The 72,089-nt window shown below is 38.6% G+C and overlaps 2 protein-coding genes and 1 long non-coding RNA gene across 3 annotated transcripts; all 3 read left to right on the top strand.

The window, feature by feature from the left end:
- Positions 1–12,195: 12,195 nt before the first annotated feature.
- LOC141346294 (uncharacterized) lies at positions 12,196–13,376 on the top strand. The gene is made up of 3 exons (XR_012357188.1): positions 12,196–12,284; positions 12,497–12,695; positions 12,917–13,376. It is a non-coding gene; the product is annotated as an uncharacterized lncRNA (long non-coding RNA).
- A 16,307-nt stretch (positions 13,377–29,683) lies between these two features.
- LOC141347683 (uncharacterized) lies at positions 29,684–32,140 on the top strand. Its single transcript, XM_073852659.1, has 2 exons — positions 29,684–29,832; positions 30,978–32,140. Exons 1-2 carry the CDS (start codon positions 29,748–29,750, stop codon positions 31,940–31,942), a joined length of 1,050 nt encoding a protein of 349 aa, XP_073708760.1. The 5' UTR covers positions 29,684–29,747; the 3' UTR covers positions 31,943–32,140.
- Positions 32,141–42,662: 10,522 nt separating this feature from the next.
- Positions 42,663–47,086, top strand: LOC141347210 (uncharacterized). Its single transcript, XM_073852214.1, has 4 exons — positions 42,663–45,414; positions 45,525–45,604; positions 45,758–46,168; positions 46,281–47,086. Exons 2-4 carry the CDS (start codon positions 45,552–45,554, stop codon positions 46,804–46,806), a joined length of 990 nt encoding a protein of 329 aa, XP_073708315.1. The 5' UTR covers positions 42,663–45,414; positions 45,525–45,551; the 3' UTR covers positions 46,807–47,086.
- The last annotated feature ends 25,003 nt before the right edge of the window (positions 47,087–72,089 follow it).

The raw sequence follows: 72,089 nt of genomic DNA, 5'->3' as shown, positions 1-72,089 counted from the left end.
TCTCCGACTTGGAAGTGCTTTCAATGCTATTAAGGGAAAGGATGAAGCTAATTGGTTAGTTCATGTCACATGACCTGCGGTGTGCATGCCGCGCGCCTACATTTGAAATAACAAACTTGAGCGCGTAAATGTACATAGTCTTATATTAAATTTACTCTTCTTTCTCACAAATCGTCTTTAATGTATATACTGACTTCACCATGTGCTGCAACATAAATTTAGTTTTACATTAATTTACAGAAATCGGCTACTTGAATGAAAAATTGCTGATGTTATTGGATTTTCAGGTGATATTCTCATTTAATTTAGTTAACAGACAGTAAGTGTTAAGACTGCAGTCTCAGCAATGGTCTTTAATTATACAGTACAATCATAACATAGTACTGGCATTATCTAAACCCATAATATCCTTAAACGTAACAATATTGCTGGCCATAAACGGATAAAGTACGCGATACCTCGAGTTGTCCTAGACGCAGCGAGGGCGGCTTCTCGTCCGGTGTACGACCCCCTTAACGCGGCATGAAGTCTCCACTAGCTGCCCTGTACTTATCGTATTACCACGAGTATTAAAACAATGAGATAAGTACAGCACAATTTATGAAAAATAGAATTTAAACACCGTGTAAAATGAATTCAGTCATTTAGGTCATACATGTATTTCTCAACGATGTGTAAAAAGCATTTCAACCATTTTGACATCGAATTTCATGAACTTATCGTTATTTTAATCATTCAAATTTGGCTGGGTGGTTAATTACACTTTCTTCTTTAGTCTGAAAAACTCAAAACACATTTACTTTCACTTTACACGGACTTTAAACTAGTTACATATCTGCGGGTGACTACATGCTAACCACAGAATTACCATGATAAGCCATGGTCATTTTTTCAGCAAACGGTGCTAAACTACTAATGGGGACATGGACACAGAAAAGTTTACGTTACATTGACACTGAAAATACTTGCTTACCTTGAATACGCGACGAAGTTGTACCGAAGAAGCCCAGGCCAAAAAGGATCGAGCGTGAAGTTCAAGTGACGGTTATTTCAAACGACTGTTGTGAGAAAATACCAGAACAACAGCGGGGGCGGGGGGAAGGGTCGTGAACCCAGAACATGGGTTACTCTTTGAAAAATAACCCATAAACCTAAACAACCCAGGAGTTGGGTCAAAATATTAGCCCTATAACCCAGAAAATGGTTACTCTCTGAAAAAATAACCCATAATTTTAACCCAACACAAATAACCCAGAAAATGGGTTAAAGAAATAACCCAGGAGTTTTTAGAGTGTAGCTAACTTAGCTAGCATACTACACATTTGGTGCAGCTAATTATATTTTTATAATGTCTGCTGTCATTTACTGCATCACGAAACTACTACCTTGCACTTCTAAAGGTTGTAAACACAACTTCTTGACCTGACTGAACAGTTTTTGTACCGAAAATGTAAGTAATTTTTCGCATTTATATGAATGAACTGTTCTACTTACCGAGTGGAAAATCGCAATGCATCTTGGGATCGCGCCATACAATGACGTCAGCGCCACAGATGGATTGATTTATTAATAAAAATACATGTAAATAATCAATCAATCAGCCAACAAACAAACAAACAAACAAACAAACAATTAAATAATAACGATTATTATTAATCGCATTGCGCTGATTAATCTTTGAATAAGCAAACATAATCACAGCACATTACATACAGTACGCTCAATAAGCCTCCGATAAAAACCAGGAAACACTTAAAGTGCTTAGGACACTGGTGTTGCTCTCTATGGAGCGTTGTTGAACGCTGAACGCTGTCTCGCAGACATCACTTTGATATCAGACAGCCTTTATTTTATATATATAAAAAAAGATTCTATAGGGAATCCCTGCACGTCTAAATGTGACGCTGAAGGGGTACCCTGTTCGTCAAAAAGTGACGCCGAGGGTCCCTGACCAAGCGTGAATATATGACGAGTTGGGAGTGAGAACGAATCCGTGTGTCCACCACGACAAATTAGCCTCATTGACTTTGCATGTGTGTTGTTTCCGTGATGCCGACACGTATTTTCAGCACATTCCGTGCCACCACCACGTATATCGGGATTAAGGGTTCGTGTTCATTTCACGCATGTCTGTGAGATCAGGTTGCTTTGAGGCACCCTTAGAATTCAGAGCAGTATGTGCTAAAAAGATTATTTGGACTTTAATCAGTTTGTTGGTCTATTAACAGTGTTTTTTTTTTTTTTTTTTCTATTTGCAAGTCTGATTTTTCCAGTGTACGAAAATGGTGGTGCCATATTCTGTTGGAGAATTTTGCTGTCGAGAGGTATCTTTTTCTCAGTTAATACATTTTATTTTTTATATAATTTTTCACAGACTATAAATAAAGTGAAAATAATTTGTCACAGGCAGTGTGCCGACCTTGTTAAAACAGTCCCATAGTGACACCTAGTGGCCGTAAGCGAAATTGATGTCTTAAGTTTGTCCACATCGAGTTGCCGTAGGTAGTGTTGCATCGGGAAAGATTCAACGAGCATTGTATTCCTCTGTTATGCGCTTTGATGTTACAGAAGCCTTGGATTATATGTCTGTGAGTATTAAGTTTGATATTTTTCTTTATTAATAGAGTGAAGTGTAATTTAAAGAGACATATATGCGGAAGTTGTATTTATAAAGGTGAAAGTTGCAAGCTGATTTGTTTGATTATCTAATATGGGAAGCAACATGTTAAATACGAATATAACAATTGAATTGTGATACACAAGACACATTATTTGACATTTTCTTTATTTATATGTCTTTTTACAGTGCTTCCTTCAAGTAAATTACACTCAAACGAAACATGGCATCTGAGTCTTTCTTGGAGGAACCTGTTAGCTATCTGCCAAGCTAGTCAGGCTAAAGCACGTCAGCAGCCATCTTAGTAGGGGCAGAATAGTAAAAAGACAAAACTTCAAACGGCTTCCTGAATTCAGTGAGAAATACAAAGCCACAGCCCCCAACGAACTCCAGCTCTCTGGAACAAAGGCAAGACAAGTAGTGACAATGACACAACCTAGTGAAGAACAAATGTGTGAGCGTCTAGAAACGAGATCATGTTGCTCCAGGTCCTCACGTTCAAGTCAGCTTTCATCGGCCAGTGGAATGGCTATCAGAGCACGTGCAAAGGCGGAAGCAGCACGAGCACAGTTGGCTTTTGCAAAGAGAGAAGCAGAGATGATAAAAGAAGAAGCATATATTGTGGAAGAAGCAGCTAGAAAGAAGGCGGAGCTCAAAGCAGATTTGCACACGCTGCAGCTAGAGAAAGCAGCTGCAGCTGCTGTTGCCGAAGCAGAGGTGTTGGAGGCAGCTGCTGAGGAAGAACTTGGAGAGACAGATCGTAAAAGTTCTGTAAGGTTGTCACAACAAAACTTAACACATCTTCCCCACGAAAGTGTTTCCTGTCCTGTCATGCAACACTCAGTCACAAATCCACTTCCAGACTTAAAGACACTCGATCTCTCTTGTCCACCAGTGCACAAGCAGGAAAAGGACAGTGGTGAGACAGCAAGAAGTTTCAAGAGAAAGGGTAAGGAACAGTCGAGTGAAATCAGTGACTATGAGTACAGTGAGTTACCTGCTCAGCATCCTATAAAGCAGAACACTAACTGGAATTCTGTCAGCAATCCCATTACTGCAAGCTCTCCAAGAGAACCCTATCATTATAGTGAGCAGCCATATGGTGCAAGATTCCAGCATGATGATTTTCAGTCCAGGCAGTGGCAATCAAATCCTTCAACTACGGTAGACCTAGCAAAATACCTACTACGGCGTGAGATGGTAAGCTCTGGATTAACAAAATTTGATGATCAACCAGAGAATTACTGGGCTTGGAAGGCATCTTTTCTTAGTGCTACAGAAGATTTGAATCTCACAGCCACGGAGGAGCTTGATTTACTTTGTAAATGGCTTGGGCCATCATCTTCTGAACAGGCTAGGAGAATCAGAGCAGTTCACATTCACAATGCCAGAGCAGGACTTAGGATGGTATGGCAAAGAATAGAGGATATGTATACGGTTCAGCTGAAGTAATTGAGAATGCTTTACTCAAAAAGGTTGAACAATTCCCAAGAATCTCAAGCCGAGACAACCTGAAACTAAGAGAACTGGGCGATACTCTGTTGGAGCTCGAGGCGGCACGAGCTGATGGATTCTTACCTGGGCTCACATACCTCAATACAGCACGTGGAGTCAATCCAATTGCACAGAAACTTCCATTATACCTGCAAGAGAAATGGATTACATTAGGAGCGCAATATAAAGAACAAAATGGTGTGTCTTACCCTCCATTTTCTGTCTTTGTGAAGTTTGTCTGCGATCAGGCTAGTATTCGTAATGATCCAAGTTTCGCTGATATAGCAGTTGGAAGTTCAAATGCTGTTAAGATGGAGAGAGGTTCCCTGTATAAGCCGTACATGAAACCTACAATAGCCACAAGGAAAACAGAGGTGTTTGCAGATCTTGAAAAGACTAATTTAAAGGCTGCAGAGAAAAAGGTAAATGACCCTGAGAAGCAATGCCCTCTGCATAACAAGCCGCATCCACTGAGGAAATGTCGTAGCTTCAGAGGCAAAACGTTAGACGAAAGAAAATCTTACCTCAAAGACATGAACATCTGTTTCAGATGCTGTGCATCATCCAATCATTTTGCCAAAGACTGCGATAGACCTATACAGTGTAAAGAATGCAACAGCAATCATCATACCACTGCATTACATCCAGGTCCAGCACCTTGGAAAGCTAGCAAATATGCTTCGTTTGAAGACCAAGGCGGGGAGAGACCCACAACTGAAGCCTTGTCAGTGACATCAAAATGCACTGAAATTTGTGGAAATGGTACATGCTCAAGATCATGTTCCAAAATTTCTCTTGTCGAAGTATATCCAGCGGGACAAAAAGACAAAGCCATCAAAGTTTATGCTGTTCTCGATGAACAAAGCAATAGGTCTTTGGCCAAACCTCAGTTCTTTGATCATTTTTGCATTAATGGAGATGGAATCCCATATACTCTGAAGACGTGCTCTGGAACAACGGAAACAGTAGGTAGACGTGCTAGTAACTTTGTTGTGGAATCACTCGATGGTAAAACTCAAATCACTTTACCTACTCTTATTGAATGTGACATGCTTCCAGATGATAGGTCCGAGATACCATCACCAGAGATTGCTAGATACCATCTACATCTTAAAGACGTGGCGGATGAAATCCCAGCTGTTGACCCCTGTGCAGCTGTCCTCTTGCTCCTCGGCCGAGACATACTACGAGTGCATAAGGTTCTAGAACAGCGCAGCGGACCACACAACGCACCATTCGCGCAACGTCTAGAACTTGGTTGGGTGATCATTGGAGAGGTGTGTCTTGGAAGAACACACAAAACTTCTGATGTCAGAGTTTTCAGAACTAACGTCCTGAGTAGTGGTCGCTCATCCATTCTTTCACCATGCACTAGTAGCATATATGTCAAAGAGAAGCTTGACAACACAGTGTCGTATTGCAAACTGCAAAGCAATGTAGCTACAGCCATTTCGGATACAGAGGATCTCGGCAGCAGAGTGTTCCAAAGTACATCGCGTGATGACAAAGTAGGAATGTCAGTTGAAGACCGAGTATTCCTCGACATCATGGACAGGGAGGTTTACGTGAATGACTCCAATTCATGGGTAGTGCCATTACCTTTCAAACCAAATAGGCCTCATTTACCCAATAACAAGTGCCAAGCTGCCAGACGCTTTGAATCTCTGCAACACACACTGGAAAGAAAACCAGATATGAAAGAGCATTTCTTCAAGTTCATGCAAACAATGTTTGATTCTGATCAGGCTGAACTTGCACCCCTAATGGAATCACAGCAGGAATGTTGGTACTTGCCCATATTTGGTGTTTACCATCCACAGAAGAAGGATCAAATACGTGTTGTATTTGATTCTAGTGCTAAATATGAAGGTACCTCCCTCAACGATGTGTTATTGAGTGGACCAGACTTGAACAACACATTGTTAGGTGTTCTCCTCCGTTTCCGAAACATGTGGCAATCACGGCAGACATACAGCACATGTTTTATTGCTTCATTGTCCGTGAAGACCATAGAGACTTCCTCAGATTTCTATGGTTTAAACATAATGATCCAAACGAAACAATTGTGGACTACCGCATGAAAGTGCATGTGTTTGGGAACAGCCCGTCACCTGCTGTGGCCATATATGGGTTACGAAGAGCTGTTATGCTAGGAGAGGACAAACATGATACAGAAGTGAAACAATTTGTGATTCGGAATTTCTACGTGGATGATGGATTTGCTTCCTTTCCAACTAGTGAAGAAGCTATCACTGTGTTGAAACGGACAAAGAAAATACTTGCGGAATCAAACATCAGGCTGCACAAAATAGCCTCTAACAACAGAAAAGTTATGGAAGCTTTCTGTCATGACGACTTGGCCAAAGATTTGCAAGACATTGAGTTGCCATCAGATCCCTTACCTTTTCAGCGAAGTCTGGGACTCGTGTGGAATCTGCAAACTGACACTTTTACTTATTATGTGTCAAAGGAAGAGAAACCGTTTACCAGAAGAGGCATCCTCTCTGTGGTCTGGGTTTCTTAGCCCCTGTAACAGTAAAAGGTAAAGCATTACTCAGAGAACTAACCAATGATCAATGTGATTGGGACTCTCCCATACCAGCTGAAAGAGAAGATCAGTGGAGAGCATGGCTTGATTCACTTCTGGAGCTTGAACAGATTCAGATAAAAAGGCCATACCTTTCCTCTCTCTCTTTCGTGTGTCGTCATCAAATGTCCAGCTCAGTAGAACTCAGCCACGTTCTCATGTCAGGTCCCACGTCGAAGAGGCCGGCCTCCGAGGGTGGTTTATACAGTGGACAGGTGGTGATTATGTGCTCAGCGGTCTGCTCTGGCTCCCCACACTCACACACTGCTCTGTCCTCCAGGCCCCACTTCCTCATTGATGCTTTGTAACGTCCAACCCCAGTTCTCAGGCGGTTTAGCAGAGTCCATTGCCGGCGTGGCAGATCCTCTCCTTCAAGACCGCCTCCAGGGTCATAGATGTAATGGTGGATTCTTGAGGGCCCTGCTGACTCCCACTCCTGCTTCCAGGCTGCCGCGAGCCATGCCTCTGTAGACAGGTCCTCAGGGATGGACCTGAGCAGGTCTTGTGCCGCCTTGTTGTACGGGTGGCGGGTCTTCAGTCTATGAGGAGGCAGTGCTGTTGTGGTGGTATTGTGCAGGATATGCCAGTTGTATCTTTGGGCTTTCCTTGCAAGAGCGAGGGTAGCAGCCTCTCGTCGGAGGCCGGCCGGGGCAATTCCCGCTAGTGTTGGCAGATGGTAGACAGGGGTAGATTTCAGACAGCCAGTTATAGTCCGAAGGGCGGTGTTTATGGCAGTGTCGACTTTCCTGGCGTGTGGGCTTCTGCACCAGGCTGGGGCACAGTATTCAGCTGTGGAGAAGACAAGAGCTACTGTTGATATTCGAAGCACCTTGGCAGTTGCACCCCAGCTAGTACCAGCGAGACGTCGAATTATTGCGACCCTTGATGACACTTTGGCCGTCACTTCTTCAAGGTGTTGTTTGAATGTTAGAGATCTATCCAGGCGTACGCCAAGGTACCGTGGGGCTTGCTGGAACTCAAGGCGCTTGTTATTAACGAATATGTCCAGTTCCCGTCTGGCTTCACTGTTGTTCAAGTGGTAAGCTGCTGCAACTGTCTTGCCGATGCTGAGTTGTAAACGCCACTCACGCAGGTAGGCTGCCAAGGTGTCCATGTCCTGGTTTAGGCCGGCCTGCATCTGCTCCCATGTTTGTCGTCTCATCATAATGGCCAGGTCGTCAGCGTAGCCATATTTCCGGGATGTTGTTTCCGGTAAGTCGTGGATGTAGATATTAAATAACATCGGTGCAAGGACAGAACCCTGCGGAACACCATTCCTCAGCCTTCTAAGCCTGCTGCATTGACCGTCACTGGTCTTTAAGGTGAAGCTGCGGTTCGTCACCATCTCAATGATGAACTTCACCATGTGCCGGTCGGGAATGATCTTTAGTAGCTTTAGGTGGAGTCCGCGGTGCCAGACGGTATCGTAAGCGGCTGTGAGATCAAGCAACACTACTCCAGCCTTCTGTTTTCCCTGAAAGCTGTCCTCAATGTCTTGGGTGAGCAGTGTCACCTGGTCAACCGTTGACCGACCTCGCCGGAAGCCAGCTTGCTCCCGTGGGAGTTGAGGGTCCACTATTGGCTCGATACGATTATAGATCAGCCTCTCCAGGATTTTGAATGGGACGCAGAGCAGTGAGATGGGTCGGTAGGATTTGGGGTCTTCAGCAGGCTTGTTTGGTTTTGGAAGGGCTATGACAGCAGCGCGGCGCCATATCTTCGGGAGCTTGGACCTCCGAAGGCATGTCGAGTAGAATGAGCTGAGCCATACAGATGTTCTTACGCTCTGGTGAGTCACAAACTCAGGGTGGATGTAATCATGGCCTGGTGCTTTCCCTTGTTTGGTCTTACTCAAGGCAGTCTGGAGTTCAGCTGATGTGAATTCCCCTGACAAGTTGGCGTCCACACTAGCTGCTCTACACAGGGAAGTCACCTGGTGTGATGTTGTGCGGGCAAAGTTCTTATCAGCATCAGGGAAACAGCTGTTCTTAAGGAGCTGGGATGCGATGGCATTTGCTGTTATTGGGCACCGGGAGGTCGATGGTGTTCTACCTGTCAGCTGGTTTATTGTCCGCCACGCCTTACGGCTGGAGTGGGTGAAGTCAATTGACTGAACTACTTCTGTCCACCTTGACCTTCGGGTGGCATCTAGCTTCTGCAGAAGTGCCGTTGCAGATTCTTCAACTTCCTCCCTGGAGCTTGCCTGCTGATGGACATGCAGGAGGTGGCTGCATTCTCCATCCCAGCCCGGGATGTAGTTTGCGTTAAAGCCACGGGGGATGGTTTTCCTTGCTGCCCCAAGGAGTACTCTGCAGTAGGCTGCGTACCCAGCGTCCACGTCGGCGTTGTCTGGATCTGGGAGACAGGATGATGTCCTTTCTGTCTCCTCAGTGAATGACTGCCAATTTGCCTTACGAAAGTTCCATCTCTTGACGGGTTTCCCTGCAACTGGCTGCACCAGGAATGGGACCTTTATGATGGACGGTCGGTGGTGTGAGCGGGGGAACCTATCCAGGACACGTCTCTCAGGCTTTTGAGCCGTGTGCCACACTGCGAAAGCCAAGTCCGGGTTGGTGTGGGTGTTCCAGCGTGCTGAAAAGAAGCTTGGAGGTTCTTTGGGGTCGAACAGCAGTAATGCATTGGCACTGGAGGCCCATTGGCTTAATATCTCTCCATTTGGTGTAGTATGACTGTAACCCCAGTCTATGTGTTGGCAGTTAAAGTCCCCTGCATAGATGGCGGGTGCAGGTGCCGGTGGAATTGATGCCATGGTCAGCATTGATGGTGGGGGCTTGTAGACATTGACAACCGTTGTGGTCTGCACCTTAGTGGACAGCCATTCGATACTCGAGCCTGGTGGAGATTGGCCAGTGGCTGTCCAACTAAGGTTATTCCTTACAAAGGTTGCAAGTCCATGCTGTTTGCTGTGGATAGACCCAGCAAGCTGGAAACCGGGCAGTTTGAGGATGTTATCTCTGTCACTGTGTGTCTCCTGGAGGAGGACGGCTGCTACTTTGTGGGAGTCAGCGAGATGGTAGATGACTTCCATTTTGGCGGTGGTAAGGCCCTCTACATTAAGTTGGAACACCGACAGACCTTGGTACTCGATGGTCGGGAAGGTCACTCGTCCTGACATGGACGCACCATGTCCCTTCGGTCTCTTGCGCCTCGGTCTGCCAGCTAGATGATGACTGGTTGGCGACATTAGTTTCGCAAGTTGGTCTTGCACCATTTCTTGCTACTCACGGAGGAGGCCGCGTGAAGGCTGTCGTCGTCTCCTCCGCCATACCTTTCCGTTTCTCTGTGTTCTACAAGATACAGAGAACTATGTGTCTTTGCAGATGCATCTACCATGGCCATATCAGCTGTAGCATACCTTAGAGCAACTGACACAGAGGGATTCAGCCACGTTGGCTTTCTCCTTGGTAAATCTAAGTTAGCTCCTCGTACTCCTCTGACTGTTCCACGTCTGGAACTTTGTTCTGCAGTTTTAGCTGTAGAAATGGCAGACTTACTGACCACTGAGTTAGATATTGAACTGCAAAGAGTGAAATTCTACATAGACAGTAGAATTGTCCTGGGTTACATTCACAACACAAGCAGAAGGTTTCATGTGTATGTTGCCAATAGGGTTGCTAGGATCAGAAGGTCTACTCACCCAAATCAGTGGCAGTTTGTCAGTACAGATCAAAATCCTACAGACCATAGAACGCGTCCCATATCCCCGGAGTTACTGAACCAGACCAGTTGGTTTACAGGCCCTGAGTTTTTGCACAAAGATGGACCAAACGATGACACAGTTCATTCAGAGATCTACAACCTTGTGGAACCAGACACAGATGTAGAGGTACGGTCACAAGTGTCCAGCTTAGTTACCAAAGCCTCTGAGAAGGAATTTGACTCGCAGCGATTTACACGGTTCTCAAGCTGGAAAGTACTCATCAGAGCCATAGCTAGTCTTGTACGCAAGGCCAGATCCTATGCTCGAAATCCTAACTCCAAAACAGATGAACTGACACAAGCAAGGGTTGTAGTTGTCAGAACTGTTCAACAAGAAACATTTTCAGAGGAACTGAAGTGCCTTGCAAGGAATGAAGAGGTGCCTAAACACAGCATCATAAGAAAGTTGAATCCCATTTTGGATGAAGATGGAGTAATACGAGTTGGAGGACGTTTATCAGCAGCCGAAACATGCTGGGAAGAGAAACATCCCATCATTATTCCCAAAAACAATCACATCACTACATTACTTGTCAGATACTTTCATGAGCAAGTTGCACATCAGGGTAGGCATTTCACAGAAGGTGCTCTTCGGTCAGCTGGACTGTGGATAATTGGAGGCAAAAGACTAGTGTCAAGTGTGATACATCACTGTGTAATTTGCAAAAGACTTAGAGGCAAACTTGAAGAGCAAAAAATGTCCTGCTTGCCTTCTGATCGAGTTAACCCAGATCCTCCATTCACCAATGTCGGTGTTGATGTGTTTGGTCCGTGGAATATCTACGCTCGACGAACCAGAGGAGGTCTTGCGGAGAGTAAGCTATGGGCAGTTATTTTCACATGTTTGGGAACACGCGCCGTGCATTTTGAAGTGATTGAGTCGCTGTCCTCCTCAAGCTTTGTAAATGCATTGAGAAGATTCATTGCTGTCCGAGGACCCGTCAGACTGTTTAGGTCTGATCGTGGAACTAACTTTATTGGAGCCTGTAAAGAGCTAAAGATAAATGCAGAAGATCCAGAGTTTAAAAGCTATCTACAAGATCAAGGGTGCACTTGGGTCTTCAACTCTCCTCATTCCTCACATATGGGTGGGGTGTGGGAAAGGTTAATAGGTGTTGCACGGAGAATTTTAGATGCTTTGCTTCTTAAGACAGATTCCACAAGGCTGTCACATGAGGTCCTTGTTACTCTCATGTCAGAAATTATGGCCATAATGAATGCCAGACCTCTGGTCCCCATCTCGTCTGACCCAGACATGCCACATGTTCTCTCACCTGCGACACTTTTAACTCAAAAGGTAGAGATCGTGTCTGCACCAAAAGGAGAGTATGACATTAAAGACCTCTATAACAAACAGTGGAGGCAAGTTCAAAGCCTTGCTGATGCCTTTTGGAAGCGCTGGCGTCAAGAATACTTAGCAACACTTCAACAAAGGAGAAAATGGCAGGTAAACAAGCCAAACCTTCAGGTCGGAGATGTTGTGCTTCTAAAAGATGCAGCACTCAAGAGAAACGAGTGGCCTACAGGAGTTATAGTAAGCGCCATCCCAAGTCAAGACCTCAGAATACGCAAAGTGGAGGTAAAGGTTATTAAACAAGGCAATCCCAAAGTATACTTAAGACCGATTTCAGAAGTGGTGTTGTTGTGTAAAGGTACAATGGTGTAAAATATTACACCAGACGGGGAGTGTGCCGACCTTGTTAAAACAGTCCCATAGTGACACCTAGTGGCCGTAAGCGAAATTGATGTCTTAAGTTTGTCCACATCGAGTTGCCGTAGGTAGTGTTGCATCGGGAAAGATTCAACGAGCATTGTATTCCTCTGTTATGCGCTTTGATGTTACAGAAGCCTTGGAAATATATGTCTGTGAGTATTTAGTTTGATATTTTTCTTTATTAATAGAGTGAAGTGTAATTTAAAGAGACATATATGCGGAAGTTGTATTTATAAAGGTGAAAGTTGCAAGCTGATTTGTTTGATTATCTAATATGGGAAGCAACATGTTAAATACGAATATAACAATTGAATTGTGATACACAAGACACATTATTTGACATTTTCTTTATTTGTATGTTCAGTTTTACAGTGCTTCCTTCAAGTAAATTACACTCAAACGAAACATGGCATCTGAGTCTTTCTTGGAGGAACCTGTTAGCTATCTGCCAAGCTAGTCAGGCTAAAGCACGTCAGCAGCCATCTTAGTAGGGGCAGAATAGGCAGCATGCCCTTGTTGATGTGCAGGGGCCAACTGACGAGGACCTTAAAAACAGTGACATGGTATGTTTTTTTGTCTAGAGACACATGAGAAAATAGATTTTCAAAACTCATACATCCTGTTATACATCCTGGCTAAAATATGATGTATTTTCAAAAACATTTCCAAACAGCACAATACCTGCAGAAACTAGTTGCTTCAACATCAGTTTTTGCATTGTACCTGACAAATTAATAAAATAATCAATAAACTTTATCCCATTTGTTTGTAAATTTCTCATTAGGAGACAGGGATAACAAAGGACCTCCACATGGCAGTTCAGTGGCTGCGAGTCAACCAACATCTTTTCAGAGGATCAGTAGAAGAGCCGTGGTATCTGACACTGACCGATGAAGACCAGAAAAAAGCTCTTCTGCAGCTTTCACAGGCAGAAACAAATGATGCGATTCAGCTGGCCAAATAGCCCTTCATGTTTAATTTTGAATGTAAGGATGATATGGACATTATCCTTAATGAGAGTAGGGTCAAAACAGGCCTCAGGCTTAACTGTATGTATAAAGAGTTTTGATTTATTTTAGGTTTAACCTAATTTAGTTAGGTTTAACTTGAGTGATTTGTGATTATTATTGTTGTTCTTGTTAAATGTGTGCCTTAAGTGCTATAACTTTTTTTGTGCTTGATTTTGTATTCTTTTTTGGAAAATCCAGTTTTTGTGTATAGTACACGGTATTATTTACTATGGAAAATTGGTTGATACTGTAAAAAATAGTAGTTTAACTAAATAAAAATGTTCTATTGCTCAAGTTTTGTTTTGTTTTTTTGTTTAAGCTTTGTACTCTATACTGTTTATCTTTTAATAATTTTTAACTGTAAAAATTACTATTAACCGTAAGATACAGTTACACTATTAACTGTAAAATACTGTATGTATGTATGCATACACACACACACACACACACACACACACACATCGTATCTTACAGTTAATAGTGTAACTGTATCTTACGGTTAATAGTAATTTCGTGTATGTATATATGTGTATATGAGTCATTCTATAATTAGGGGTACATGTCATGTCCATGGAACTCTATTATCGTTTTTACTCATTTTCTCTAACTTTTCACTTCAAACAATGATCATTTTTATATCAGGGGGCTTTTCTAATTAATTTAATAGAAAAATCCAATTTATCCTATCTTTTATTTTGTGAAAATGGCATGTTCGACACTGAAATTAGCTGTTTTTGTGCTGTCCGAATTAATAAATGTAAGATTTTGCTCTTTGGATTAGGCCTAAAATACAGTTTTTAAAATATTTTGCTTATAGCATCTACATTAAATTATCAATTTTGTAGATGTCTGAGAAATCAGTGTCAACTGTGTTACTCCCTCTAAAACACTCTATAAATCAGCAATGGTTTATTCCAAAGTCACATGTCCAACATCATGTGATGCCTATTCCTTTTTTGGAGGGAAATTTGAAGACAGGTTGGCTAGTCATAACTTCTCCTCTTCAGTATTTTATCTATATTGTTGTCTGCACAGAGAGTAGATTAATTCACTGTCAACTGTGTTATTAACAGATTTTGGTGAACTTTCATCACATAGTATATTTTTAAATATGTAGAGAAAGAACATAAAAACACAAATTAATCAAGTTCATGTGCTAACTAGTCCAACTGCTAACTGTTTACACAAAGCCCTAAAATGGCCTAAATGTCAACTGTGTTACCTGTCAACTGTGTTACCCATCAGCTGTAACACAGTTGACGAGGATTAACACGGTTGACATTGTTGGAAATTAATTGTCAATTTATGCTCACTCTGAGTGCTGTTGATAAAAAAAACAAATTACTGTTACATCCCTAATTATAAAGCATTCAGAATTCCTCATGACTGACTTAAGGTGCGTAACAGACGTGACTTGCGCTAATAAAACACACTATTCATGCGTAGTTGAATGCTTGAACATTTGAGTTTACTCGCGCCATTCGCGCGTGCAAATCACTTCACAACAGACGTGAATTCGCATCATGGGAGGGGCTTCTGCCACCTGGCCGCCAGTCTGTTCGTTGCAAAATGGCTGACATGGATTTTGTTGAGAGAGTAGCTGCACTTTATTAGTCAGCGGGAAATTAGTTTGAAAATACGGTGATATGCCGATATGTCACAACTAGAGCGAGCTCCTGATTGGTTACCACAGCGCGGAATTTCGACAAAGTTCAGATTTTTCAACTCGCGCGAATAGCGGAGCAAACGCTTGAAACGCTCAATGCGCGCCACTTCATTTGAGCGTTTCGCGCCGAAAAAATTGCTGCTTCATTCGAGTCCGGTGTGAACGCACAATTAAACCTATACAATAGGTTTGACATATTTAGTTCTGTTTACATCTATTACAGTGTTATGTAATGTTATTGTATTGTAAGTCCATACAACTTGAAGTGTCATGATGCATTATAAAACTTAATTTACCTTTATAAAAATATAATTATAATAATAATTGTCACAGTTTTGTCATTGGTTTTTCCCATTTGTCTTCCCCCTGTCATTTTGTGATCATTTGGTTTAGTCCTCGTTTGTGTAATCACTGTCACCTGTGTTTAATTATTAGTTACCCTTTATAAGTCTGTCTTTGAGTCCAGTGTATTGTCGGTCCTTAACGTTATTTTGATGTGTGTGAAAGCCCTTTGTGTTCCTGCCTGTTCCAGCCTTGTTCATCTTGGAGAATTCTATTAAATATATTGTTGATTGTTAATCTCGTCTATCGTCTCGTCTCGTCCTGCACACACCCGTGACAATAATAATTATAATAGACACTTGTAGTAGATTAACAACAAAGAACATTTTTTTCAAGTTTTAACCATTTCACTGTAATGTTACATTTCATCACAATTATTTCAGTGTAATGTCAACCTAATCTTTTTTCCTTAACTTTGATTAATTACTTGTACTTGCATTTGTTGAATAAAGTTCTCATCCTAAGAAATGTTTTCTATGTTTCTTCTAATGTGTCCAGACAACTGTGTTACTCATGTCAACCGTGTTATTTTTCTGTCAACTGTGTTATGTATGTTTTTAATGTCATAAATCTTTTAAATGTGAACTAAACCATCAGAAAAAAAGATGAGGATATGTCTGGACATAGATGTCTTTGGTAAGGATGTAGAATAACAGTAAATTCAGCATACTTTGGATTTATATGAAATAAAAATGTCATCACTCATAGTAGCATTCCGCAGAATGCCCATTATGAAGCACCAAATTCATATTTTCAAACCAGTTAGAGAGATAACTTCAAAAACCTTGGTGAATAGACTCAAAAACCTTCAAATAAATTTGTTTTCAGACATGTGGTACATCATTCATTCTTCATCTGAAACAACATTTGTCCGTAACACAGTTGACAGAATACTGCACCAAATATTAATTTTCATTAAAATATTTAAAAAGTCATTACAGATTAAGCTTGCCAAATAATACATTTAGCACATTAGGAGGATACATTATTCAACCACCTAGTTTATTTATTAAAAATGAACACTGATTTTCCGACTTCTTGGCTAACCTGAAATGTACCCCTAAATATAGAATGACCCATTTATAAACAGGCGCGAGCACATTATATACATAATACGGACTTAACATTAACAGCTTTAACTTTGAAAGGCTCCACAAAGATAAGTAGAGCAAATTCTGGTGTTCATAATTATTTTTATTTTTTTCTTCAAATAACAATAACAACAGTAAAAATAAGAAAAGGACAAGAAAAAATATAAATTGAATCACTTATTGCTATTTTCACCCTTTTCCGATCTGCGACGGAGACTCCGCCCACTACCGTCTGAGCCTGCTGCCGCAGGGTTGCTGCCGTGTGACTGCTGTGACGTATGGTTCTGCTGTTCTGCAATCGGCCCTATCTCCGTATGGAAACAAACTTCTTTTCGTCCCCGTATAGGGTTCTGTTGGCTCATTTACTGTACAGCTCCCCCACTGGAAGCATCCGGAACAACAGGGGCGTAAAACTGTCTGGGGCGTAAAACTGCCGAGACAGGGGTAACTGCAGCCTGGAGCAATGGGCGTGCCGAAAGGTAGGGGCGTGGCAAAAGGTAGGGGGCGTGCCAAAAGGTTTCTCATTGGTCTCGCTTTTACTGTATTGGCCAATCAGCGTTAAACTTTTCTTCCAGTTCCACTCCAGTCCAGCTGGTGGCAGTAAAGCTCTTTTCAGTTGGTTTGCAAACCGCCAAACAAACTTTAAGAAGAAGAAGAAGGCCAGTCAGCGTTATAATTTCCTTTAGGCAAGAGAAAAATGCGGTGGTAAGTGTAATTCATCATATGTTTATCTATGCTTTATAAAACGTAGTTATTTATATTACGATAGTTTGTTCTAATGCAAATTATTTGCGTTATATCTCAAAGCTTTTAGTTGTTAGTTTTACGTTTCTGCTGTTGATCATTATAAGGTTGAAGACTACAAGTACAGTAGGTTAACATGATGTTTTTATAAAAACAATGTAAAAGAAGTGTGCATACATTATATATATATATATATATATATAATATGAATAAAAGCAATCAAATATAGTATTTTGTCACAGATGTACAATTTATTTATTATGGCAATATTGCCAATACTGTATGTGTACATTTTACTTTCTTTTGTTAAAAATTTTGGCTGTTAATGCACATCTGAATATGCTGGCCTGAATGTGTAATTTTTTACTTATTATAAATATTACTAATTGTTATTATAAATGTTATATAGATAAAAAATAAATAGAAAGTTTATTGCTTTCATTCAGATTTTTATTTTTTTTACTTGTGTAGGTATTGTTGAATGGAAATCTGTCAGTCCAGAAGTGAGGAAAGAAAACAGAGTGGAGTTTGAGCTCAAGGTGCTCTTGCTGTGGATACATCTACAAAAACACCTTTGGATACAGTGACAATGGAAAGAAGGGAGTCTTCACAGCATTCTATTCAGACAAAGAGTTTGCTGGCTTCTGTTCAATGGACTGCTACTACAAAATTAATAAATGTTTTTGTTTACTTGAATTTAAAGCAAAAAAAAAAAAAAAAATTGTGAATAAAGCTGTGATTAATGTACAAATCAAACAGGCTTTAAATTAACAAAAAATAGAAATTTCAAAATATACAACTGCAAGTACATAAGGCAGACACAACGATAAAATAAAAAATAAATAATAAATATAGATACATTTACATGATTTTGCAAATGGGTTATAAAATATTATTATTCACTTAACTCAGTAAAAAAATAGCTAGTTTAATAGCCTTATTACTCGTAAGGGTACACAAAGATGAAGTTGCAATTTTGAGATCATTTATTAAGGTAGGAAAGGGAAATAGCGAAACTATAACCTAAACTTGCCGTGGTGATGACGTCAGTAACCCGCACCATGCAGGCAGTTTTCGCAAAACCTTTTGGCACGCCCCTGCTTTTCGGCGAAACCAATGAGAAACCTTTTGGGACGCCCCATACCTTTTGCCACACCCTCACCTTTCGGCACACCCATTGCTCCAGGCTGCAGTTATCCCTACTTGCTTAAAGCAGGGGTGCCCTGCAGAGTTTAGCTCCAACTTGCCTCAACACACCTATCTGGAAGTTTCTAGCATGCCTAGTAAGACCTTGATTCGCCAGTTCAGGTGTGCCTAAGGGTGTATTCACACTAGGCAGTTTGAACCGTGCCCGAGTGCGTTTGGCCACCAAAGCGCGGTTTGTTTGACTGGTGTGAGTGCTCCGAACCGTGCCCGGGTCGTTTAGCCGTCCCTGGCCCGCTTGGAAGAGGTGGTTCAGTTGGACTCGGGCGCGGTTCGCATGTGTGTGAGCGCTAACCGTGCTGGAGCAGGGAACAGGACGCGTGATGTCACGCTTTTGCGAGGTAATCAACGTTTTTGTAGTCCGTAATCAAAGCTGCAAAGTCATTGCTGAGCTTCAGCAGGTAATTGAAAACCTCCGCACACGAGCAGCATGATTGTGTGTAAATTTCCGTGCCACAAAGGCGATAGACCTGTTTAACAACAGGCTGTGAGAGGACCACCGCGGACCAAACGATTTAAAATAATTATCCACAAAGTAAACTATTTCGTGTTCAGCGAGAGCGTTGCTCTTCCTGTTTATCCTGAAACCTTCGCAACATAATGACGTAAGCGTGCTCCGGCACGAATGCTGAAACCCTATGTGAGAGCAGGCCAGAGGGGGAGGGGGACAATCGTACTCGGGCCCGGTTCATGACAACCGTGCCTAGTGTGAGTACACCCTAATTGGGGTTGGAGCTGAACTCTGCAGGACACAGGTCCTCCAGGACCATGTTTGGCACACCTGTCTTAAACAACATTAACAAACACATCACCCTCACTAGAAATCGTGATCGCTTGGAGGGCCCCCATTCATCACCCGCCCTTTGAATCATCCTTACTGTGCCTTACAGCGCTCCTTTTCACGCTGCCTCGGATAATCTACTGTTTGTCTTGTCCACTCCATGGTGTGAGTTTCTTCGAGCACTTGCTGCAAGAAACTGGAGCTGTTGCTGAAAGTTCAGGGCTTCAACAAAGTCACACATTTTCTTTTCAAAACCAGCCTGATTATGTAAGGGGCAGTTATTAATGCAGTCTATGGCAGGCTTCCACTTTTGTGTGTGTGTGTGTGTGTATATACATATATATTTATACTACAGGGCCGAATGCTTGAATCTGACGAACGTTCTAATGGTGTGTATTATTTTCAGAGAAATGCACGGCGAACATATTTTCAGGCAGGTCTTGACTGCAGTACGTCTATATCACTCTGTCACACGATTTCAGATATTTCAAAGGTCCTTACAGCCTTAAACAGCAAAATAACCAAAACCCATAATGACACTGGCCAAACAAATAAATACACTAAACAATAGGATAAAAATGACAGATTATGTCCAAATTACTATTTATTATGTTCGGAAAGCACATACTCTATTTCTCCCACTCTCTCTTCCTCACAGATGCACACACATACAGTTTACTCACACGTTAGCATACACGCTAATATTGTTAGCTCTGATCTGACAATTAACAACTTTAAAACGACATGACAGTTCTCACATGCGAGGTATCGGCATGGTCTTAAAGAAAATGAACTTAAAGTTAACTATTAGTAGAGACGATGCTGCCGGTCGCTTTTGAGAGAAGCACAGATTTAGAGAGGTAACGTAACTCACAAGTTTTATATCTGAGGAGCCCTTTTCCAAAACGCTATGAATCCATTTTAATAGTTTCAGGAAAATTACATTTTTTTCCTAGACCCATATATTTTGTTAATATTCAATGTATCCTGTTAAAATGGTCTGTTGGCTCATTCTGAACATGTTAAACAACGATTGTTAAATGAAACAACAATATTGTCGATCATACATTCAAAGTTTATTTTTATTTTTTTTTCAAAACGCTACAAATCCATTCTTTTTCCCAAAACATTGCTCGTTTATGTCTTTAAAAAAACAAGAGAACATGCAACATATGACAAAAGGGACTCATACTATAAATTAATATAAATCTTTATTTTTAATGTCAGTCTTTTCTTTTGTTTAGAATCTCAGAGGCTGCCTTTCCACTTGCGTTATGTCCAGGAGAATTATGGCAATATCCTTGAAAACCTTGTTTGGTTCTTTCTTAAAACTGTCAAAATTTATTATCAGGTCGTCTGGTGACAGCATTAGTTTGTGTGTTTTAGTCTGAAAACTCCAGGGTTGCGTTTCATTGTAAACGGACCAAAACTTTTGGAGACTTTTAAAAACGATGGCGTGGCTGTCCACATTCTCTCTGCGTATCCTTGACGACCGTGTAAACAATCACATCATGCTCGTTGCTTTAGCCATAGATATGTATAAGTAGATTCCCCTTTCGACCGCTTCAAGCACGTCCTTTATCAAAACAATAGGGAATCTACCTATACACGCTACTCGCTAATGTAGACGAGGATTCTTTTCATTTTAAAACGCTGTTTTAAAACCAAAACGCACTAGTAAACATTAACGAACCTTCTTTTTTGTTGTTCTTCTTGTGATTTTCTTTGTCTAGTCTGCGTTTTCTAATAACAGGTACAGGTATCACTGCCTCATCCAGGCCATCAAAATTGTTAATCGAGTTTAAAGCTCTCATTTTGAAGACAAACATCTCTCGCTTCAGGGTGCCGCCATGTTAGATTGCGTGTAGCTCGCCAATTTCTGATTGGTCGAGAGGATATATCGCATTAAGATTAAAAACAGGTAAGTTACTTGGATGTAATCTTCAGGTGTTTTGTAGAGAGAGAGTCTGTGGATGTTGTTTCTGGGAGATTGAGTGGAGTGGGATGTTTGGTGTGGAGATATCAGTCTCATATAAGAGCATCAGCAGGAAAGGAGAGGGTGATGAATGTGTGTTTGGACGTAATGATCCTGGAGTTTGTTCTGCCCTCCCTCTAGATACTCATTTGTTCATAATAACAGACGGGCTGAACTGTCTGTAGTGTCCAGCAGGCCTGGACTGACCATAGGCCGACGCACATTTTTGGGCTGGGGCTGTCAGTTATATATATATATATATATTGTGGCGAGGCGTCTGCCCGCCCCCCTAATTTTCATCACCACCCCGTCCCGTATTCGCCGCCCTTCTCCAGGCTCCCGACGGGAGTGGGTGTGTAGGGGAGAGGAGGGGCGTGTAATTGGCTCGGGCTGGCGGCGTGTGATGGGGACACCTGATGTAAATGAAGCCTCATCACCGCCGCTGTTTAAATACCGAGCGCGCCTCTCCTCGGGAGACCGGTCTCTTTCCCCCGTGCATGCACGCTGGTGTCCTCGCGGGTCCAGGAAGGGGTGAAGAGGGAATCCCGCACCGCCAGGAGGATGAGTCGCCGGACCCGCCGTCCGGTTGAGGTTCGCACCCGAGACGGCCGCGGGCCAGGATGCCGGGCCGTATTCCCCGCTGTAAGCTCCGGACAGCTCAAGAGGGACCAAGCCGCTAGAGATGCCGCCGCCCCTAGCACCCCGGTACAGCGAAGGGAGCGCGTGCGGCCGCCGGACTCCGCCCCTCTCCTGGACCCTTCCCCTCTGAACACTACCGTTCCGTCACGCTGCCCCAGCACCCGAGGACACCAGATTCCCCTTTTATTTTGGACACTGTTTTACTTTATGGACTCACTTTCCCTTATTTTCTGTTTAATAAAAGCCTCTCCGAGGCCTGACGCCACGCCCACTGTGTCTGTCGTTTGCCCCTCCCGCCACAATATATATATATATATATATATATATATATATATATATATATTAGTGGTGGGCCGTTATCGGCGTTAACGTGCTGCTCATATCGCGCGATAAAAAAAAATATCGCCGTTAATCTATTCTCAAAGTTGGGTTGGGAGCTGGGTCTAAACTATGCAAGATATGATGACTTTCACCTTGATAGTTTAGCGCGGATGACGTATATCTAGTTGAATTGCACTGTAGGGGGCGAGAACAAGTCTTCAACTTCTGTGAAATTACCACATCAAATGAGACGCGCAGACATGGATGCAGTTATGAAGCCGCTTCAGGGCAGGTGCGTGCGTTGCTAGACCCTTTTTACTGGGGCATGTGCCCCAGTGAAAATCTGCTGTGCCCCAGTAAAATCTCAAGTTTGAGTTATAATTTACTTTGATAATCCCGAAATAAAGACATTAAATTATATGCAACAATTGAATTGACGCTTCTAAAAGCAATGCAGTTTATTGGAAGACTATGTACGGAGATAGGCTATCCATACCCGCGCGCCTGTGTATTTTATGGGAACGTGCACGTCGTACAGCCTTTTGCGCAGAAGTACTTGGTTACACAAGTTTGTATAGTTAATTGTGTTGTAAATGCAATTGTCAAGCAGTTTGTAATGCATTTTGGAAACAGGAGATGAGCCCCTGGTCTAATGCGCCACCTGGTTTGAGAAACCCGTTCTCAAAGACTTACTTTTAGTCATTATTTGGGTAGCACACATATTCTGAATGCCTTCAGCAGAATTTAAATTAGCCATTTTAATCTAGATTAATCTAGATTAATTTCAAGATTTAATCTAGATTAATCTATGCCCACCACTAATATATATATATATATATATATATATATTTATTTATTAATTAATTAATTAATTTATTTATTTATTAATTAATTAATTAATTTATTTATTTAAGTTTATTAGGCCAATTTATTTATTACTGCAATGGTAGAGTATCTGAGATACGAATCTTATGAGTCTTAAAGGACATTGAGCTAGTCCAATGAAATCTCAGGACACGCCCTGCCTTCCCTCCTGCCCTCATCTCCCCTTGACAAAATCTGCTATTTGAGCTCGACCGGAGTTTGAGATAAGTCCGAAATATGAAGGGTACAAAACCCCTGCGATCACGGACAGGTATTTCATGATAGCCTACTGTATATGAACCAGGGATGTAGCCTACTGGTCATCGGGAGCACCGGATATTCCCGGTGAGCCGATCACCGAAGCGAGGGAGACCTCCCCCATATTAGGCACTATTTTAAAATTATAGCGCATTCAAAACTGCAAATAGCCGAAAAGTGTGAAGGAGTGGGATCAGTCACCCGCACAGAGCTGATGAACGCGCGCTGCGCTTCTGCCACGATGTACAGTGATAAACAGCGCAAGTTGCTTGATCCGTTCAGATAACACACAGAATTGTGTTATACAGTCATGTGATATGAGAACATTAAAGGGGCTATATGCAATTTTCTGAAATTTAAACTCGCGACTGACACCTGTGGCCAAAAGAACGGAACTGCTCTTCCTTTCTGCTCGCTCTTGCAGCGCTCGTACGTACACACTTCACAAGTCATCCGCTGCAAAGAAGTCAACTTTTTTTACAGAGGTAAGAACAGTCAAATTCATATATTGTTTGAGAAACTAAGGCTAAGTGCTGACTAGCGGTGGTGGCAGAGTGATCTGAAACGTTTAACATGAACGCGCTTGACGTCACATCTGCAGACAGCGTGCAAAAAATCCGACCCGACAGAAAATACGAAAAATAGGATAGAGGCTTATAGGTGCACCCACTGTGAGCTGACAATGTGTCAGTATGCTCATCAGGAGATGTTTGAGTCATAAATGGTCAAATAAAAAGGCTTTTGTTATTTTTATTTTGGGTAAAAAGTTGCATATAGCCCCTTTTTTAAAGGATCTGTAAGTTCTGCTGTGCTGGCTGAAACTGCATGATGAAGTAAAGTGGAAAACGCCAATAAATAATTACCTGTCAAAACTAAATTATTACAAATTTCATAGTTTTATTACTATTTATTTTAAAAACCATATAACTAATGTTTTATTGTGACCACCGTCTTACTAATACTAATATTCTAAGCAATAACTTCTTTCTTTTGAATGTTTAGTTGTAATTCGTTTAATTGGACTAAAATATTAATTAAATAAGAGCCTGATTAAACAATTAAATATGGGTCTTATATAAATTAGGTCTTTACTATAGCCTACATAATAAAGTTCTTCTGGCCAGGCTGGAAAATTAGCCAAAACCCCTCAAAAACCAGCCTACTGACCAGCTATGACCAGCTAAAACCAGGCTGGTTGACCAGCTGTTTAGCTGTTTTTTTTTTCACCAGGGCAGTTCACCCAAAAATAAAAATTGTCATCATTTACTCAACATCATGTAATTTCAATCCTGTATTAACTTTTTTCTTCTGTGTAACATAAAGGAAGATACTTTCCTAAAATATCTTTTTTGTTCCACAGAAGAAAGTAAGTCATACAGTTTTGGAACGACATGAGTGTGAGGATTTTTATTACTGAATGTTTTTTTTTTTATTGCAGAATTTATGAGCAACTAATTTCCTGCATTCTAGCTCAAAATCAATGCTTTACTGCATGCATTTCTCTGTGACAAAAATGCAATTAAGTTAGTTGCATTTGAATTCAGCAGTATTTATCATTATTTGTTTCTCTCCTGTTTTATTCATTCATGTACTCCAATTAAAGACCATATAACCCTGCTCAAATAAACAGCTAAAACCAGCCTAGGTCGGTTGGCTGGTCTTGGCTGGTTTAAGCTGGAAGTAGCTGGTTTTAGCTGGTCTTTTAGTTGGTGGTTTCCCAGCCTGACCAGCTAAGACCAGTCTGGCCAAGCTGGAAAATTGGTCAAAACCCTTCTAAAAAGCTGTTTTTTGTTTTGTTTTGTTTTGTTTTGTTTTGTTTTGTTTTTTTTTCACTAGGGAACCAAAGAAAACTTTCATGTGGAACTTGAAAATTTTAACCCCAGTCCAGCCCTGGTGTCCAGCCATAGAATAGGAGTGTATGTGGATGAGAGTGAACTCTGTCCTTCTCCAGCGTCTCTGACACAATGAGCCTCATCCACACAGTCCACACCACATTCACTCAGATGCTCTATCCTGGGTTTATGCATTTATTTGGTCTTCAGTGAAACCGTGTTGATGAATCAGAATAGATTCTAGATATTGCTGTGTATTTCTCTGTATGTCTCTGTAAAAAAAAAGATTCTACTCATAATAGTTTGAGCTGGATAATAAATGTGTTAATGATTTGTTATGGCCTTTTTTTTAGTTTTGTATATTGAAGATCTATTTTCTATTCTAAGCTGACACTTACTATTACTATTTAAGATAATATGTGAAATATGTTTTTGTCAAAATTCATTGATTGGATATGAAAGTGTAGGGTTTGCTAGAGGTGAGGAGGTAACAAAGAAATCTCAGTCATTTTTTACCGTTTCCATTTATTATTAGTTGCTAATTTCTGAATGATCAGCAGAAGATTGCCTTACACTGGCATTTTGAATGAATGCTGACATCTGATTGTCTCTGTTTCTGTTGTTTTTTTGGTTGGGTTTTTGTAGTTAGAAAAGCACTCTTTTAATTGTAAGTATCAGTTTGATCAGTCCCAGACAATTTTTTGAACTGGTCCTGCTTCCTGATCAGATTCATCTAACATGCATCTTCTTGATCCTTCATTCATTTGGACACTTCTCATCTTCTATCAACAGTTCCTTCACTGATGTGTCAAGCTGTCAAGTCTTGTTGAATAATTAATAAAAAGTATAGAAATATCCACAATAAAGGTAAAATCTAGTTTATTTAACAAATTGATGACTTTAAAAAAAAGTACTTAAGTAAAAAGCTATAAGAGTAATTTTAATAGACAGAAGTGTAATAAAATTGGAACATACAATTATCAATTCTTTTACACTTCAGTTTAAATCAGTTTTTCAACATCGTTGTCATGATATTACTTAATGAAGTCATTTGTTTCTTCACCTTTGAAATGAAAATATAAATGTTTTTTATAAATGTTTCATATCATATTAATTGCATGTTTGAGGATTCAGATGCCCCCAAATTTTTGAAAGGTTTTTTTTTGGAAGTGGTAAAAAAAAAAAAAAAAAAAAAAACATCCTGGAATCCTCTTAGGGAGTGTGTTTTCACATGCTTCACATTTTCAGTCATTTATCTTTATCTTTATCTAAGCCTTTTTGGTACAAAAAAAAAATTTGGGTGGGTCACACTGTGGCCTCAGAGATTCTCCCTTGCTAACAAAGAAAGGTCTAAATAAATAAATGTCTTAGTAAATGAGTAAATAAATGTAGACATGTATGCAGAAATAAATACAAAATAAATATTAAATGAACATGGAAAGAAAAAATTGTGGACATGAACATTGTCAGAAATACATAAATGAATAAATGAAAGAATGAATGAATGCATTTTGGAAAAATACAATAATTAATAAATAAGTAATTAAAATTATAAATATCACCATTTGTAAATTTGTGTAAAATAATATTTTTATCATTTAATTCTTTATATATATTTTAATGTGTATTTCACCAAGAAAAAAACTCTTAATACCATTGGCATAAGTTTAATAGTTCATATGTGTTTCCCTGTAAATATCTATGCACTCTTTGGATTGTAGACACAGAAGCGCGTGAACGGGACTTTTATTTTTTGATCTGGTGATGTGACGTCTAGTGATGTTGAAATGAAGCTTTCCGAAGCACCAAAGCTTTCCCTTCAAATGTATCGTAAAAAGATTCATTACTCGAAGCTTTCCATCACTGTGCACACTAACGACATCTTGTGGTCAAAAGGTGAAGGTGTTGCATTTTCCAGAGGACCCGTTATTATTATTAGGCATTATTATATTTTGTATTGTTTCATGTAATAAAACACTTTGTGCTCTGAAAATCTCTGTGCGTGAAATATTTGGGTCACTGAGGTAGCGCTGAACCTCAACTGTAGCATCTGCAGTTGCATTTTTCAATTTTCTAGTTTCCACGACATTACTGTCCAGTAGATCCCACAGACCTATACATAAAATAATACAAATAAAAGGTTAATGCAATTGAATGTATTTCTCTGCAATAGACACACATACTAAATATCCAAAGAGTACCTGAGTGGGTTGCATCACTGCCTGTGGCTCCTGATGTCTCTGACTGCAATGAAGGGATTTGAGAGGATGTGGATGGTGTGTTTTCGGCTGCTCGTATCAATGCAGAACATTCTGCTGTGAGGCGTCTCACAGCAGTCTGTGCATTTGACTGGCTGCAGAACCCTATAGTTTTAAAGCGTGGATCAAGCAGAGTTGCCAGACTCATGACGCTCATAGTCTCATATGTAGACATTCTCTCAGAAATAAGTTTCAGTAGGTTGTTGCACAATTGCAAAGCTGTGTCATCATGAACCTGTGAGGTCTTTGAGGTGATTGCATGCCTTAGCATTCGTATTAAAGGAATCACCTTTGACCCTGACACTCTCTTTTCCTCTGACAATTCAGTGGAAACCTCATTGAATTGACACAACACACCAAGACATTCATTCACTGTCTGGTACTCTTCTGAAGTCAAAGGTGTAAGATTGGTCTTTAAAGATACCATTGCAGCACCTACTGGCTCCCTCTGAGCAAAGAGACGCTCTAGCATAGCATATGTGCTGTTCCATCGTGTATCTACCTCCTGAATCAGTTTATGGTTTGGTTTGCCCATCTGATTTTGTACCAACAATAAATTTTCTCTTGCTGTTGTGCTGGACCTAAAATGAGCCACAATCGTTCGTGCCTTTACTCGTATATTCTCCAATCCTGGTGATTGCTCTATTGCCTTCTTCACAACTAGATTTAGAGCATGTGCTATGCAGTTTGTGTGGCGCATTTTTAGTCTGCTGGCACATGCAATCATGTTGGCAGCAGCATCAGTTACCAGACACCTAACTTTGTTTTGAATGCCCCACTCCTCCATCAAAGCTGACTTCACTTCAGCTATATTTTCAGCAGTGTGACTTTTTGAAAATTTTCCCACCCCCAGTAAAACTGTGGACATCTGATCGTTTTCATTTATAAAATGACATGTGACTGCCAGATATGCATCCATATGAAGAGATGTCCACATATCGGATGTGAGGCTTACAGCTCTGGCCCCTTTCACATCTTCTTTTGCCTTCTCTTTGGCCTCCTTGTATTTTTCCTCCACCATTTTTTTTTAATGTCTGGCGGGATGGAAGAGTGTAGGTTGGATCCAACATACCTACAAACTCCTTAAAGCCAGCATCTCCAACTATTGAAAATGGCTGGTAATCTTTAACAACCATGTTGACCAAGGCTACATCAATCATGTTTTTTCTGATCCCTGTAATACAGTGAAGTATTTAAAATATAACTTAAGCAATACATAACCATGCACTATTTAAGGTATCTATATGTAAAGACTATGGTGTTATACCATGGTTGCTAGTAGCTGGCCCACTTCCAGGAGATGTGTTCTCATGTTTAGCTCTAAAATGTCTCAACATTGAGGATGTATTGTTGTTATAAGAAAGCTGTTGAGAACAAATGAGGCACTCAACCTACAGAAAGAGGTCACATGTATTAATATTAGTATTAACATATTGTAATTATTTTCATAAACAGGCATAAAATACACATGGAATTATTTATTCATATTATAATTCATTCTTATAGATATTTGTTAATTTAAAATACCATTCTTAATAATAATAATTTTATTGTTATTCATATTATTATTACGTTACTTTATTTGTTGATACAACTTGAAAATGCTGCCAGACTTCCGAACGGCCTCTTTTCTTAGCTGGTTCCATGCTGAAGATTCAAATGAACTCAGTCTCAGTTCAATACCGATTACAGAGGTGCATGCCACACGAAACCTGCGCAAGGGGTTCGCTCTATTTTTGAATCAGATTACGAAGCAGTCACGTGGTTGTAGAGGAAAATGAAGCTTCGGACATCACTGATCACGTGTTTATGGCAAAACGAATCAAGCTCCGGTACACTGCTTCACTGCCAGATGTTTCGTTTTTTTGATACAAGCTTCGAAGCCTCGGTGCAGAACGTCACATCACTAGTGACGTCATAAGGCTGCGGCGCGCTCCTGCATCAGTGAATGCTTTCAGTTGAAGAAAGGTTTGTAGTCTTAATCATTTAAAGTGTTTAAATTCATGCGCGTTCAGTCTATTTTATATGGTTTACAGGCGATTTAAACTTTATGATTATTGCGTGTAATATTGTAATATTTGATCTAATAATGAACGTTATTTTGAGAGAGTAAAGCTCATCCACAGATCAGTCTGATTTCTCTCTCTGTTAGTGATTCAGATCAGAAACATGAATTACAAACTCCGAGTCAATTGAATCGGTTGATCCACAAAATGATTCACTGTTTCGAATCACCGCTCGCTGAGAGACCTGCTGCTCAAAACAGTGGAAATACAACGAAAACAAACTCAAACATGAGAAATGACAACCTTTACAAACAATAGCAATTTTAAAGTGTGTAATCGATTAAATGTAATATACTAATCATTAAATGTTAATCAAAATGGAATAGTAAGTTAAAAGGTTTGAGTGTTTGTGAAATCAAATCATTTAAGTCCATTAACTATTACTCTGATTCCCTTACCAGTGCACTGACTACTGAACTAGAGCTGATTGAGATGCACACAGAGATTTATTTATTTTCTTTTTTTATATTTCTGTTAATTACTCTCATCTTAAACAGGGCAACGTTTCCAAACAGAAAAAAACTCCTGGTGGAGCAACTGAGATCCACGTGACACTATTATCAAGATGGCATTTATTAAAGAGGAGAGTGAAGACATGAAGATTGAAGAAACATTCAGAGTCAAACATGAAGATACTGAGGAACAAACAGGTTGGTTTTCATTCTCAAATCTGGACTACTCTATGAACTGTCCTGCACATCTTCTCAATTCATTTGTCTTTGGCAGGTGTTTTTCTGCTCTGTTTGCCCTCCTGCAGCTTTCTTTTTTGAAATAATTTCAGCTTAATGTTTTTCTTAAAGTTCAGCTATGATTTAAAAACAGCATTTGTAGACTTGTGTCTCATTTAATATGTAAATGTTAAGGTGCACCGCTAGGATTGAGTAACATTTTTCATATGAAATAGTTTAATAAAAATTTTGCATGTGGTCTAACTTGCTCTGATGTAATTATGACATATGCAAAATAAGGTCTGGTGACAGCCATCACTTTCACTCGACTAGTGCTGCCCCTTTAATAGTTTACTGAATGTTAGTCTGCGAGAAGAGGCTTAGTCATCTAAAATTTTGTTATTTAGTCAGTCACAGTAAAAATGGTCCATGTCATTATTGAACAGATTGTTAACAGCTGGTCCTTGAGGTCGGCCTAATAACGGTATATCGGGCAGGAAATAAACACATTTGCCTATCATTCATCAACCTCAAATATGAATTATCATTTAAATATCTTGGGCCAAGTGGGGCTAAGGGAACAAAAGTGGTGTTAATCCAAGACGTCAGCACCGCTGTTTATTTCCCACATTTTCATATCAAGCTATCAACTCGACATTTCAGACATTTAAAACAGTTTTAATGGCAAAACTAATTTTCAGACACCAGCAAATTAACGTCTGAATTAACGTACGATTGCGACCCGATGGGAATATGATCTAGGAAGATTTGTATTACACACAATGCTAAAGACTGCTTGATGAAGAACTTAAATAATATATGATTAAAATCAAGTATTTATTTGTTTTCAGTTTTGTGTCCTCCATGTGCTTTTGTTTATATTCTGCATCCGCATTTGTCATACATTTCATATAACTCATATAACTGTGATTTCTTGTTTGTGAGCTCCCTCTGTTGCTTTGGCTAAAAGGGTAACAGTGCAGTTGGACTCAACACCTCTTACATTTGCTTAGTGGATATAGGATGTAGTTGTATGTTAGTTTTGACACTTTACATGTTTGAATGTTTTGATGTCTGTTGTTTTGTGCCATTAAACTGCGGTTAACTTTTGTCTTTTTTCACCTTAGACCTGAGGGAACTGAAAGAGGAGAGTCAAATACTAAATGAAATGGAAGAGAAAGATCATGATTTCATAAATGAAGAAAAATCTTTTAGTTGTTCACAGATTGAGAAGAAAAGGAAAAGGACTCAAAAGACTAGAAGTTATTTCACCTGTCAACAGTCTGGAAAATGTTACCATCAAAAACAACACTTTGAAGACCATATGAGTATTCACACTGAGCAACCCTACACATGCCCTCAGTGCGGAAAGAAGTTTAATTATAAAGTACGCTTTGAAGAACACTTAAGAGTTCACACTGGAGAGAAGCCTTTCACCTGCCAGCAATGTGGAAGAAGTTTCAACCAAAAAGGATCCCTTAACAGACACATGAGAGTTCACTCTGGAGAGAAGCCTTACACCTGCCAACAGTGTGGAAGAGGTTTTAACCAGAAAGGAAAGCTTCATTGCCACATGAGAGTTCACACTGGAGAAAGCCTTTTCACCTGCCAACAGTGTGGAATAAGTTTCACTCAAAAAGAAAGCTTTATCAGACACATGAGAATTCACAATGGAGATCAGTCTTACTCGTGTGATCAGTGTGGAATGAGTTTTGATCAACATGAAAACCTAGAAGTCCACAAGAGAACTCACAGAGAGAAACCCTACACATGCTCTGAGTGTGGAAAGAGTTTTGGTCAAAAACATAACTTTAAAGACCACACGAGAACTCACTCTGGAGAGCAACCCTACACATGCCCTCAGTGTGGAAAGAGGTTTAATTATAAACAAAGCCTTGAAGATCACATAAGAGTTCACACTGGAGAGAAACCTTTCACCTGCCAGCAATGTGGAAGAAGTTTCAACTTAAAAGGAACTCTTAACAGACACATGAGAGTTCACTCTGGAGAGAAACCATTTATATGTGGTCACTGCGGTAAGAGTTTCAGATGTAAAGAATCACTTCAATACCACATGAGGTTTCACACATAAGAGATCTGTATTTTTATGTTATCAGTGTGATGTGAGTCATGTAATGACACCAGAGAGAACTTGCTGAAACAAGACAAAAGTTAAAAGTGTAATTGCATTAATAAATGAGTTGAAACAAGCAGATGAGATCAAGTGTGCAAAAGTACTTGAAGATGGAGGATTGATGGTAATATGTAATAATAAAGAGCAGGGGAATAAAGTGATACAAACGAAAATGTAAAAATGTATGCGAGCAATGATTCTAAGTTGCAATCAAATAGGTAATAAAATATGTTAATCTCATAACATCTTTTATTGCACTTTTAATTTTGCAGTGTAAATTATGTAATCTGAGTGTGTGTGTGTGTGTGTGTGTGTGTGTGTGTGTGTGTGTGTGTGTGTGTGTGTGTGTGTGTGTGTGTGTGTGTGTGTGTGAGAAAAGATTGTGAGGTCTTGTAAAACACACTAAAAATTGGTGCTCTGCATTTAACCCATCTAACTGCACACACAGCAGAGAGTATTGAACACAGATACACCTTGATACTAGTTATTCTGTTGAGGGTGAAGAGAGCAGCCCTGGTCCTAGAGAGGTACTTTCCTTCAGACTTTGGCTCTAACCCTAAATCAAACACATGTAAAAATAAAAAAGAAGTAATTGGCTTTCTCTCTAAGTATTCTGGCTACTTCAAAAATAACAAAGTAACACCATGCCATTCCAGTAATGAAGAGCTGGCCTTGGACCTGCCAGTATTAGCTGTGTTGTGATTTCAGTTGCATGGTACCACTGTGTAACTTTAAATGGCTGCAATCAACATTGCATTTAGCATTTGGGCACTTTATTTCAAGCAGGTTGTCTGTTCCCTTGTGGTAGCTTCAATTCTCCTGGCCATGTACAGCATAGTCTTCAGTGACTGCAGATGCAGTTGGTGACTGCAAACAAATTGGCAGCTGGTGGGCTCAAGCCTGTAGCCGTCTAAAGGTAGAAGTGGTGGAGGAGGGGTGTCTGGGTGGAAAATTACTGTCTGGCTCAGTGGCAGTGGATGGTGAAAGGAGATGGGACTTCCTTCTTGAACTTTTCCAAGAGCAGAATCAACTAATGGTGCGTCTGCATTTATACACATTTTTGTGATGAGTGGTGCAATGTCTGGTGAAACGTCCTTGTAAATTTCTGCAACTGTAGGCACATCTTGATCAGGCAAATCTCCTTTCACTGCTTTGTAAAGTGTGCTCCTGTGAAGAAAGGATTTAAAAAAAAAAAATAATAATAAGATTGAAACAGCAATGAGATGAGGAAAAACAATTTAAATGCTCTCCAACATATAAGATAAATTATAAAACCATGTGAATAGAGGATTTTTACACTAAGAAGATTTTTGAGTACCTTGGTTTGATGAGTTTTTTGAAGATACAGTATGTCAAGATTCCCGTGACCAAAGAGCACCGACTCAAAGACTTCACACCCCAGCAGCATCTTGCATACTTTTGGATTCAACAAAGAAACATTTATTTATTATCATGTTACAGTTACACAATGACAAGACATCCGCTTACAAAATGAACCATGGTTTTACTTTATTAACTGTCTCCTCTTGCTCTAACTTAAAGTGCATATTGCAGGTTAGAAAAAATTCGAGATAAACATATTCGTGAATGAAAATACTATACGAACCGTTAATGCACTATTTGAACATATTTTACAAGACCTAAGGGCACAAATTTAGAAGACAAAGTGACGGTTTCCTTGACCGCTCTCAAAAACAACTTTTTTTTCACACTGCGTCATATGACGTCACGAGAGGGAGTCGTTCGCCAAGCTCTGTTGCTATTCAGTAGGAGCAGTCTTGAGTTTGTGTGTTTTCGGTAGTTATTTTTACAGCAGCAATAATCAGCTAAATATGTGAGTTCTGTTTGGTTCAGTGGCATGTAAATTATTGTGTTTATGGAGGCTGCACAAACTCCAGCCTGTCAGGACATCGTGTCCATTTGGTACGGATTATTTAATAGTAATAAAGTAAATGAAGAACTCTTTTCCAAAACGCGATAAACGCCAAATTAAAAAAAAAAAAAAATGAGTTAATTATGCCATTTTGCAGTGTACTGAACCTATTTACTGCTCCATAAATGTTTCATGCCAAATCGCTTTATTTCCTTGTTTAAAATGTACTGCAAGATGCAGTTTTTTGTCAAAACGCTATAAGCGCCGAACCTGTTTTTAGCCAAAATGCGATATGTCCTCTCGACCAATCAGAACTGAGCGTTCGACGCAATCAATCAAGGCGCGCTCTGAAGCGAGAGATTTTTGTTTGCCTTCAGACATTAAAATGAGTTCTTTAACCCTCAAAGACCGAGACAGCCGCCGGCGGCAAAAAATAACTATTGGTCTTAAATGTTTAATAACTTTTGATTTAAAAAGTGCTTTAAAAAGTCTCGTAAAGTACAGAGTCTGCTCTTTTCAGTGATATCGCATTTGTCTCATTTGGATATTCAGAGGCTCCGTAGTAAGCGTGATTACGTCATCACATTTCCTCAGCACTGATTCGTCAGATGAAATCAACACGTTTTGGTCCTCTGAGCCAAACAGGAACGATTGTTGATGCTTAGTCCCACCCCTGTGCCCCGATTGGTTCAAACTGTCATCTATTCAACCAATAAACATAGGTTTTGGTCTTTTGAACCACCGATTAGTATGTTTCTTTGCAGATCTGAACAGACGCAAAGTGAAAGCAAAGTGCGTCTTGCGTGCATGAAAACAAACGCAAAATAACACATTTGCATGACAGCATTCTTTGAAAATGTACAGAAATACTCACGACAGAGCCCTTTGACATAAAACAAACCAAAAACAAGGATGAAACAACAGTAGATATCGGATAAAGCACTGGAATGTGGGTTTTCGGTCACTAGGCGATGTCCCGGTAAAATAGATTCCGACGCAGACTACAGCCAGCAGATCCATCTATTTGGTTGTTATATTATGTAACTAATTATTATATAGTTTTTAAAGATTATTTGTACTATTTTTTCGGTTGCACTCTGTATATTTCTCTCTCATTTTGTGTGTAGTTTGTGAATAATTTGGATTGTTTATTTATTTTTTTGTTGCACAAGACAGTTTGTGCATTTTTTCTTGTGCTACTTTCTACACTATTTGTGTTTATTGTTCATCTTTTGGATTAAGAATATATTTATGAAATAGTCAATTATTTTTTACTGTGTTTTGCTATTATTTAACACTGTTTCTGCAATGACTTTACTCCTGAAACGTTTTTGGACAGATCTATATTGTCAATAAACGAAATGGGCCTGTTTTTCACTGAAAAGCACCTAAATAATATTGTAATAATTGGCTATAACTTGCTTGGGGAATGTTATATATAGACAAAATTTTATTTGGAAGTGTAAAACACCTAAATACAAATTTTTAAAGAAAAAAATCTAAACTTCAGGAGTTTTTGTTTGAGTACACAGTAAAAAACACCCAATTGTTGGTAGCGTTTTTCCTAAAATTCTGGAAATTCACTAATTTTTAGAGAAAACAAAAGGAAATTTGTAATTTTAAATTAGCTAGACATAAAGTTCAAGTTCTTATGTTTATAATGATATATGACAATTGATGCTGACTGCTAGAATAGGTCTGAAAAAACAAAGAAATATACAGGTGCCCCAAAAATGTTCTAGGTCTTTAAGGATTAAACTATAATAACACTTTTGATGGCCTAGATGAGCCAGTAAGACCTACACATGGGGGTAGAAAACGCCGACTGGACAAAGAAAATCATAAAAAACAACAAAAGAAGAAGGTCCGTCACTCAGGGGGCGCGTTAATACCCTCAGTGGGATGTAAACACAAGGCTGGTGGGACCGATTTCTGTCAGGCTGAGAAACTGTCACCGGACTACCTGATGATGAGTTTTATGAAAGACCAAACAAGGTTGACCAGGACAGAGCCATTCTCCATCTCCTGGACATAACACGGGTGAAAAGGCAGCGTCTTAAAGTACTTGACGTAAACAAACAAAAAGACCAAAATATATCAGTCAAGTACAGTCTTTTGTGCAGCAGTCACCCAGAGAGGGTGACCTTCATTAAAGTGTTTGGTGAGTACAACTTTCGTTTCAGTATTGCCTAGTTTAATACCGTTCGGTGGGTTTCTTCCTTGCGGCAAAGATATTTGGCTGTAAACAAGCATGCTAACCTGACATGGAAAGTATTGATAATAATACTAGCCTACTGATGCAACATTCAGAATTATATTCAGTTCATTCAGGGCTCTACAGTGCGACCATATCACTTGCATTTGCGACTGAAAATTACTACGTGCAACTATGAAAAAAATATTTAGGAGCACCCTGTGCAACTGACCCGATCAGCATATTTGTGTTTCTATATGTTTTTGAGTAATGTATCACGGACATATCTCACGAATCCTTTCATAAACAGAGTGTAAATAAGAGATCGATTATGCAGTACAGAGAACTTTGTTGATTATAATAGAGCTTTGTGATATTGCGAAACAATAATTTTAAGGGAGTTTGTAAATGAGATATTAATTTAATACAGAAGTTAAATAAACACAAAGTTATTATTAAGTGACTTACATTGTCTGACTATAACACTATTGGCTGGTTTCGTCGTCAACAGTAAAACAAGTCACATCTAAAACTATATTTAAACATTAATCTCAACATGAATTTATGAATTTGATTGCACTCATGTCACCTCTGAGCCTGATTAAACACGAAAAGGTAAAAACAAAGGATAAATCGCCTGTAAATCACCGTAAGGAGTCACATTTCACCTTGTAATGGGAAGGCTAATTTTTTATCCGATTTTTGGATTATTTAGCGTAGAGCCCTGTTCAGTGAATTAAATTTTGAATTGAATTGCAATTACAGGAAGTTGAACTGAATTAATTCAGAGAAATTCATTATTATCACATATCAGTGAGAATGTGATACTTTAAACATAAAATTTTCTTCCTAACGGAAGTGCAGACACTAACATTAACTACACTGAAAAAATATTTTCATTCATATAACTAAAAAAATTTAGGGTAATGGTTCACATCTATATTTTATAACTTTATCCAATGAAAAATAAATAACTTGACCTAAACAATATTTTCTAAGTCTAAGAAAACTATTTTATATAACCTGGCACAAAGTATAATTTTCTTGTTGAATAAAGTCAATACATTTAAATTATATTTTTGATATAAACAAAAATATATAGATTTTATCAAAACAAAAATTATTATTTAAGAAATATGTATTTGAAATTATTTGTTTTATCCAATCAAATAGATATTGATTGAATTAAACAATTATTTCTCATTTTTAAAAATACAAGGAAATAGAAATTATTTGTTTGAAATAAAAAGATTTAAAAAAACATTATTATTTAATTAATAAAGGAACAGTACTTAATATTTAATCTTTTACTAAATCAAAAAAGACAATCAATAATTTATTACATCAATATTTATTAACAACTTACATTACTTCCACACATTTTGACTTTGAAGAGCTGGCAAACATCAACAACTTAATATAGTTGAGAATGAATTGAGAACAATGAATTAGGAAAATGCAAAAATTCCTCAGTTGCATCTCTACTAGACCTGTAGCTATAGTGAGCATCTCACCATCTCTGTCCTCATTGTATTTAATGATGCTACAAGTGATATTCAACTGTAAAAAAAAAATAAAAGTCAAAAATAAGAACGGAAGTACAGAGTTATTGCTATAAACAGTCATAACACACCATAAACTGGTGTAAACTAGCAGCTCTTAGAACGGTGCAGACTGTAGCATTGCAAGGAGTTGCAGGTTTCAACTCATCTCATCGTAAATTAATCAGAACTGGGATTCCCATGCTTCAAGGCTTGACAGCTTCTACTGAAATACTGAACCCAAAAAAGTAACAAATGAGAACAAAAGTACAGAGTTGATGTTGTAAACAGCCATAATACACAAACTGGTGTAAACTAACAGCTTTCAGAACATTGCAGACAACACCATTACAAGGAGTTGCAGGTTCCAACTCATCTCATCGCAATTTCATCTGAACTGGTCATGTTTCAAGACTTGCCAGCTTCTACTACTAAAATACTGAACCTACTACTGTAGAACACCGAACCACAGACGGCCACTCAAACATGACGTCACTTACGGGGTAAATTGGGATGAGTGGGTACTAGGGATGCACCGATCCGAATCGGCCGATCATGCTTGCGCGTTTTGTCAGTAAAGCCGGTTCTGTAATCAGCGGTAAATGCCATCAGGTGCGTGATTTCACGTTGAGCCGTATATACTACACACAGCCGTTGTTCACTGACGAGCTGCGCACATTCACACTGATAATGAACATTGATTTGCGCAGCTCGTCAGTAAACAACGGCATATGATGAAGATTGCCATGGTTTCCTGTTGAAGAATCTGTTCAGCCTCTTCCTTCTCTGATACCTGGAAAAGAATTTAGGAAGGAGAAGAAAAAACAGAATTAAGAACTGATACAGCTTGAGCACCCCCCCACCCCACCCCACCCCACCCCCAGAATAACCTCTTAATCTTAAAGAGAACCCTGGGTATTAAGACTTGTATGGCTTAATATGGTGTAAATAAGGTCTCTTTCTGAAATATGTAGTAGAAAACCCATGAAATACTTACATTATTTAAAAAATCCACATTGTGATAATTTGGACTATGGGGATGGCATTACTTTAATTATGCAGAACGGTTGCACTCGGCGAGCTACTAGCACTGAGCACAATATCGCTCAAATAGCGTTGCCCAGGGCCAGTAACTCACAGATTGCAACCATTTTACGTAATCAACATGAATCTTGAATCTTTCATAGGTTTTCTACTACATATTTCAGTAAGAGGCATCATTTACGTTATATTAAAGTCCCCCTGTAGTGAAAATCAAGATTTTTACGTTGTTTGTCTATGTGGCATTTTTAATAAGCTTTTAGACAAACCATGTCCCAGTCCATTAATCAACACGTATAGTAAATAAGGCAAGGGGGATAGAGTTACATTTCAAGCTGTTTTAAGGCATGAGATTTATTTTTATTTTCACAAGAAAAAACATTTAAATGTCATTTTGATGATCAAAGACCAGATTTAGGAGTTAAAAAAAACAAACAAAAAAACTTTAAGCTATCCAAGTCTTAATACACAGGGTTCACTTTAACCAAACCTTAAAGGAGAACTCCGGTGTGATATTGACCTAAAGTGTATTGAATCATGATACCGAGTGTGAACGTACCTTGCATATCTCATCTCAGTTTGTGTCCTGCAGTCCGAAATCTGGGGTCAGTTAGCCGATGCTCACAACAGGTTGTCAATGAGAGTCCATAGGGCATCGAAGAAGCCATTTAAATAAATCACTGTTTTACGCCATTTACGAGGCACAAAGTAGCTCCACACTTCATTGCTAGACTTCCAAGGGCCCTGACATTTAAAACGAGACACTGAGAACTCAGAAAAAGCACCGGTAGTTTATTATAATTATAATTTTTATTTGCTTTCTCAATTTATTGACATCTTGCAGCATGACTGGTTTGAAACAGTGGATCTAAAATGAAGAGAGTCAGAGGTGAGACATTTGTCATCTTCAATATAGAATATACATTTCAAATATGATTAGTGAAGTGAGTTAATTTGAGCAATCTTGTTGTACTATAATAAATGATGACAGGAAAATGACTTGAGTAAAAGACAGTCAGTGTGAAGAATGCTCTGCCTTTTTCTTTGCCAGGGTTGGACATACAGCATCCAGTGAAAAAGCAGATTGGATTGACACATGCTGACGGGAAACTCAGGCCTCTCAAGTAAGCCAGAACTACAGCAGAACTAGAGCCTGTCCACGTTCTTACAGCCCCGTCTGAAAAAGAGCAGAAGAATCAGAGCATGTCAGAGCCTATGGCCTAGTGGTTAGCGCACTGACAAATAGAGCTACTGCACTTGCGGACGACCTGGGTTCGAATCTCCACCAAGGGACCTTTGCTGATCCCACACCCCCCTCTTGACCCAACACTTTCCTGTCAGTCTCCACTCTCCTGACATCTAAAAAGCAAAACAAATATTTTGGTTTTAAAAGCATATAGTTTTAGCCTAGTTTTAGACGCTTAGTTGTAAATGCTTAGGTTTAGCTTAGTTTGATAAGCATGGTTTTAGCTTAGTTCTAAACACTTAGTTTTAGCTTAGGTTTAACATAGTTTTAGACGCTTGGTTTTAAACGCTTCGTCTTAAATGCTTAGTTTTAAAAGCATGGTTGTAGCTTATGTTCAAAATGTTTTATTGGGAAGTAACAAAAAAATATAAAAAATCTAAATAAAAAAATGTATAAAAAAAGTATATCTGATAGAAATATATAAAAAATACAAATAAACTAAGTATATAATAAAAATTTGAATTTAATAAAAAAAAATTCGTTTTAAATGTATGGTTGTAGCTTAGTTTTAAAATATTTTTTTTATTAGGCAGCAATAAAAAATATGAAGAATGCATAAAAAATTATATATAATAAAAATACAAATAATACAAATAAACAGAGTATGTAATATAAATTTAAATTAAAAATAGTTTTAAAAGTATGGTTGTAGCCTAGTTTTAAAATAAATGTTTTATTAGAAAGCAGTAAAAAATATAAAAATGTATATAAAAAAATAAATCTGTACAAAAATCTAATAAAAAAATATATATATATATAAAAATGAACTGAGTATATAAAAAAAATGATAATTTAACAACACATTTTAAAAACAAAAGTTTTAAAAGCATGGTTTTACTTTTAAAATAAATGGTTTATTAGGAAGCTATAAATAAATATACCTAATACCAATTAAATATATTTACATTCATTAAAAAAAAATGATAATAATAATAAAATATATATATAAATAATATAATATAATATATATAAATTATTATATCTAAAATAATGCAAATCAACTGAGTATATACAAATTTTAATTTAATCATTTTATTAGCTTTAAAAGCATGGTTGTAGCTTAGTTTTAAGATAAATGTTTCATAAGAAAGCAATATAATAAAAAAATATATACAAATTATAAATATATATATATATATAATGATATCTGAGTAAATAATTAAAGTTATAATTTATTAAAAGTTGTTTTAAAAGCTTTGTTTAAAAAGCATAGTTTTAGATGCTTAGTTTGGTTGTAGCTTAGTTTTAAAATAAATGTTTTATTAGGAAGCAATAAAAAATATATATACAAATGTATTAAAAAATATTAAATATGATATCTAATACAAATATAAAAACAAATACAAACAAACTGAGTAGGCTATATAATAAAATAATAATTTAATACATTAAATAAAAAAAACTATTTAAAAAATTGCTATCTAATAAAAAATTTAGGAAGCAATAAAAATGTAAAGGACATATATATATATATATATATATATATATATATATATATATACATATATACATATAATGATAAAAAAAATAAAAATATATATATAATAAAATATAGAATTTAATAATTGTATTAGTTTTAAAAGCATGGTTGTAGCTTAGTTTTAAAGTAAATGTTTTATTAGAAAGCTGTAAAAAATATAAAAATTTATAAAAAAAATAAAATAAAAAAAATCTGTACAAAAATATCTAATAAAAAAATATTTAAATGATCTGAGTATATAATTGAAATTATAATTTAACAAAAAATTATTAGTTTTAAAAGCATGGTTTTAGTTTTAAAATAAATGGTTTATTAGGAAGCTATAAAAATGTAGATATTTAAAAAGATAAATATATGTAGATATATATTTACATTTATTTAAAAATAAATAATAATTAAAAAAAATTATATATATATATATATATATATATATGTGTGTGTGTGTGTGTGTGTGTGTGTATATGTTTCATAAGAAAGCAATATAATAAAAAATATACAAATTATAAATATATATATATATATATATATATATATATATATATATATATATATATATATATATATATATAATTACATCTGAGTATATAAGTAAAGTTAAAATTTATTTGTTTTAAAAGTTTTGTTTAAAAAGCATAGTTTTAGATGCTTAGTTTGGTTGTAGCTTAGTTTTAAAATAAATAAATGAAGCAATAAAAAATATATTAATTATTATTATTATAATTATTATTATATTAATTAATATTAAAAAATATCAAATATGATATCTAATACAAATATGAAAACATACGAACAAACTGAGTAGGCTATATAATAAAATAATAATTTAATACATTAAATAAAAAAAACTTTTTAAAAAAATGCTATCTAATAAAAAATTTAGGAAGCAATAAAAATGTAAAGAATATATATATATACATGGGCGACATTTGACTTTTGAGTCAGGGGGGGCAAGAAAAAAAATCAGATGTAAGCATTAAAACAGTGCCCTACGGTATTGCAGCACATCAAAGCAGTCAATTAAAGCGCTGCACTTCAGCCCCGGCCGATGGGCCCTGACTTTTTTTTACACCCCAGGGCTACGGCTTCGGGCCAATTTTCACATCATAGTTAAGACCCGGGCCGGGCTTCAGGCCTGTTTTAGGCTTCTCCTTATTTTCATAATTTAGACATCCATCAATTATGGTGAAGAAAAAAAATGCCGCGCTGGTGGAAACAACACGAAACTTCACTTTGGCTTTCACTTTTGAGAGTAGTGTGCTTTAGCGCAGCTGAATCCGCGTTAAAGCGCACACAATAGGCTAAAACTGGCCCCAAGCACCGGCAAAAATAAATAACAATGAATGTGTCGAAGGGAAGAGTTAGGACATAAATTAATTATTTATTAATTAATTTGTGTATTCTGAGTCAGTGTCGCAAAGATCCTGACTCGCAATCTCCTTTTTGGACGCGCCTTTAGAGAGAAATTCATTTTTACGGATTGCATGAAAGAGTTTGTGCTTTTGATTAGTTTTATTTCTTTAAGTAATAATTTAAAGCTTTCTATAAATGTATTTATTATGTCTGTGAGGCATGCATTTCGCTTCATTTTGTCAAGCACTTCTGTTCAAGAACCAGACGGCAGAAAGCACATAATTTTTGTTTTCCTTGTTTTATAAAAATGCTGTAACGTTTTTTTCGATGTATTACTCGTACTTTGTAAGCAAAAATGACGGATAATTTTAAATTGCTTCCAATTAAAAAAATGCAAGTGATTGCGCTGGTGCCTCGATGTCCTGCAAGCTTTAGCTTCCACTTTCTGCACAAACTATGCGCATATAGCGCACATTTATTTGTAACGTTTAAACTACCATTGTTTTATACTTGAACTGTTTTATATCTATAGATTTCATTTTAGGCAAGTCGTGATGATTTGATAAGGCAAACTGATCAAACAGACTATGATTCAGCTGGGCGCTGTTCGGTAAATATATATATATATATATATATAACGAATAAAAATGCTCCAAGCGTTTTTCTAAATTAGCTAAATAAAAAACGAAACTAAATATAAACATTTTGCCATTACATACAAAACTGAACTATTTTATAGCTGAAACAGTAAGTTGTTTTGGGAGAAGGGGAAAATATATTTTTATCCCCTCTATTGCTTCACCGTTATTTCGAGAATAAACCCAGCATAAATATGCAAATGTCACTCCCAAAACATATCAGCTTGCATGTGCCGAAAAACGAAAGTTTCATACAAATTCTAAATGGATTATAGCTTGGAAAGTGCAAAGCACGCTCCCCTTATTATCACTAAAAGTTCATAGAGATCTCACAAAATTCCGTTATAATTAATAAAGCTCTCTAAACTACACAATTAATATTTTATTTACATCGCGTCTACACTCATAAGATGATTCACGAGCGCACAAATCGGCACTTAATAAAAACCGATCAGGCGCTTTCAGCAGTGAGTGAATTGACCTTATGCACGGTTGCTTCCTGGTTTTAGATAAGCCAGCTCAGTCATTTCCGGTCAACTGTCAATACAGTGAAGATGTCGTTCTACACCCGCTGCCTTCAAGATTTACCTGAAGTAAATATCAACGATGTACACAGGCTTATTCAGGCGAACTCGAAATCTTCGTCCAGCAAACGGGAAAGAGGATTTAAGTTGTACATATCCAGTTATATCCATGAATATGAAGGTAAGTACCCTTATAAAGCCGTTTAATAGATAGAGTCGCTAGCTAGCTAACGTTAGATTAAACCGTTATGATAGTGTTCACGTTATCAGTATTCATATGTGCAGTTACGTGTCTAGGATTACCAGGCTCGGCATATATAATTATATGTTGTTGTTTTTAAATAACATGAGATTTTATTCGCTGCTATCATTATTTATCGTGTTGTAATTATTTTCGTTCTCAGTTTCTGACAAGAACGAGGCAGGAGAGGTTTCAGTAAGGGCAAGATGCTTCAGGTCGATGAAGAAAAACGAGAGACCACATAACTTAAGTGTAGAGGAATGAGATCAGGTTCAAAGTAATAAGGTTTACAGTGTTTACTCTCTGGGAAATTTTTAATACAGATAGTAGAGCTCCAGACTGCAGCCATTTTTCTGCCGGTGCGACTAAATGTTGTGAGCGGTCACGCTGGTGCGACCACCGCTGCCCAGTTTCATTTCTGTTGCATGTGAGAAACATCAAACATCAAATCGTTTATCACCTCGGCACAAGCAAACTGGTCCGAGCTCAGAGCACTTTTGATCGGGAACCAGTGTTGATCTCACGGCACTGTTAACGTGCAAGATCCAGTGAGAAGTGATCAAATTTATGAACAGATTAAACAGATTAAACAGCGCTAACATAGAAAACCAGAAATATTAAGGATAACTTTAACCATGGTGTTGTGGCAGACACAGTCAAATGTAATTGTAAATTACATTTGTAATAGGATTACTCAAAATATATGTTGTGGTAAACACTTATTAATGTCAAATTAACACGCTAACCAGGAGGGGACAGCAGAGGAGCACTTACTGGCGTATTAGTAACTCATTTCCACTTTATTGTTTTATATTTTAAGATTATAAAATAACTATTATAAAAATCGAATCAAGAAATAAAATTGTCACAGTTTTGTATGAAGAAATAAAAGTCACAAAGTGCCTTGAAAAATGCAAATAAAAATAAATGATGCATTACTGTCAACTGTGTTTTCCCAATAAATAAACAGGTTTTATTATGTATAATATTATTAGTAATTGCACTCATTATTGCAAACCAATAGTAATTTTTTGAATAAATTATCTTTTTTTATATACCTCAAACAACAAAGGATGTAAAATAAATCGATGTCTATTTTGTTTACAGGTTGTTTTAAAACACTCAAACCCTGTTGAACTCTTGACCTACCAGTGCTCATGTGTGGCAGGGCTTGCTCTATGTAATCATATTGCAGCTTTGCTTTACCAAACAACACATTGCAGCCAACGGGGAGCAACAGCTGTCCCCCCTACTCACAGCTGCACAGGGTCAGAGCAGCAATGGCACAAACCCAGGACCCAGGTGATGTTGGTCAACACAATTATAATTAATACATAGTTAATAAATACACACGCTAAATTAAACTAAACATAGACAAAGTAATTAAGTTATTATGCAATATTTGTTTACAGGGCTTTAAGCCTGGTCCAACAAATAAAATGGTGGTGTTATCAGCTAGACCCAAGGAGAGAAGGTTGACAGAAGGCATAAGGTAAGGTGTGGAAATGGGAAGTGGTTTTACTACATACTGTACATTTATTGTAAAATAGTACTTTTTAAAAAACTATTTATGATTGTTATCTGCACATTATTACAAGAAACTTTAATTAACACTGTGTAAATGTTGTTATATGTATGTTTTTAGGAGCAACCTGTATAAAGCTGCCTGTAACATGACCTGTGGCCAACCAGACATGTCAGTTCTGCGGCATGTCATAACGACCATGGGGATTTCAGGGGATGTGCCTTTAGTGGACAGTGCTTTTGGAAAAGTACAAGAAGGGAGTTTACTCTCCTATCAACTTCCTGCCTGGAGCCCACCAAAGACCTGTCCACATACCACCGCACCACCACGACCATCCTTACCCCTCGATGGCTACCGTCTTGGTCCCTTGGAGTGCTGTTTTGTGTTTACTCACCATCAGCAGATGCACATGGCTTCTTTAGCAACAACAGATGTCATGGCACACCAAATTGAGGCTGGCACAAGACAACAAAGCACAATGAATGAATGGCATTCATTAAGAAAGCCACGAGTTACTTCTTCTAGATTCAGGTAACTACACTATAACATGACATGTAGAACATTTTCTCATGTCAATATAAATTTGTCATTTCATTTAAATTTAAATATTAAAAAGTTTTTATGTGCATCAATTTATTTATAGAGAAGTTTGCCACGTAAGAGGGCAGTCCTCGGCAGCGAGCCTAGCAGTGAGAATTTTGCGATCAAGCTATCAGTCTGCAGAAATGAAGAGGGGCCTTCAGATGGAGCCCAAAGCTATTGAAGAGTACTGCTGCATTAAGGAGGTAAATCACTACCCTTGTGGTTTTATCATCCACCCCGATGCACCTTGGCTCGGCTCATCACCAGATGGGTTAGTGTATGACCCTAAAGCTGATCCTGTGTTTGGACTGGTGGAAGTGAAATGCCCAAATGTGAAAAGCTATGTGGACTGTGCCTACCTTAGAGTCTCGAGTGGAGTGCTAGAGCTCAAACAGTCTCATTCTTACTACTGGCAGGTTCAGGGCCAACTACTCATTTCCGGGTTAAAGTGGTGTGATTTCGTTGTGTATACAGAAGACGACATGTTCATGCAAAGAATATACAGAGATGAGGGAGTCATTAAAACAATCAAGGAAAAGGTTGATCACTTCTACTTTTACTTTTATCTTCCAGCATTTTTAGCTTAAACAGTGATTAATAGTTATTTTCAATCCATACAATCAGTTTCCATCAAATTTGTACATATCTTTTGCCTAATGTTTTATGAACTTTTTCCACAAATGTACAGAATCTGTTGTTAACTTTTTAAAGTACAGGTTTCTGTAAATGTTATTTGTGTGTGTGTGTGTCCTAAATTTATAATTCATTAGTACTTTGTTGTATATAGTGTATGGGAAATGATTCAATTATTTTATCTGTCACATGTATGATGTAAAGGTACATCAGCAGTAAAATGAAATTACAACACTCCTGACTGTGCAAATTATTAAGTAATCAATGGTTAAATAAGATGATCAAATTAAAGTAAAACATTTAGATTTTAGGTTTAAACTATGAGATGTATTCTAAATACAGAGATGAAATCTACAGTTATGTTTGGACTATATTTACAGACTTAAAGAGGCACTTCTACTTAGACCAAGCTTTTACAAGTGGCCCACTTTGATAATTTAACAGGAGGCACGCAATTGCATAAAGCTGATTTATGTTGCCAAACATGCTTAGGGGGATGACAGTATCAAATAATTTACATTCCTTCAGTCTACGAATTAGGCGCTCAATGTGCACTCTGAGATGTGCAACAGATTGGGTCTCCCTGACCTCGTGCTTTGGCATCTGAGGTCTCCCAGCGAGAAATGCAGGTCTGTACACTTTACAGGGCACAGAGTCATCCACAAGGAAGCCTCTGTCGACCATAATTGCCATATCTGGCCTAAGCAGAGTAAGAATACCTGACTCTACAAAGATCTGTTTGTCACTTACTGAGCCAGCAAAAAGGGGGGAGACAAATGTTACAGCACCATGGGGGGCCATGCCAATCATTCCCTTCAGGGTACAGTGGGACTTATAGTTCGAATACACCTCACTCTGAAGTAAAGGGGAGGTGGGTGTTTGACACCTGAGCTCTGTGCAGTCCAGAATTGTGGTGGTGTCTGGGTAGTCTTCGAACTCTGATGGCAAGTGTTCCTTAATTTTGTCTTGAGTCATCCAAATACACTGTGAACCAAGAACGGAGTACAAAAAATTGCTCCAGGTCAGAATGATTCTGCTGACAGTAGACTGATGCACCCCATATCGCTCAGCTAGGTCCCTCTGCTTCAGACCAAGGGCAAGGTAGTTCAGGAAGAGGAACAGTTCATCTATTGCCTGTAAGTACTGACAAATACATTATATAAATATATTTAATGGTCCATACTCGTAGGTATACAGTACAGTTACAACAACAAAATTCTGATGGTTTGGAATTTATTTCTATTCATTCAATCAATTCAATACTAAAAGTGCTAGTGTTGGTCATAAAGTTAACACCCTGGCTTCAGAAAATAAAAGTCAAACCATATATTGAACAAACACATGGTAGTATGTATACTTTCTGTAGATGGAGTGTTTGATAATAATAGCACAAGCTTACCACACCAGCCCTTTGCTTTTCAAATTCACTGTTTGCAGCTCCTGTTCTCGTTACCCGGACCATGAATTTCAGTGATGGTTCAATGACCTGCCAAAACCGCATCAGATGGTCATAAGATGAAAACCTATAAATAGTGAAAATGTCAAAGCATTGACATTTCTTGCATTTTAGCACCATACATGTCATTACATAAACAGGTTATTTTGACAGTGCACAAATGTTTGTCAAAGGTCAAAAGTGAACTTTAAATAGGAAGTAACTTATTATGCATAATTATTATGGAAGTTGATATACTGATCATAATTTTTCCCAAGCACATTTTACAAATTACAAACCACATCAATCTTAATGACTACTATCAATTTTGTATTAATTATGTTTAGGTGATATATAATTGTCCATGAAGGCTGGAAGTAGAAAAACTCCTTATATTCAGGTGTGCTGAAGTTTTCTTTTACAGATAAAATGAGGCAAAAAACAAATGTAACTTGCACTGAAAAGTCAAAAGATATTAAATGCTAGTGATAAGGATGCAATACTAATGCAATACTAAAATGTGCAAACTAAGTTAAGGCATGACCATTGGACTGAAAAATGCTCATCGATTCAGCAGGGTCAGAAAAAAAAAAACAGGTGGAGAAGAAAAGACCAGTTCTCCAGAGACTTAGGTAGGCAAGGTAAAAAAAAAAAAAAAAAAAAAAATCACCCTCACTTGATAAGAATGTGTGGTAATTTGTAAATAATATTTGCAAGATATAAAGTTAGATATACCTAGTCTTTTATTTTTACATTTAGATATGGGTTATTATTTTTTAATTATTTCATTGGAACTGTTAGTTGACAAACGCGTCATAACAATAGAGACTATTAACAATGGATAATGAAATATGTCTACATACCTGGTGTAGAATCGGATGTCACTGTCAGAGCCTGCAAACCGATGTAGCCCAAATCGCTGTTTGAGTGACAGCTGCTCCAGCTGCTGCCTCAGCTGGACGATTTCTTTGCGAAGACTTTCGTTTTCTTCCAGAACCGAGTCAACAAACGCGGGCTGCGGAGCTGTGCTGTAATCGTGCTCGTTGGTATATATATGGTCAGAATCTTCCCCAGTTTCCATACACTCTGGTTTCGTTCTCCTTTCCCAAACCCCAAGCCTTCTCACTCCAAGAGAGTAGTTATTCCAAGGGAACAGCACAGGTACGGTGTTGTGCCTTTTTTCGACCCCTGCCAAATTATGACCCCCTCTCATTGAAACCGCTACCTGATTGCCTAATCCTAACCCCACCCCTAATCCTAACCCCTCCCCCACACCTAACCCTAAACCTACCAATACTAGGGGGGTAGTAATCTGGCGGGGGTCAGAGTTGGGCACAACACCGGCACCACGCTTCAGTCTCCGCCTGCCTCCTACTTCAGCAGGCTCGGCGAGCTCTTCTGGCACAAAGTGCCGACTACACACTCGTGTGTGGTGAGATATAATTAAATGATCTCTTCTTATATTAATTATCCATTTCTTTCTCTGTTGTACGTCGGAAGGGAAAGTATGAAAACTAATGGTTGAATTAAATTTAGCTGAGGAGGAACACTGAGGGACACAACAGTGTTCAGCTGTCATCCCCTCACAACGCTGAAATTTTAACGTTTTCTTCATTTCGTTAAGGAAAGCTGTTACTTTCTTTTCACGTATTGATTAAATAATAAGTTAAATTAAAGCTGCAAGCAGCGTTGACCGGGCCCTCGCCGTCTGGCAGTCGCCATCCCGATAGCATCAGGAAAACGGTGCCCAGTTGGCACATGCATTCACAATAACCCTTTGGACTAACCCTAACTGTCTCTCCTCCTGTCTGACTCTTTCTCTTACCACCCATCCCACCTCCTTACACTCAGCCACTTACCACACAAACACACAGAGTGCAGAGCAGAGTGAGATCAGATTTGTTTTTTAATTTTCTTTCATTCGTGGAGTTTTGTATAATTATGAAATGAACTGTGTTTAATCAGAATGAATAGTTATTTGTATGAAAAAAGTTTCAAAGAGTTAGGATGCTGCACTTTAAATATATAATAAATCATTGAAAATTGAAAATGGAAAATAAAATTCTAGGCACGCTATCTGCCTCAAAAACACAGGAAACAAATATTTGAATGTATTTTGTATTTTTATTTATTTGCCATGGCAACAGCATTTGATGCATCAGGGACGCCTTTACAGACTCTCATCGGCCGTGTTTTTACATCATTCTGATGAAGTTTGAAGAAAATCGAGTACAAATATATTGTTCGTTGTTCGTTCGTGTGTTAGTTCATTAACCAATGTTAACAAAAGAGACCCTATTTTAAATAGTTACCATGTTTTATGATCTACATCCATTTTTAAATATTATTTTAATGATCTATAAGCATCTGTGAAATAATTATAAACAAATATATTAAAAATAAATACATTAACTTAGTTGATGTATTTGTTTCTCATTCTTATTAAGTGAACTGAGCAGTATAGTTTCATACTTATAAGATTTTTTTATTCTATCAGTGAGATTGTATATATGTATATAAATCATATAATTTTTCCTTAAAAGATTAAAAAAAGATTTTAATGCTCTTTAAGCACCTATACAAAATAATTATGTAAAAGTACACTGACAGTACAGTCTATATCAACTGATTCTATGGATTATTTTCATTCTTATACACTGAGAATGAGCTAAATAGCATTAGAGGTCAAACGATTCCTTATCTTATGAGGACCTCTAGTGTTCATCCCTGGTATTAGAGCTTTAATCTGACAAATTTATGTGACACTTTTAATGTTTTTGGGGCCTCTGAGCATGATAACATTTTGAAACTACACGTATTTCCTAAGAATTTCTTGTTCTTTATATGTAAAAAGTTTTGATGAGTTAGAATAATGCAATTTAAAGATATATGAAAATAACTCTTCATCTTTTTTATTGTTACTTTCATAAATCACCACATCAACACCGTTCAAGATGTCCCAAAGCCGTTCACAATTTAACATCTTCAGTATCTTGGCATCATGTTGACAAAGTTTGGTGTGAACTGTCTGATTCTGCTATGAGTGATATGAATTTATTCACAGCTATATTTAAAAACACAGGAAACAAATGTTAAAGTTTGACATGTTGCCATGGCAACAGCATTTGATGTATCAAGGACCCCTTCACAGATTCTCATCGGCCGTGTTTTGATATTATTCTGATGAAGTTTGAAGCAAATTGAGTAAAATTAAGAGGTTGATTTAAAAGCGTTTTGCAAGCAACACACTTCCTGCTGCCAGTTGGTGGCGCTATAACTTTGACTCATAATAGTCACATCTCTGTGATCGGTATCATACGACGAACAAACTGCTTAAGTTTGGTCAAAATCAGATAAAGTGTGTCAAAATTATTAGACATTTCCTGTTTCTCATTTCTCGCCATAATTTGTCGCCCTGCCACGGCCAAACCGTTCGAGATACCAAAAATCCCCTGGCAATTTTGCATTCCCAATATCTGTAGATCATGCTGACCGAGTTTGGTGGCCATCGGTGGAAAGGTCTAGGAGGAGTATTTCAAATTCCACAGCTTGATTTTTCCAAAAATCCATATTTAAATAAAAATAGCTGACTTCCTGTTGGTCGTAGCTAATGGGTGTAAATTAGAAAGTTGTCCGGCTTGATGAGTCCAATATATGTACCGAGTTTGGTGACTGTAGGACAAAGTAACCCCCCAAATTTTGTCAAAAGGTGGCGCTATGGAGCGCCTGCTCCACGCCCATTTATGGGCTTTTATCAGTGTTTAACTGTCATTAATACAGATGTGTGTGTTGAGTTTCATGAAATTCTAAGCATTTTAAGTGGCTCAAAAACACAAAAAACTAAAGTTAAAGTTTGACACGTTGCCATGGCAACATGATAAAAGTTATGGATAACGCCCTTCACAGATTCTTATCGGTCGTGTTTTGACATTATTGGGATGAAATTTGAAGCAAATTGAGTAAAATTAAGAGGCTGAGTTTAAAGCGTTTCAAAAACGTCACGCTTTCTGCTGCCAGTTGGTGGCGCTATAACTTTGACTCATAATAGTCACATCTCTGTGATCGGCATCAGACGATGAACAAACTGCTGAAGTTTGGTCAAAATCAGACAAAGTATATCAAAGTTATTAGGCACTTCCTGTTTCTCATTTCTCGCCATAAATTTGTCGCCCCGTCACGGTCAAACCGTTCGAGATATCAAAAATCCCCTGGCAATTTTGCGTCCCCAATGTCTTGAGATCATGCTGACCGAGTTTGGTGGCCATCGGTGGAAAGGCCTAGTAGGAGTATTTCAAATTCCATTGCATGCACTTTTTAGACATCCCTGAATAGCCGACTTCCTGTTTGGCGAAGCACGGACTATGAGTGTGAAATTTGTTTGGCCCGATGAGGTCTATATGTGTATGAATTTTGGTGACTGTAGGTCAACCGTTGTGCGCTCCAGAGCCCTTCAAAAGTCGCAATTTTTAACGCTGTGCCATGCCCCCCCCAGGTGACCCCCCCATGTCAAAGTCTGTCCGGCCCTGATGGCCGCAGGTTCCAATGTGTGTGCAAAGTTTCAAGAGTTTTCGTGTATGTTAAGGCCCCTGAAATCCCCCAAAACATTGAAAAAAAAATAATAATTAAAGCTGCAAGCAGCGTTGACCGGGCCCTCGCCGTCTGGCAGTCGCCATCCCGATAGCATCAGGAAAACGGTGCCCAGTTGGCACATGCATTCACAGTAACCCTTTGGACTAACCCTAACTGTCTCTCCTCCTGTCTGACTCTTTCTCTTACCACCCATCCCCCCTCCTTACACTCAGCCACTTACCACACAAACACACACAGAGAGTGCAGAGCAGAGTGAGATCAGATATGTTTTTTAATTTTCTTTCATTCGTGGAGTTTTGTATAATTATGAAATGAACTGTGTTTGATCAGAATGAATAGTTGTTTGTATGAAAAAAGTTTCAAAGAGTTAGGATGCTGCACTTTAAATATATAATAAATAATTGAAAATTGAAAATTGAAAATGGAAAATGAAATTCTAGGCACGCTATCTGCCTCAAAAACACAGGAAACAAATATTTGAATGTATTTTGTATTTTTATTTATTTGCCATGGCAACAGCATTTGATGCATCAGGGACGCCTTTACAGACTCTCATCGGCCGTGTTTTTACATCATTCTGATGAAGTTTGAAGAAAATCGAGTACAAACATATTGTTCGTTGTTCGTTCGTGTGTTAGTTCATTAACCATTGTTAACAAAAGAGACCCTATTTTAAATAGTTACCATGTTTTATGATCTACAACCATTTTTAAATATTATTTTAATGATCTATAAGCATCTGTGAAATAATTATAAACAAATATATTAAAAATAAATACATATTAACTTAGTTGATGTATTTGTTTCTCATTCTAATTAAGTGAACTGAGCAGTATAGTGTCATACTTATAAGATTTTTTATTCTATCAGTGAGATTGTATATATGTATATAAATCATATAATTTTTCCTTAAAAGATTAAAAAAAGATTTTAATGCTCTTTAAGCACCTATACAAAATAATTATGTAAAAGTACACTGACAGTACATTATATATCAACTGATTCTATGGATTATTTTCATTCTTATACACTGAGAATGAGCTAAATAGCATTAGAGGTCAAACGATTCCTTATCTTATGAGGACCTCTAGTGTTCATCCCTGGTACTAGAGCTTTAATCTGACAATTTATATGACACTTTTAATGTTTTTGGGGCCTCTGAGCATGATAACATTTTGAAACTACACGTATTTCCTAAGAATTTCTTGTTCTTTATATGTAAAAAGTTTCGATGAATTAGAATAATGCAATTTAAAGATATATGGAAATAACTCTCCATCTTTTTTACTGTTACTTTCATAAATCACCACATCAACACCGTTCAAGATATCCCAAAGCCGTTCACATTTTAACATCTTCAGTATCTTGGCATCATGTTGACAAAGTTTGGTGTGCACTGTCTGATTCTGCTATGAGTGATATGAATTTATTCAGCTATATTTTTCCAAAAATCCACATTCAAATCAAAATAGCTGACTTCCTGTTGGTCGTAGCTAATGGGTGTAAATTTTTTGCAAAAAAAAATCTGGTGATCAAAAAATATTAGGGTTTAGTTAAGATCTGTTAGTTTTATGGACAGTTAGAATGTTTTGTATATGCAGACAAGGGCTTTATGATGGGCCTGATTTGAATTAAAAAAAATATATATTTCTTAAACATGTTTGAAGTTCTTAATAGATTTCACTGTTGCACATTTAGTCTTTTTATTTTTTTACAGTAATGTGCATTTTGCAGTTTGTTTGCATGGTGTACATTGGATGCACATATTTATGACTTCTTGTTACAGTATTCATTTAAAATAAAAGTTGTTTAAAATAAACAACTGTGTGCACCCTATTATTAATGTAGATGTGTATTTCAGTAATAAACTTAAGTAGGGGAGTTTTAAGTTACCAGGATTTATATCAAAATAGTGATCCCATGTCTGCAAAACTAACATTTTAAATGAAATATTGATAGCTAATCGATATCGAATCGAATATAATCGAATCGAAACCATAAAAATAACAATCGAATCGAATTGCCAAATTGGTCACAATACCCAGCCCTAATTCACATCCTAATGAATAAACAACCAAGAGTTTAAATATTCCCTTCTATCTCCTCCTCTCTGACTGTCTCTTTCCACCCATCCCCCCTCCCCACTCTCACCCTTACACTCAACAAACACACACCCACTTACCACGCACACACATAAGTGCAGAGCAGAGAGGGATCAGATTTGTTTTTTAATTTTCATTAATTCATAGATCTTTGTATAATTATGAAATGAACGTTGTCTGATCAGAATGACTAGTAGTCTGTATGAAAAAAGTTTCAAAGACTTTGGATGCTGCACTTTAAAGATATAATAAAATTACGGCTATCTTGTTTTACTCCGATTTCAATCAATCACCACATCCACACCGTTCAAGATATCCTAAATCTGCTCGCAATTTAGAATCTTCAGAATGTTGGCAACATGTCAAAAAAGTTTGGTGTGAATTGGTTGGTTTTCCTGAGAGAAGTATATAAAATTCCACAGCCTGATTTTTCCAAATATCCACATTCAAATCAAAATAGCCGACTTCCTGTTGATCGTAGCTAATGGGTGTAAATTAGAAATGTTTCTGGCTTGATGAGATCAATATATGTACCGAGTTTGGTGACTGTAGGACAAACTAAACCCCCAACTTTTGTCAAAAGGTGGCGCTATGGAGCGCCTGCTCCACGCCCATTTATGGGCTTTTATCAGTGTCTTAATATCATTAATACAGATGTGTGTGTGAAGTTTCATGAAATTCTGAGTATTTTAAGTGGCTTCAAAACACAAAAAGCTAAAGTTAAAGTTTGACACGTTGCCATGGCAACATGATAAAAGTTATCGATAAGGCAATTCACAGATTCTCATTGGCCGTGTTTCAACATTATTGAGATGAAGTTTGAAGCAAATTGAGTAAAATTAAGAGGTTGATTTAAAAGCATTTAGAAAACGTTGCGCTTTGTGTTGCCAGTTGGTGGCGCTATAACTTTGACTCCTAATAGTCACATCTCTGTGATCGGCATCATAAGATGAACAAACTGCTGATGTTTGGTCAAAATCAGACAAAGTGTGTTAAAATAATTAGACACTTCCTGTTTCTCATTTCTCGCCATAACTTTGTCGCCCCGCCACGGCCAAACCGTTCGAGATATCAAAAATCCCCTGGCAATTTTGCGTCCCCAATGTCTTCAGATCATGCTGACCGAGTTTGGTGGCCATCGGTTGGAAGGTCTAGGAGGAGTATTTCAAATTCCATTGCATGCGCTTTTTAGACATCCCTGAATAGCTGACTTCCTGTTTGGTGAAGCACGGACTGTGAGCACGGAAGTTGTTCGGCCCGATGAGGTCTATATGTGTATGAATTTTGGTGACTGTAGATCAATTGGTGTGCGCTCCAGAGTCCCTCAAAAGTCGCAATTTTTAACGCTGTGCCACGCCCCCCCCAGGTGACCCCCCCATGTCAAAGTCTGTCCGGCCCTGATGGCCGCAGGTTCCAATGTGTGTGCAAATTTTCAAGAGTTTTCGTGTATGTTAAGGGCCCCAAAATCACCCAAAACATTGAAAAAAAAATAATAATTAAAGCTGCAAGCAGCGATGACCGGGCCCTCGCCATCTGCGCAGTCACCATACCGATAGCATCAGAAAAACGGTGCCCAGTTGGCACATGCATTCACAGTAACCCTTCTGCCAGGGTCGATTTAAAGTTTATCGAATTGAAAGGGTTAATTAAAATCAACACACAGACACATACACACAATATTTAAAATGTTGCCATCCAGTTTAATTTGTTAAGATTAACTATATTAGTTAACATGAACAATAATTAAATGGCATTTATTAATGTTAATTAATATTAAGCAAAAGAAAGTATTCATATATTATTAAAAGGTACATTAGTACATTTATTTATATTTGTTAAAAATATTTGTGGGTTCACGTATTTATAATACATTTTAAGGCATTATAAGGAATGCATAATACATTATAAAAAACCTTATAATATGTTGTATAATCTCATGAGCATTCATAAGAACAGTTTTAATGTATTAGAATTTTTACTTTTTTATTATAGCTTTTATGAGTATGATTACCTCCTCATAGTTATAATGTATAAGTCTCATATTTTGCCATCTTACTGATGTCACTTTACTTAAAGCATACAAAGATCACTTATAAGTAATAATAATAATAATTCTCAAATAGCCATAAGATCATGTATCAGATCAGATGAATGTATAATATAAGTTTAATTATTTTGATGGTACCCGTTAGACAGCTTTTTATAAGTAACTCTGCAACTGCATGTCAGCTAGCAGTAATTATTATTAGTAGTGTGCTAAATATGTGCTAACACTGTATTTTGACAGTTCCCCAAAAGAAAAACTGATTATAAGTAACTTTGCAAGAACATGAACCTTCTACTTAGCCTAACATTAACCTAAGTCTACACTGTAAGGAGTGTTAGTTGGTGAGAGTTAGTTGCTTATAGTCAATAGAATAGAATATAATGTAAAAAATAAATCTAATATGATATAGTCCATTACAAATGAAGTAGATTTAATATGGTGTCTATTGTGTGTTATAAATCATAATCTTAAAAGTTATAACCTCTAATATTTAAGTATTATAATGTATGTTATTTGTTGTTATGAATATTCATTGGATGATATAATATATAATATCATATGTTTTTTATAATGCATTATGCGTTCATAATGCCTTAGAAATACCCTTATAATAGGGGCTTCATAGAAAGTGTTACCAAATCAGTGAGACAAACAAAACATTTCATAATTTTTCATAAAAAAATAAAATAATGCTTTTTAGTGTTTATTTAAAAATTATTTAAAAGTATTCTAAAAGTACAGTACATAACAACTGCAAATGAATCTATGCATTCGTTTCTTTGTTGTACATTATGAATGAGCAGAATAGCTTTAGAGGTAAAAATATTCCTTATCATACGAGGACCTCTGGTGTTCATCCCTTGTATTACAGTTTTCATTTCTCTCTTTCACTTCTGGATACTTTTAATGTTTTTGGGGCCTCTGAGCATGATCAAATTTTGATACCAAGCGTATTTTCTAAGAATGATTTGTTCTTCATATATACAAAGTTTTGAATAGTTAGTATTAGGCACTTTAAAGATATGTGAAAATTAATGCTACTTTTTTACTGTGACTTTAAAAAATCACCACATCAACACCGTTCAAGATATCCCAAATCCGTTTACAATTTAGCATTTTGAGTATATTCTTATCATGTTGACAAAGTTTGGTGTGAACTTCTTGTTTCTGCTTTGTTTAGTATGATTTTATTTTCAGCCTGATTTTTCCAAAAATCCACATTCAAATAAAAATAGCCAACTTCCTGTTTATTATAGCTAATGAGTGTTAATTAGAAAGTCGTCCGGATTGATGAGAGCAATATACGTACCAAGTTTGGTGACTGTAGGCAAAACTAAACCCCCAACTTTTGTCAAAAGGTGGCACTATAGAGTGCCTCCTCCACGCCCATTTATGGGCTTTTATCAGTGTCTAAATATCATTAATACAGATGTGTGTGTTGAGTTTCATGAAATTCCAAGTATTTTAAGTGGCTCGAAAACACAAAAAACTAAAGTTAAAGTTTGACACATTGCCATGTCAACATGATAAAAGTTATCGATAATGCCCTTCACAGATTCTCATCGGCCATGTTTCGACATTATTGGGATGAAGTTTGAAGCAAATTGAGTAAAATTAAGAGGCTGATTTAAAAGCATTTAGAAAACGTTGTGCTTTCTGCTGCCAGTTGGTGGCGCTATAACTTTGACTCATAATAGTCACATCTCTGTGACTGGCATCAGACGATGAACAAACTGCTGAAGTTTGGTCAAAATCAGACAAAGTGTGTTAAAGTTATTAGACACTTCCTGTTTCTCATTTCTCGCCATAATTTTGTCACCCCGCCACGGCCAAACCGTTTGAAATATCAAAATTCCCCTGGCAATTTTGCTTCCCCAATGTCTTGAGATCATGCTGACCGAGTTTGGAGGCCATCGGTGGAAAGGCCTTAGAGGAGTATTTCAAATTCCATTGCATGCGCTTTTTAGACATCCCTGAATAGCTGACTTCCTGTTGGGCGAAGCACGGACTTTGAGCATTAGAGTTGTTCAGCCCGATGAGGTCTATATGTGTATGAATTTTGATAAATATAGGTCAACCGGTGTGTGCTCCAGAGTCCCTCAAAAGTTGCAATTTTTAACGCTGTGCCACGCCCCCCCCAGGTGACCCCCCCATGTCAAAGTTTGTGCGGGCCTGATGGCCGCAGTTTCCAATGCGTGTGCAAAGTTTCAAGAGTTTTCGTGTATGTTAAGGGTCCCGAAATCCCCCAAAACATTGATGAAATAATAATAATAATAATTAAAGCTGCAAGCAGCGATGAACGGGCCCTCGCACACGGGCTCACCGCCGACCGCTGGCTTTAGGAACACAGCAAACGGTGGGCAGTATGCTTTTAATACAGTAAATGTAGGAAAAATAGATCAAAATCACTTAAATGTGCCAAATTACCTGCTGCCAGCTGGTGGCGCTATGCATATAACTGATTATTGGCATGTAGATGTGTTCAGGCCACCACTTTCATCAATCTTATGAAGTTTGGTGCAGATTGACCTTGGTATGTTTGAGTTAGTGAAAGATATGATATATCCTGCTGCCAACAGGTGGCACTATAATAATATCTGTATATTGGCCTTTAGATGTCTTCAGGCCAGGACTTTTACCAAACATGTGAAGTTTGAGGCAGATCGGACATTTTATGGCTGAGTTATAACAACTTTTATGTCCATGGCGAAACATCAAACTTTGTCAGGCCACCATGGACACGCCCTTTAACGAAAACTCAAGATCTTCACAATTTAACATCTCTAAGGCCTCGAGATCAGACTGACCAAATATAATGTTGATATCATTAAATCTCTAGGAGGAGTTTGGTACAAGTCATTTCCTATTGCCAACAGGTGGCGCTGTAATTATAATAGAATATAGGCCTTCAGATTGGTTCAGGCCAGGACTCTTATCGAACATGTGAAGTTTGAGGCAAATCGGACATTTTATGGCTGAGTTATAACAAGTTTTATATCCATGGCGAGACCACGAAATTTGCCAGGTCGCCACGGACACACCCTTCAACGAAAACTCAAGATCTTCGCAATTTAACATCATTAAGGCCTTTATATTAGACTGACCGATTTTGGTGTTGATCTGATTAAATCTTTTGGAGGAGTTTGTTGCAGAGTACAGCATGACACTTCCTGTTGCCAGCAGGTGGCGCTATGAGTAAAACTGAATATGGGCATGTAGATGTCATCAGGTAAGGAGTGTTATCACACATGTGAAGTTTGGGGCAGATCGGGCATTTTATGCCTGAGTTATAGCAACTTCCTTTTTCATGGCGAAGCATCGAAATTTGCCAGGCCGCCACGGACACGCCCTCCGATGAAAACTCTAGATCTTCGCAATTTAACGTCACAAAGGGCTTTAGATTAGACTCACCAAATTTGCCGTTGATCCGAATAAATCTCTAGGAGGAGTTCGTTCAAGTATGACGCCTGAAAATGGCAAAAATTACACAAATTTTGCTAAGAAAATTAAAAATAACCGACTTCCTGTTGGGTGTCAAATTTTGCTCCAAGAGGCTTTTTTGTAGGTATTGGTGAGCTAGATGTGTGTACCGATTTTCGTGCATGTACGTGAATCACAACTGAAAGCGCACACCGCGGAACGTGTAAAGGTGGCGCTATCGAGCCATTTTGCCACACCCACTTCTGCAACCCATATCAGACGTAAATTTTCGCCAGGTCTGATGTGTGTGCGAAGTTTCATGAGTTTTCGGGTATGTCTAAGCCCTCAAAAATGCGATTCATTTTGGAGAAGAATAATAATAATAATAATAATTAAAGCTGCAAGCAGCGATGAACGGGCCCTCGCACACGGGCTCACCGCCGACCGGTGGCTTTAGGAACACAGCAAATGGTGGGTAGTATGCTTTTAATACAGTAAAAATAGGAGAAATATGTCAAAGTCACTTAAATGTGCCAAATTTCCTGCTGCCAGATGGTGGCGATATGCCTATAACTGATTATTGGCATGTAGATGTGTTCAGGCCACCACTTTCATCAAACATATGAAGTTTGGTGCAGATTGACCTTGGTATGCTTGAGTTAGTGAAATTTATGATATATCCTGCTGCCAACAGGTGGCGCTATTATAATATCTGAATATTGGCCTTTAGGTGTCTTCAGGCCAGGACTCTTACCAAACCTGTAAAGTTTGAGGCAGATCGGACATTTTATGGCTGAGTTATAACAACTTCTATGTCCATGGCGAAACATCAAACTTTGACACGCTGCCACAGACACGCCCTTTAACGAAAACTCAAGATCTTCGCAATTTAACATCTCTAAGGCCTCTAGATCAGACTGACCAAATATAATGTTGATATCATTAAATATGTAGGAGGAGTTTGCTACAAGTCATTTCCTGTTGCCAACAGGTGGCGCTGTGATTATAATAGAATATTGGCCTTCAGATGTGTTCAGGCCAGGACTCTTATCTAATATGTGAAGTTTGAGGCAAATCGGACATTTTATGGCTGAGTTATAACAAGTTTTATATCCATGGCGAGACCTCGAAATTTGTCAGGCCGCCACGGACACGCCCTTTACCGAAAACTCAAGATCTTCACAATTTAACATCGCTACGGCCTTTATATTAGACTGACCGATTTTGGTGTTGATCTGAATAAATCTCTAGAAGGAGTTGGTTGTAGAGTACAGCATGACACTTCCTGTTGCCTGCAGGTGGCGCTATGACTATAACTGAATATGGGCATGTAGATGTCTTCAGGTCAGGAGTGTTATCACACATGTGAAGTTTGGGACAGATAGGACATTGTATGCCTGAGTTATAGCAACTTCCTTTTTCATGGCGAAACATCGAAATTTGCGAGGCCGCCACGGACACGCCCTCCGATGAAAACTCTAGATCTTCACAATTTAACGTCACAAAGGGCTTTAGAGTAGACTCAGCAAATTTGGCGTTGATCCGAATAAATCTGTAGGAGGAGTTCGTTCAAGTACGACACCTGAAAAAGGCAAAAATGACACAAATTTTGTTGAGAATATTAATATTAACCGACTTCCTGTTGGGTTCCGGATTTTGCTCCAAGAGGCTTTTTTGTAGGTTTTGGTGTGTTACATGTGTGTACCGATTTCCGTGCATGTACGTGAATCACAGCTGAAAGCGCACACCGCTGAACGTCTAAAGGTGGCGCTGTCGAGCCATTTTGCCACACCCACTTCTGAAACCCAAATCAGACGTAAATTTTCGCCAGGTTTGATGTGTGTGCAAAGTTTTGTGAGTTTTCGGGAATGTTTAGGTCCTCTAAAATGCGATTCACTTTGGAGAAGAATAATAATAATAATAATAATAATAATAAACGGAGCAGATTCAATAGGGTCCTCACACCATCGGTGCTCGGGCCCTAATAATAAACGAAGCAGATCCAATAGGGTCCTCACACCATCGGTGCTCGGGCCCTAATTAAAGCTGCAAGCAGCGATGAACGGGCCCTCGCACACGGGCTCACCGCCGACCGGTGGCTTTAGGAACACAGCAAACGGTGGGCAGTATGCTTTTAATACAGTAAATGTAGGAAAAATAGATCAAAGTCACTTAAATGTGCCAAACTTCCTGCTGCCAGCTGGTGGCGCTATGCCTATAACTGATTATTGGCATGTAGATGTGTTCAGGCCAGCACTTTGATCAAACATATGAAGTTTGGTGCAGATTGACCTTGGTATGTGTGAGTTAGTGCAAGATATGATATATCCTGCTGCCAATAGGTGGCGCTATAATAATATCTGTATATTGGCCTTTAGATGTCTTCAGGCCAGGACTTTTACCAAACATGTGAAGTTTGAGGCAGATCGGACATTTTATGGCTGAGTTATAACAACTTTTATGTCCATGGCGAAACATCAAACTTTGTCAGGCCGCCATGGACACGCCCTTTAACGAAAACTCAAGATCTTCACAATTTAACATCTCTAAGGCCTCGAGATCAGACTGACCAAATATAATGTTGATATCATTAAATCTCTAGGAGGAGTTTGGTACAAGTCATTTCCTATTGCCAACAGGTGGCGCTGTGATTATAATAGAATATAGGCCTTCAGATTGGTTCAGGCCAGGACTCTTATCGAACATGTGAAGTTTGAGGCAAATCGGACATTTTATGGCTGAGTTATAACAAGTTTTATATCCATGGCGAGACCACGAAATTTGCCAGGTCGCCACGGACACACCCTTCAACGAAAACTCAAGATCTTCGCAATTCAACATCATTAAGGCCTTTATATTAGACTGACAGATTTTGGTGTTGATCTGATTAAATCTTTTGGAGGAGTTTGTTGCAGAGTACAGCATGACACTTCCTGGTGCCAGCAGGTGGCGCTATGAGTAAAACTGAATATGGGCATGTAGATGTCATCAGGTCAGGAGTGTTATCACACATGTGAAGTTTGGGGCAGATCGGGCATTTTATGCCTGAGTTATAGCAACTTCCTTTTTCATGGCGAAGCATCGAAATTTGCCAGGCCGCCACGGACACGCCCTCCGATGAAAACTCTAGATCTTCGCAATTTAACGTCACAAAGGGCTTTAGATTAGACTCACCAAATTTGGCGTTGATCCGAATAAATCTCTAGGAGGAGTTCGTTCAAGTATGACGCCTGAAAATGGCAAAAATTACACAAATTTTGCTAAGAAAATTAAAAATAACCGACTTCCTGTTGGGTGTCAAATTTTGCTCCAAGAGGCTTTTTTGTAGGTATTGGTGAGCTAGATGTGTGTACCGATTTTCGTGCATGTACGTGAATCACAACTGAAAGCGCACACCGCGGAACGTGTAAAGGTGGCGCTATCGAGCCATTTTGCCACACCCACTTCTGCAACCCATATCAGACGTAAATTTTCGCCAGGTCTGATGTGTGTGCGAAGTTTCATGAGTTTTCGGGTATGTCTAAGCCCTCAAAAATGCGATTCATTTTGGAGAAGAATAATAATAATAATAATTAAAGCTGCAAGCAGCGATGAACGGGCCCTCGCACACGGGCTCACCGCTGACCGGTGGCTTTAGGAACACAGCAAATGGTGGGTAGTATGCTTTTAATACAGTAAAAATAGGAGAAATATGTCAAAGTCACTTAAATGTGCCAAATTTACTGCCGCCAGCTGGTGGCGCTATGCCTATAACTGATTATTGGCATGTAGATGTGTTTAGGCTACCACTTTCATCAAACATATGAAGTTTGGTGCAGATTGACCTTGGTATGTTTGAGTTAGTGAAAGATATGATATATCCTGCTACCAACAGGTGGCGCTATGATAATATCTGAATATTGGCCTTTAGGTGTCTTCAGGCCAGGACTCTTACCAAACCTGTGAAGTTTGAGGCAGATCGGACATTTTATGGCTGAGTTATAATAACTTCTATGTCCATGGCGAAACATCAAACTTTGTCACGCAGCCACGGACACGCCCTTTAACGAAAACTCAAGATCTTCGCAATTTAACATCTCTAAGGCCTCTAGATCAGACTGACCAAATATAATGTCGATATCATTAAATCTCTAGGAGGAGTTTGAGACAAGTCATTTCCTGTTGCCAACAGGTGGCGCTGTGATTATAATAGATTATTGGCCTTCAGATGTGTTCAGGCCAGGACTCTTATCGAATATGTGAAGTTTGAGGCAAATCGGACATTTTATGGCTGAGTTATAACAAGTTTTATATCCATGGCGAGACCTCGAAATTTGTCAGGCCGCCACGGACACGCCCTTCAACGAAAACTCAAGATCTTCACAATTTAACATCACTAAGGCCTTTATATTAGACTGACCGATTTTGGTGTTGATCTGTATAAATCTCTAGGAGGAGTTGGTTGTGGAGTACAACATGACACTTCCTGTTGCCAGCAGGTGGCGCTATGACTATAACTGAATATGGATATGTAGATGTCATCAGGTCAGGAGTGTTATCACACATGTGAAGTTTGGGACAGATCGGACATTTTATGCCTAAGTTATAGCAACTTCCTTTTTCATGGCGAAACATCGAAAATTGCGAGGCCGCCACGGACACGCCCTCCGATGAAAACTCTAGATCTTCACAATTTAACGTCACAAAGGGCTTTAGATTAGACTCACCAAATTTGCTGTTGATCGGAGTAAATCTCTAGGAGGAGTTCGTTCAAGTACGACGCCTGAAAATGGCAAAAATGACACAAATTTTGCTAAGAAAATTAATAATAACCGACTTCCTGTTGGGTTTCGGATTTTGTCCCAGGAGGCTTTTTTGTAGGTATTGGTGAGTTACATGTGTGTACCGATTTTCATGCATGTACGTGAATCATAGCTGAAAGCGCACACCGCGGAACGTGTAAAGGTGGCGCTATCGAGCCGTTTTGCCACACCCATCTCTGAAACCCATATCAGACATCCATTTTCGCCAGGTTTGATGTGTGTGCAAAGTTTCATGAGTTTTCGGGTATGTTTAGGCCCTCAAAAATGCGATTCATTCCGGAGAAGAAGAATAATAATAATAATTAAAGCTGCAAGCAGCGATGAACGGGCCCTCGCACACGGGCTCACCGCCGACCGGTGGCTTTAGGAACACAGCAAACGGTGGGCAGTATGCTTTTAATACAGTAAATGTAGGAAAAATAGATCAAAGTCACTTAAATGTGCCAAACTTCCTGCTGCCAGCTGGTGGCGCTATGCCTATAACTGATTATTGGCATGTAGATGTGTTCAGGCCAGCACTTTGATCAAACATATGAAGTTTGGTGCAGATTGACCTTGGTATGTGTGAGTTAGTGCAAGATATGATATATCCTGCTGCCAATAGGTGGCGCTATAATAATATCTGTATATTGGCCTTTAGATGTCTTCAGGCCAGGACTTTTACCAAACATGTGAAGTTTGAGGCAGATCGGACATTTTATGGCTGAGTTATAACAACTTTTATGTCCATGGCGAAACATCAAACTTTGTCAGGCCGCCACGGACACGCCCTTTAACGAAAACTCAAGATCTTCACAATTTAACATCTCTAAGGCCTCGAGATCAGACTGACCAAATATAATGTTGATATCATTAAATCTCTAGGAGGAGTTTGGTACAAGTCATTTCCTATTGCCAACAGGTGGCGCTGTGATTATAATAGAATATAGGCCTTCAGATTGGTTCAGGCCAGGACTCTTATCGAACATGTGAAGTTTGAGGCAAATCGGACATTTTATGGCTGAGTTATAACAAGTTTTATATCCATGGCGAGACCACGAAATTTGCCAGGTCGCCACGGACACACCCTTCAACGAAAACTCAAGATCTTAGCAATTTAACATCATTAAGGCCTTTATATTAGACTGACAGATTTTGGTGTTGATCTGATTAAATCTTTTGGAGGAGTTTGTTGCAGAGTACAGCATGACACTTCCTGGTGCCAGCAGGTGGCGCTATGAGTAAAACTGAATATGGGCATGTAGATGTCATCAGGTCAGGAGTGTTATCACACATGTGAAGTTTGGGGCAGATCGGGCATTTTATGCCTGAGTTACAGCAACTTCCTTTTTCATGGCGAAGCATCGAAATTTGCCAGGCCGCCACGGACACGCCCTCCGATGAAAACTCTAGATCTTCGCAATTTAACGTCACAAAGGGCTTTAGATTAGACTCACCAAATTTGCCGTTGATCCGAATAAATCTCTAGGAGGAGTTCGTTCAAGTACGACGCCTGAAAATGGCAAAAATTACACAAATTTTGCTAAGAAAATTAAAAATAACCGACTTCCTGTTGGGTGTCAAATTTTGCTCCAAGAGGCTTTTTTGTAGGTATTGGTGAGCTAGATGTGTGTACCGATTTTCGTGCATGTACGTGAATCACAACTGAAAGCGCACACCGCGGAACGTGTAAAGGTGGCGCTATCGAGCCATTTTGCCACACCCACTTCTGCAACCCATATCAGACGTAAATTTTCGCCAGGTCTGATGTGTGTGCGAAGTTTCATGAGTTTTCGGGTATGTCTAAGCCCTCAAAAATGCGATTCATTTTGGAGAAGAATAATAATAATAATAATAATAATAAACAAAGCAGATCCAATAGGGTCCTCACACCATCGGTGCTCGGGCCCTAATAAACGAAGCAGATCCAATAGGGTCCTCACACCATCGGTGCTCGGGCCCTAATTAAAGCTGCAAGCAGCGATGAACGGGCCCTCGCACCCGGGCTCACCGCCGACCGGTGGCTTTAGGAAAACAGCAAACGGTGGGCAGTATGCTTTTAATACAGTAAATGTAGCAAAAATAGATCAAAGTCACTTAAATGTGCTAAACTTCCTGCTGCCAGCTGGTGGCGCTATGCCTATAACTGATTATTGGCATGTAGATGTGTTCAGGCAAGCACTTTCATCAAACATATGAAGTTTGGTGCAGATTGACCTTGGTATGTTTAAGTTAGTGCAAGATATGATATATCCTGCTGCCAATAGGTGGCGCTATGATAATATCTGATTATTGGCCTTTAGATGTCTTCAGGCCAGGACTCTTACCAAACATGTGAAGTTTGAGGCAGACTGGACATTTTATGGCTGAGTTATAACAACTTCTATGTCCATGGCGAAACATCAAACTTTGTCAGGCCACCACGGACACGCCCTTTGACGAAAACTCAAGATCTTCACAATTTAACATCTCTAAGGCTTCTAGATCAGACTGACCAAATATAATGTTGATATCATTAAGTCTCTAGGAGGAGTTTGATACAAGTCATTTCCTGTTGCCAACAGGTGGCACTGTGATTATAATAGAATGTTGGCCTTGAGATGTGTTCAGGCCAGGACTCTTATCGAATATGTGAAGTTTGAGGCAAATCGGACATTTTATGGCTGAGTTATAACAAGTTTTATATCAATGGCGAGACCTCGAAATTTGTCAGGCCGCCACGGACACGCCCTTTACCGAAAACTTAAGATCTTTACAATTTAACATCGCTAAGGCCTTTATATTAGACTGACCGGTTTTGGAGTTGATCTGTATAAATCTCTAGGAGGAGTTGGTTGTAGAGTACAGCATGACACTTCCTGTTGCCTGCAGGTGGCGCTATGACTATAACTGAATATGGGCATGTAGATGTCTTCAGGTCAGGAGTGTTATCACACATGTGAAGTTTGGGACAGATCGGACATTTTATGCCTAAGTTATAGCAACTTCCTTTTTCATGGCGAAACATCGAAATTTGCGAGGCCGCCACGGACATGCCCTCCGATGAAAACTCTAGATCTTCACAATTTAACGTCACAAAGGGCTTTAGATTAGACTCACCAAATTTGGTGTTGATCGGAATAAATCTCTAGGAGGAGTTCGTTCAAGTATGACACCTGAAAATGGCAAAAATGACACAAATTTTGCTGAGAAAATTAATAATAACCGACTTCCTGTTGGGTTTCGGATTTTATCTCAAGAGGCTTTTTTGTAGGTATTGGTGTGTTACATGTGTGTACCGATTTTTGTGCATGTACGATAATCACAGCTGAATGCGCACACCGCGGAACGTGTAAAGGTGGCGCTATTGAGCCATTTTGCCACACCCACTTCTGCAACCCATATCAGACGTCCATTTTCGCCAGGTCTGATGTGTGTGCAAAGTTTCGTTAGTTTTCGGGTATGTTTAGGCCCTCAAAAATGCGATTCATTCCGGATAAGAAGAATAATAATAATAATTAAAGCTGCAAGCAGCGATGAACGGGCCCTCGCACCCGGGCTCACCGCCGACCGGTGGCTTTAGGAAAACAGCAAACGGTGGGCAGTATGCTTTTAATACAGTAAATGTAGGAAAAATAGATCAAAGTCACTTAAATGTGCCAAACTTCCTGCTGCCAGCTGGTGGCGCTATGCCTATAACTGATTATTGGCATGTAGATGTGTTCAGGCCAGCACTTTCATCAAACATATGAAGTTTGGTGCAGATTGACCTTGGTATGTTTAAGTTAATGCAAGATATGATATATCCTGCTGTCAATAGGTGGCGCTATGATAATATCTGAATATTGGCCTGTAGATGTCTTCAGGCCAGGACTCTTACCAAACATGTGAAGTTTGAGGCAGATTGGACATTTTATGGCTGAGTTATAACAACTTCTATGTCCATGGCAAAACATCAAACTTTGTCAGGCCACCACGGACACGCCCTTTGACGAAAACTCAAGATCTTCACAATTTAACATCTCTAAGGCCTCTAGATCAGACTGACAAAATATAATGTTGATATCATTAAATCTCTAGGAGGAGTTTGATACAAGTAATTTCCTGTTGCCAACAGGTGGCGCTGTGATTATAATAGAATATTGGCCTTCATATTGGTTCAGGCCAGGACTCTTATCGAACATGTGAAGTTTGAGGCAAATCGGACATTTTATGGCTGAGTTATAACAAGTTTTAGATCCATGGCGAGACCTCAAAATTTGTCAGGCCGCCACGGACACGCCCTTCAATGAAAACTCAAGATCTTCGCAATTTAACATCGCTAAAGCCTTTTTATTAGACTGACCGATTTTGGTGTTGATCTGATTAAATCTCTTGGAGGAGTTTGTTGCAGAGTACAGAATGACACTTCCTGTTGCCAGCAGGTGGCGCTATGAGTAAAACTGAATATGGGCATGTAGATGTCATCAGGTCAGGAGTGTTATCACACATGTGAAGATTGGGACAGATCGGACATTGTATGCCTGAGTTATAGCAACTTCCTTTTTCATGGCGAAACATCGAAATTTGCGAGGCCGCCACGGACACGCCCTCCGATGAAAACTCTAGATCTTCACAATTTAACGTCACAAAGGGCTTTAGACTAGACTCGGCAAATTTGGCGTTGATCCGAATAAATCTGTAGGAGGAGTTCGTTCAAGTACGACGCCTGAAAATGGCAAAAATGACACAAATTTTGTTGAGAATATTAATATTAACCGACTTCCTGTTGGGTTCAGGATTTTGCTCCAAGAGGCTTTTTTGTAGGTTTTGGTGTGTTACATGTGTGTACCGATTTCCGTGTACGTACGTGAATCACAGCTGAAAGCGCACACCGCTGAACGTCTAAAGGTGGCGCTGTCGAGCCATTTTGCCACACCCACTTCTGAAACCCAAATCAGACGTAAATTTTCGCCAGGTTTGATGTGTGTGCAAAGTTTTGTGAGTTTTCGGGAATGTTTAGGTCCTCTAAAATGCGATTCACTTTGGAGAAGAAGAAGAATAATAATAATAATTAAAGCTGCAAGCAGCGATGAACGGGCCCTCGCACACGGGCTCACCGCTGACCGGTGGCTTTAGGAACACAGCAAATGGTGGGTAGTATGCTTTTAATACAGTAAAAATAGGATAAATATGTCAAAGTCACTTAAATGTGCCAAATTTACTGCCGCCAGCTGGTGGCGCTATGCCTATAACTGATTATTGGCATGTAGATGTGTTTAGGCTACCACTTTCATCAAACATATGAAGTTTGGTGCAGATTGACCTTGGTATGTTTGAGTTAGTGAAAGATATGATATATCCTGCTACCAACAGGTGGCGCTATGATAATATCTGAATATTGGCCTTTAGGTGTCTTCAGGCCAGGACTCTTACCAAACCTGTGAAGTTTGAGGCAGATCGGACATTTTATGGCTGAGTTATAATAACTTCTATGTCCATGGCGAAACATCAAACTTTGTCACGCAGCCACGGACACGCCCTTTAACGAAAACTCAAGATCTTCGCAATTTAACATCTCTAAGGCCTCTAGATCAGACTGACCAAATATAATGTCGATATCATTAAATCTCTAGGAGGAGTTTGAGACAAGTCATTTCCTGTTGCCAACAGGTGGCGCTGTGATTATAATAGATTATTGGCCTTCAGATGTGTTCAGGCCAGGACTCTTATCGAATATGTGAAGTTTGAGGCAAATCGGACATTTTATGGCTGAGTTATAACAAGTTTTATATCCATGGCGAGACCTCGAAATTTGTCAGGCCGCCACGGACACGCCCTTCAACGAAAACTCAAGATCTTCACAATTTAACATCACTAAGGCCTTTATATTAGACTGACCGATTTTGGTGTTGATCTGTATAAATCTCTAGGAGGAGTTGGTTGTGGAGTACAACATGACACTTCCTGTTGCCAGCAGGTGGCGCTATGACTATAACTGAATATGGATATGTAGATGTCATCAGGTCAGGAGTGTTATCACACATGTGAAGTTTGGGACAGATCGGACATTTTATGCCTAAGTTATAGCAACTTCCTTTTTCATGGCGAAACATCGAAAATTGCGAGGCCGCCACGGACACGCCCTCCGATGAAAACTCTAGATCTTCACAATTTAACGTCACAAAGGGCTTTAGATTAGACTCACCAAATTTGCTGTTGATCGGAGTAAATCTCTAGGAGGAGTTCGTTCAAGTACGACGCCTGAAAATGGCAAAAATGACACAAATTTTGCTAAGAAAATTAATAATAACCGACTTCCTGTTGGGTTTCGGATTTTGTCCCAGGAGGCTTTTTTGTAGGTATTGGTGAGTTACATGTGTGTACCGATTTTCATGCATGTACGTGAATCATAGCTGAAAGCGCACACCGCGGAACGTGTAAAGGTGGCGCTATCGAGCCGTTTTGCCACACCCATCTCTGAAACCCATATCAGACATCCATTTTCGCCAGGTTTGATGTGTGTGCAAAGTTTCATGAGTTTTCGGGTATGTTTAGGCCCTCAAAAATGCGATTCATTCCGGAGAAGAAGAATAATAATAATAATTAAAGCTGCAAGCAGCGATGAACGGGCCCTCGCACACGGGCTCACCGCCGACCGGTGGCTTTAGGAACACAGCAAATGGTGGGTAGTATGCTTTTAATACAGTAAAAATAGGAGAAATATGTCAAAGTCACTTAAATGTGCCAAATTTCCTGCTGCCAGCTGGTGGCGCTATGCCTATAACTGATTATTGGCATGTAGATGTGTTCAGGCCACCACTTTCATCAAACATATGAAGTTTGGTGCAGATTGACCTTGGTATGTTTGAGTTAGTGAAAGATATGATATATCTTGCTGCCA

The sequence above is a fragment of the Garra rufa genome, chromosome 12 (assembly GCF_049309525.1).
Source record: "Garra rufa chromosome 12, GarRuf1.0, whole genome shotgun sequence".
NCBI classification, from domain to species: domain Eukaryota; kingdom Metazoa; phylum Chordata; class Actinopteri; order Cypriniformes; family Cyprinidae; genus Garra; species Garra rufa.
This window is presented reverse-complemented; position numbering and strand designations above follow the sequence as displayed.

Coding starts and splice junctions, on each gene's coding strand:
- LOC141347683 (XM_073852659.1), top strand. CDS start 29,748: ATGGCATTTATTAAAGAGGAGAGTGAAGACATGAAGATTGAAGAAACA. Junction 29,833..30,977: donor AGATACTGAGGAACAAACAG/GTTGGTTTTCAT, acceptor TTTTCACCTTAG/ACCTGAGGGAACTGAAAGAG.
- LOC141347210 (XM_073852214.1), top strand. CDS start 45,552: ATGGTGGTGTTATCAGCTAGACCCAAGGAGAGAAGGTTGACAGAAGGC. Junction 45,605..45,757: donor AGGTTGACAGAAGGCATAAG/GTAAGGTGTGGA, acceptor GTATGTTTTTAG/GAGCAACCTGTATAAAGCTG. Junction 46,169..46,280: donor GTTACTTCTTCTAGATTCAG/GTAACTACACTA, acceptor ATTTATTTATAG/AGAAGTTTGCCACGTAAGAG.